This window comes from Euphorbia lathyris, chromosome 4 (assembly GCF_963576675.1).
Source record: "Euphorbia lathyris chromosome 4, ddEupLath1.1, whole genome shotgun sequence".
NCBI lineage: Eukaryota > Viridiplantae > Streptophyta > Magnoliopsida > Malpighiales > Euphorbiaceae > Euphorbia > Euphorbia lathyris.
Window position 1 is genome coordinate 65,825,033 of NC_088913.1, and position 72,089 is coordinate 65,897,121.

General features: G+C 37.7%; 1 protein-coding gene and 1 long non-coding RNA gene across 5 annotated transcripts; one reads left to right on the forward strand and one right to left on the reverse strand.

Annotated features, from left to right (window-relative positions):
• Positions 1 to 3,827: 3,827 nt before the first annotated feature.
• On the reverse strand, positions 3,828 to 8,929 carry LOC136226923 (uncharacterized). 3 transcript variants are annotated; one of them, XR_010687908.1, is made up of 6 exons: positions 8,817 to 8,929; positions 8,369 to 8,421; positions 7,722 to 8,278; positions 7,599 to 7,645; positions 7,430 to 7,498; positions 3,828 to 4,087 (listed from the first exon to the last, which is right to left on the reverse strand). XR_010687908.1 is itself a non-coding variant. In XM_066015610.1 (5 exons), the coding sequence occupies exons 3-5, from the start codon at positions 8,271 to 8,273 to the stop codon at positions 7,492 to 7,494; spliced, it is 606 nt and encodes a 201-aa protein (XP_065871682.1). In that variant the 5' UTR covers positions 8,274 to 8,278; positions 8,369 to 8,421; positions 8,817 to 8,929; the 3' UTR covers positions 6,918 to 7,491. The 3 variants fall into 3 exon arrangements, 2 of the variants coding, with proteins under 2 accessions (XP_065871682.1, XP_065871683.1); XM_066015610.1 differs by lacking the exon at positions 3,828 to 4,087 and having other exon boundaries at positions 6,918 to 7,498; XM_066015611.1 differs by lacking the exon at positions 3,828 to 4,087 and having other exon boundaries at positions 6,918 to 7,498; positions 7,722 to 8,299.
• A 6,327-nt stretch (positions 8,930 to 15,256) lies between these two features.
• On the forward strand, positions 15,257 to 21,923 carry LOC136227937 (uncharacterized). 2 transcript variants are annotated; one of them, XR_010688328.1, is made up of 2 exons: positions 15,257 to 16,046; positions 21,696 to 21,923. It is a non-coding gene; the product is annotated as an uncharacterized lncRNA (long non-coding RNA). The 2 variants fall into 2 exon arrangements; XR_010688329.1 differs by having other exon boundaries at positions 21,701 to 21,923.
• The last annotated feature ends 50,166 nt before the right edge of the window (positions 21,924 to 72,089 follow it).

Here is a 72,089-nt window from a genome sequence, read left to right on the forward strand (position 1 = left end):
GTGTAGGACAGAATAAACAAAGGCGTGCTTAAATTTCTCGAAAAGAAAGAAAGCATGTTGATTGACAAAGATCCATTTCCAGCCACCACCATGATAAATGCGACTTCCATCAAGATAGCACCTCCTAGGCGTGATGTCCATAGCAACACCTCAAACCTGAAGGAAAGTCACTTCGCTCACCCAAAAACAAGGTGAATTTGGGTACCAAAAGGCACCTTTCAACCCGTCGAGGAGAAGGAAGAAAAGCCCCGGAGAAAACAAAAGCCGAAGAATAAAAATGGCACAAACCAACGCCAACAGCGTTTCGTCACTCCATTGGCACAAGTTCCTATCGATAAATGGTTCGTCAACTGACATAAAAAATTCCCACAACCTCTCTCAAAAAAATGCAAAAAGAAGAATAAGAAAAAGAGAGGCAGAAAAAAGAAGGAAAAATGAAACGGATTTGTCTAGTGTTGATTCTAGCAACATTTCGAAAGAAAAGATACAAGAAAAGAAAGAAGTGGAAATTCGTGTCGGAGTGATCCAAGTTGGATATGCAGCTACTTCTTTGATTTTACCAATAAATTTCGAAAACGAAGATCCAAAGGAGGAAAGAAACGAAGTCCAAGAAGAACGACGAAGTAGTGTTACAACACAAGCTTCGTCGAAAGATTGGAGGAAGCGAGTTTATTTTGACAAACCCACTCTGAAGATGACACGCCACATTAAGCCATTATACATCAAAGCACACATTGACGGCAAGCCTTTATCGAGAGTTCTAGTTGATAACGGTTCAGCCGTTAACATTATGTCATTAAAGATGGCACTTGCTCTCGGGAAATCTATAGGTGACATAATAACATCAGAAATTTCTGTTTCAGCTTTTACCAGTGAAGTTGCTAAAATCTTTGGGGTTTTACATGTGCAACTTACCATCGGTACCCAAACCACTACAGAGGAATTTTTTATGGTGAACTCTGCAGCAAGTTATCAAGCTTTCCTCGGTTGAGATTGAATTCACTCTAACTCATGCATTCCGTCATCTTTGCACCAACTTTTACTACTTTGGAAAGGGGATGACGTTGAGGTGATTCAGGCAAATGAAAAACCTATTGAGACACATTCGGATATGGTGGAGTCTCGATTATACAAAGATAGTATTGGTCCAATCAAGATCAAGACTAAAGGAAAAAGCAAGTCATGCGCCAATCAAGTGAAGAGTATCTTCAAGACGAGCACCATTGTGTCTTACCATAGGCCGGTTAGCAATGAACCTCTCATCGAAGAGGTTCAATGATTTTGTCACAGCCGAAGGACAAAGCGGCGACATCAACCGCTATAGAAAAAATAAAGATGCGATAAGGTACAAGGTGCCTTTTATTTTTTGTTTTGTTCTGTTTTTGCATCATTTTACATTTTAGTTTTTCTTTTAAGTTGTTAATTAGCATCATTGATATTTTTAGCATTCTTAGAGGTAATAAAGCATCCATTTCAAAAGAAAAAAAAAGTGTAAAAAACGAAATGATAAAAGACATAAATGAAAAGAAAAATAAAAATGAAGAAAAACAATAAAAGTCCATCTACATGTCCCAAAAAATTAAAAAAGAATAAAAAGTTGTGAGAGATAAAAAAAAAGCAATCGCTACAAAGAAGCTCGGTGTAGCCTTTTCTAGCTGATCCGTCGTCCACTCGCTCAATTTTGTCCCCATCAAATACGAGACAACAATATGTGCAGCACTGATGGCATCCAAGCTTGAAGATGTCGGGGGGCAGGTTTCGTCATGTACTATATATCCATATCATCAAATGGATTCTCAACTCCGAGCTCAACATGTTCAAGACGGATATCAGCCAAACATGATTCCTGCAAAAAAGAAGTGACAATTTAATTTATTTCCACCAATCAGTAGCTCAAAAAAGTTTATTAAGGACAGAAGTGAAGTCGCGAATTCACAGACGAAGTTAAAACAATTTCAGCAAGCAGTGGATCTATACGGATACAAATCGGATTCAACTTCAACATTTTTTCAGGAATAAGCTCAAACAAGTTGAAACTCAAGATCAATGGCAACAACTATTTTGTTTAAATGAGCAGGAAAAACTGATTGCAGATTGAGCCTAGTTATGAAGGAAAATAGAGGCAGACACGAGCATATCAGTCAAAGATGAAGCAAGCAAAAAATTGAGATTGCAATATCAGAAAATACAGAAGTAGATGGGCATGTCTTGCTATTCAAAGAAAAATTCAATAAGTCATCTAGCAATTCCATCACACACCGTCAATTTTCATACAATATTTACCTCGGTGATCTTTTTTTTTCCGAGCCACGAACTAGAAGAAATCATGTGTGAAAATGACGAGGAAGCTGCAAAGAACACAATTTCAGCTTCAACAAAATCGGTACTGACGGGTAAAATTTTTTTTTTATCAAAGACTTATTTTATATGCAAAGTTTTTTTCCAAATCTTTTACATGTAAATAGGGGGGCAATTGTTGGGGGCTAATTAAATTTTTGTGTTTTAGCATACGTTATAATTTTTAGTCTATAGTTATTTTATTTTAATTAAATTCATTTTGCAATAAAATAAAAATGTGACAAAAATATAAAATAATATCAAAAGATTATTATAAAAAGAAAACAGAAATAAAAATAAAAAGAAAAGAAAAATAAATAATAAAATTCAGGGGCAAATTTGCACCATTTTTCAGTAATCCGTCCAGCAACTTCAACAACGAAAATGGACCCCAAAACAGCAAGATATTAGACAGTTATTATATTTTTCAGAAAGTTCGGGATGTTAGCTTTCCGGAATGTCAAAAATGGAGCAAGACGGAGCTAAAACGAAGCCGGTAGAATTTTTCAAAGAGAAGCAGTGCTGAAAAACGGGTTTGAACATGTCTACCTATTTGAGGAACGTATTTCACGGCATTACCTCCATTTTTCCGACTCCCAACTCAGCCATTTTCATTCTTCAACTTATGGAAATGTAATGGGATCATGGGTGAGAAATTTAAAGGTCACTAACATGAGATTTGTTGCTAAAAATCCTACAAATAGAGCTCAACTCTTTCATTCCAATCCCCACTCAAAATCATTCAAACACAGACAACTCAATTTTTCTCTCAAATTCTCTGCCAAAATCGGCCTTTTATCAATCCTTAGATTCGTAGAAATTGTTCTTTAGCATCTAATTAGTCTAAACAATGTCTCAATTCCCAGAATTAGCTCTTTAATCTTCAGTTTCTCAGAAAAACTTCCAATTTTCAAAAACTTCAAATATGAAATTCTCATAGTTTAATCAACCAATTTCAAATTATTTCGTGCATTCTCTTAGTTAAGTCAGTAAAATCATCACCCTATCCTCGATTCAAGCTTTCTTAGTCTAAATCAAATTTCACCAGTTGATAATTGATTTGATTTGATTCAAATTGACTTGGTCCTTTTTATCAGTTGTTATCTGAGATTTGATTTTCCTTGATTTACTGAATTATAGTGCTGTTAGAATATCTTAGTTAGTTGAGTTTTTTTAGCTAATCAGTTTCTTTGTAAGCTCTATATATGAGCACGTATTTCTCCTCTTTTATTTACAGCAAATAAAGATCAAAAGTTTCTCCTCTTTTATTTACAGCAAATAAAGATCAAAAGTTTCTCATAATCCTCTCAATTTCCTTTATCATTTGTTCTGTGTCTATCTGCAATTTCTATCAAAGTGGTATCAGAGCAGATTCGGTTTTTTTACTGGGCGTGCTAATGGCAAACAACAATGTCCTTAATATCTCTCAACTAGCAATTCCTGTTTTCAAAGGGGACTGTTATGAATTCTGGAGCATCAAAATGAAAACTATGTTCATGTCCCAAGATTTATGGGATTTAGTAGAAAATGGCTACCCAGATCCAGATGATGAGGTGAAAGTAAAAGAGAACAAGAAGAAGGATGCAAAAGCCTTGTTCTTTATTCAGCAGGTTGTTCATGAATCAATCTTCACAAAGATTTCAGCAGCAAACACCGCTAAGGAGGCATGGATGTCACTGCAGACAACGTTCCAAGGCTCCTCGAAGGTAATCACGGTGAAACTCCAGTCTCTTCGTCGTGATTTTGAAACCTTACAAATGAAAAGTGGAGAATCAGTACAAGATTATCTTACAATAGTATATGCTATTGTCAATCAAATGAGGTCATATGGAGAAGAGATCAAAGATCAAACAGTTGTTGCCAAGGTATTGAGAAGTTTGAATCTGAAATTTGATCACGTTGTCGCAGCTATAGAGGAGTCCAAAGACTTGGAAACCTACTCATTTGATGAGCTAATGGGATCCTTACAATCTCATGAAGTAAGATTAAAAAAACAGTATGAACTAGATGAAGAAAAAGCCTTTCATGTGAAAGGGGAGATGTCCAGCAGAGGACGTGGCGGAGGAGGCTATCGTGGATGAGGAGGTCGTGGTAGAGGACGTGAAAGATAGAAAAGTAATGTCCAATGTTACTATTGTCATCAATATGGGCATATACAAGCTGAATGTTGGCAGCGACAAAGACAAGCAAACTATGATGTTCATGAAGAAGAAGTGGAAGATGAAGAAGAGGCCAAGTTGTTCATGGCCTATCATGATAATGCAAAAATCATGAGTGACATTTGGTGCTTGGATAGCGGCTGTTCCAATCATATGACGAATGATAGGTCCTTATTCAAGGAGTTTGATAATTCTTACAAGTTGAAGGTGAGAATGGGTGACAATAAGCAGATGCAGGTCGAAGGCAAAGGCATTGTGACAGTAAATAATGGGCACGGTAACATCAAACTGCTTTATGATGTTTATTTTATTCCTTCATTGTCACATAATCTGCTGAGTGTTGGGCAGTTAATGGGGAGTGGTTATTCTCTTTTATTTGATGATGATTCATGTGTGATTAGAGAAAAAACATCAGGTCGTGTTATAACTAATGTTTCTATGACTAGAAACAAATTGTTTCCTCTTGAAATTTCTAGTGTAGGGAGTCATGCTCTCGTTGCCAAAAAACAAGATTGATAACAACCCAAATTATTCTTGAATAAGGAATAAGGGAAAATTAATAGAAATAATGGCAAACCATTATTCCTTCTAAAAGAGATATTTATACATGATTAATGTGGAATTAATGATAATTAATGCAGGGGAGAATATGCAAATAATGAGGAAAAGGAAGGAGTCTCTAGCATTATGCCACACCACGTGGACCATGGCGAGATACGCCATAACGAGATACGCCCGATGAGAGCGAGTAGCGGAGACCCGCCATAGCTCTCAAGGAGAGCGTACATACGCCTTGACAGATCAAAGAATACGAAAAGGGATATTCATCTTACTGACAGAATATTATCCCAAGGACCAAAAGGGATATTCACCTTGAGAACGCCGCAAGAAGAACCGGATGGCGGATCTCCACGGTTCAGCTCAGTGAGATCCGCTGGCGAACCTATGAGGCGAATCTCCTCTTTCATCTGATTCATCACAGTAACGGCTAACCGCCGACTCGGTCATAAAGACCATTAATGAGCTATCAATTAGCTAACCGCCAGCTTAAAGGTAACCAGTAACCGCCATTAATGGAGCATTAATGGAGACCTTGTAGTTGCTGAAGGTTACGACTTCCTAGCTATATATAGCCTACATCCCTAGGCTATCAAGGTACACTTTTACTTACCCTTTGTCAATTCAGTTTGCTCTCTTGTTCTTCCTTACTGACTTTGGCATCGGAGTGTCCCCGGCCGATCCCAACGGTAACCTTAAACACAATACAAAATCGACATTAACCCGAATCGTATTGTGTTTAAGGTTACATGTAATTTTTGTATGCATATATATTAATGATAATTTTTATAAATATGTGAAGATATGGTGCTACTTTTTTTTTTTTTGAAACAAGATATGGTGCTACTTTTAATTACTATATGTCATTTTAGATTAATATATTAATACTAACCATCGAAAAGTCCACTGATATCATGTTAGGAGGAGAGTCATGTAACGTGTTTATAACAATTTAGAAGGTTCGAATCATGTTTGCAAGTAAGAATTACAATTTTATCTTTATTACTAATGTGACATATAAAAATATGAGAGAATATAAGAATAATTTTAAATATTCGTGTCATTTCGTGTTTTCATGTTAGCATATCAACTCTAACTCAACCCAAATATTTAAGTATCAAAACAACAACGACACATTACTTATCAAAATAAATCTCAAACCGTAAAATTATGTATTAATTTCATTTCGTGTAATAGAATCGTGTAGTTTAACCACCTCTACTTGAAAGTAAAGTAATGAACTATAAAACTGGCTATTTCATCTTTTTCTATTCCACCAACTACATACATGGAATAGTTTTTATAAATACATATTATATTCTATTACTTACTATTTCATTCCATGAACCAAACCCACCTTACTACATACATAGGAATAGTTTTTATAAATACATATTATATTCTATTACTTACTATTTCATTCCATGAACCAAACCCACCTTAGTGATTGATCTCTATCTTTGTTAACTCGATTCTTGTGGTGAATAAATCAAGCAAAGGATCAGCATAAATTAAACGAGTGGAAAATAACAATTTATCGCATGACAACAACTCGATCTTAACTTTAAGATTTCATTAAAATAACAAACAACTAGCCCCATTTACAAAATAATTTATTTTAAGTGTGCAATGGACCTAAATCCCTCTTAAAAGTCTTTTTTTTTTTCCTTTTTATAATAATTAAAACAAATTAAAAAAATTGGAATCATCCTAGTTGTCCTGGATAGACTCCAATTCAAACCAGGCCATCGAAAATTCATAAATTTATGCAGATCCAAACTAAAAACCTAACCGGTTCCTATCAATTGGTTTGACCAATCGATCCAGTACAAATCTGATAACGTTGTCTCCTACAAATCAACATACTCTCAATCACAACATTTATAACATTAACTATAAAATTACTTTAACAAAATTTAGTTGTATTTTTTTTGTAACTTATCTCTTACACTAATTACCAAATCAATTTGATGATATTCACAAAACACTAATTACTATTATAATAAGTCAGGTTAACACCACACAACATACAGAAAACTAGTAAACAGTATTGCAGTTTTCTATTCTTAAAAGAAAAAGTATTGCAGTGTTCAACACAGACACAAACTATTACTATGTTCACTATCCAGTCTTGATCACATGCACCTTAATGAGCGTGTAGAATTTGCTCATTCACCGTTAGATATAGGCTTATTAAATCTAAGCTTCAGGATGCTTTGAATCTCTACCTTAGGATTCTAATAAACCTAAATCTAACGGTGAATGAGCAAATTCACTTGCTTATTAAGGTGCATGTGAAAATTTCTGGTTCACTATCAAACATTCTCTAATTCAATTGACATTCTTGCACTCTAAAGAACATTACAAACTATTACTTATCTATTGAGGGAAAGGCTTGTTAGAACATCCTTGCACTCCAAAGATGCACGCAGAAGTTTCAATGCCTAAAACAAAAATTGAAACACTTCATTTTTTAGAATAAATAGACTCATGCAAGTCAACAATTAAACTAACAGTATAAGAAATTATTCTTTACAAAAATACCTGAGTTGCGTCAAAATCAAAAACCATCTCTTCCATCGAACTAAGATCTGAGATATTGAAGGAGTTAATGAAAGTAATAATTGAAATACTAGACAATGGTTTCACATGTAGATTATCATTTACCATATAAGTCACCACGTCTTTCACAAACCCTCCACCGCCAGCCACCGCTTGATTTGCAGAATTCGAATCCACTAACTGCAACTCATAGTTCATCGACTTTTGGCAACTAGGACAAGCCTTGTTAGGAACATTAGACATATAAGGATGATAAACATCATAAAGAGAAGAAAGCGTTCTCTTTTGTAGACACATGTATGCCTTCGTATTTACAGTTTCACAGTGGGACAGTAAAAGCGGGTTTTTGAAGTCAATCATGGCAGGTTCTGGATTCAGAATCGATTTTATATTTTCGGATGATTGAAGGTAAGTATCATCAAGAGATTCAATGCTCTCAAATAGATCGCCGAGACTTCCAAGCATTCCGTCCTCTTTTAGTAGCTTAACAACCGTTCCTAATGGCAACAACATGAGGCTGAAAAGGAAATCTACAAATTCCTTATCAGCTTCTGCAAATAGGACCTTCACGCTCTTTTTTTCAACAAAAAGCTTCAGTTTTAGCTTAGGATTAGATTCTTCCTTCTCTATTTTCACTTTTGAATCGGATGCTTCCATCGGAACTAATTAAACAACTCCGAAATCTATGTTAATTTCTAACGATTAGTTAATTGAAAATGTGAAATAGAGTGGATATGAGAAAACAAATTTACCTGATAGGATTGAAGAGTGATCTTTTTGCTGCTACAGAGAGAAAGAGGTAGATCTGAGAAAAGAGCCAAAGGAATGAACAGAAGAGTTGCAGAGCGGCAAAAATAAGCGGCAAAAGTGAAGTAAAAGGAGGGAGGCCGATTTATTTCAATCCACTTTGTTTATATTTAGGGTCTTACCAACCCAAACTCAAATCAACTAAACCCAACCCATGTATTATTGACCTAGCAAATTATTCATGAAATCAGATTGGTTAAAGTAAACCTAAGTTTGACATAAGACACTCTTACACTCTTACACTAAATCAGATTTGATTCTTCCATCTCTGTTTTCACTTTTGAATCGGAAGCTTCCATCATAACAAATTAAAGAAATCCGAAATCGATGTTAATTTCTAACGATTAGTTAATAAAGAATGTGAAATAGAGTGAGATGAGAAAACAAATTTACCTGATATGATTGAACAATGGTCTTTTTGCTGCTAGAGAGAGAAGTAGATCTAAGAAAAGGTGCCAAAGGAATGAACAGGAGAGTTGCAGAGCGGCAAAAATAAGCCGCAAAAGTGAAGTAAAAGGAGGGAGGCCGATTTATTTCAATCCACTTTGTTTATATTTAGGTATTTAACCCTTATACTCCATTTCAAAAAACAAAAAACCCCTTATACTCCACTATTGATTATTTTGTTACAAGGAGGAGCGTATACAAAATCGTCCTTGAGTTATGATTTGAGAGAGGTCTGCTCACGATTAGGGCTGAGCTAAGCCGAGCCGAGCCGAGCCGAGCCGAGCCGAGCTTTGGCCTGTTCAAGCTCGGCTCGCTATAAAATTAACGAGCTCGAACCGGAGCCGAGCTTGCTATAAAATTAACAACCCGAGCTTTGGTTTGCTCAACGAGCTTGAGCCGAGCTTCGAGCTTGTTTCGAACCTAAAATCCTCTTTTGGACTTGGTTCATTAAGAAAATTATCTAACCATGAATTGTTTGTGAGTAAATTGTTAATTATATTTGTGAAGTTTACTCGCAAATAACTCTTTAATTGTGTACATAAACAAGCTCACAAGCAAAGTTCGTGAATAAATAAACAAGATGCTTACAGATAGTTCGTCTATTACCAGTGGCGGAACCAGGACCCCGGATGACCCGGGGCTAAAATATATCAGCAAAAAAAATTCAAAACGTCAAAAAAAAAATTCAAAACGTCTTTTAGTTATGCATTTGTCCATTCTGAAAAGACCAATATGCAAGTGATAGCAATTCAACTAACAGCAATTTCAATCCCAATTCAACTAAATACAAATAGTAATTTAAATAATTCAAATAACAGCAATTTCAATCCCAATTCAACTAAATACAAACAGTAATTAAACTAATAGCAATTCAAATGAGAGTAATTTCAACTAATAGAAATTTCAATAGAAATTTCAATCCCAATTTCAATAGGAATTTGGTAAAAAAACTCCATCACTGAAAAGCTTCACTGTAAGAAGTGAAGGAGTCCTTACAAAATTGTAATAAGCAAGCATTCAATCAATCAAAGAGCAAGGTTAATATATTTCTAATCTATTCAATCAATCAAAGAGCAAGGTTAATATATTTCTAATCTATTCATATATATATATATATATATATATATATATATATATATATATATATATATATATATATATATATCATTATTCTATCACTACTCTTCCTTTTTTTTTAATCTCATTTCATCATATAAATCAACCGAAAACGCAGTAAAACCGAAAACGCAGCAAAGCCATCCAATAATTACAACAAAAAATCAAGCCAACACACAGTGAACAAACTCATAGTTGCATCTCAAACCAAACAAATATAGGCATCTCAACAAAGGCATAAAAAAGATAAACAAAAAATCACCTGCGTTTTTTTCCCTTTGCGTTTTGCGTTTTGTGCAGTGCAGCGACTAAACTGAACGGTGGCCGGCGGTGGAGACTAGCAAGCAAGCAGCGACTGACTGACTGGTGGCCGGCGATGGAGACTGGCGGTGGTGTGCTTCTACGTTCGTTGCTCTCCTCTTCTGAATTAGGGATTTAGGTATTAACTAGTTTTTGACCCGTGCGATGCACAGATTCATCTTAATATATAAATATTAACAAAAATATAATTAATAATTACAATTAATGATATAAAAAAGGAGGAAGTGACACCTCAGCTCCATCGTTACTGTTTTATATTATATATAGATATGCAAAGAAATAGAGAGATTTTAGGGACTAATTTAAATCATGTAGAACTTTTAGATATAGATATGCAGAGAATTAGAGAGATTTTAGAGATTAATTTAAATTCTGTAGAACTCTTAGATATAGTACGGATAAAATAATCTTTTTATAAATAAATATAATAATATAACTAAAGTTAATATATTATATTTTTTATTATATTTTTTATTAGTAAAAAAGGAGGAAGTGACACCTCAGCTCCATCGTTACTGTTTTATACTATATATAGAATATAGATATGCAGAGAATTAGAGGGATTTTCGGGATTAATTTAAATTATGCAGAACTTTTAGATATAGATATACAGAAAATTAGAGAGATTTTAGGGATTAATTTAAATTATGTAGAACTTTTAGATATAGATATGCAGAGAATTAGAGAGATTTTAGGGATTAATTTAAATTCTGTAGAACTCTTAGATATAGTACAGATAAAATAATCTTTTTATAAATAAATATAATAATATAACTCAAGTTAATATATTATATTTTATAGGGAAAAATACAAAAATAAACCTTGTGGTTTGGCCCATTTTCGAACTGCACCCTTGTGGTTTAAAAGTTTACAAACTGGTATCCTGAGGTTCATTCCGTTAGCAAACACATGCCAAATTGACTAACGGCGTTAAAAGTCAAAGGGAAAAGAGTTAAATTGGTCCTTATATTTATTTATTTTATAAATTAATCACTTTTAATTATCACAAACAAACCCCAAAATAAAAAATAAAAATCAATTACACCATCTTTTCCATTTTTTTTTTTTTTTTTTCTTCTCCACTTCCTCTCCTCTTTTTCTATCTCTTCTCTCTCTCATCTTTTCTAATTTCTCTCCAAAATCAATTGACTTAAAGATTAGACATTAAAATCAACCCAATATTCTCTCCTCTTCTGTTCTTTCTCCTTGCTGCTCTCCTCTTTTTTGTTCTCCATGCTCTACGCCTTTCTATATTTAGTTCCTATTACTTTGGTATAAATAATTCTATTTTACTTTTTATTTTTTCAATTTCCTCCCTTCTACGGACACAGCATTTTCTGGACTCAGAATCTCGCGGTGAGTTCCTACGCTCCGATGTGTTCTTTCGTTTTCTTGTGGGTCAGAAATTGGAGGTAAAACGGAAAGGGCTGAAAAAATCCTAGAAATGTTATTCTATATTTTTTATTATATTTTTTATCAGTAAAAAAGAGGAAGTGACACCTCAGCTCCATCGTTACTGTTTTATATTATATATAGATATGCAGAGAATTAGAGAGATTTTAGGGACTAATTTAAATTATGTAGAACTTTTAGATATAGGTATGCAGAGAATTAGAGAGATTTTAGGGATTAATTTAAATTCTGTAGAACTCTTAGATATAGTACGGATAAAATAATCTTTTTATAAATCAATATAATAATATAACTGAAGTTAATATATTATATTTTTTATTATATTTTTTATCAGTAAAAAAAGGAGGAAGTGACACCTCAGCTCCATCGTTACTGTTTTATATAGAATATAGATATGCAGAGAATTAGAAAGATTTTAGGGATTAATTTAAATTATGTAGAACTTTTAGATATAGATATGCAGGGAATTAGAGATATTTTAGGGAAATTATTCTTTACAAAAATACCTGAGTTGCGTCAAAATCAACAACCATCTCTTCCATCGAACTAAGATCTGAGATATTGAAGGAATTAATGAAAGTAATAATTGAAATACTAGACAATGGTTTCACCTGTAGATTATCCTTTACCATATAAGTCACCACGTCTTTCACAAACCCTCCACCGCCAGCCACCGCTTGATTTGCAGAATTCGAATCCACTAACTGCAACTCATAGTTCATCGACTTTTGGCAACTAGGACAAGCCTTGTTAGGAACATTAGACATATAAGGATGATAAACATCATAAAGAGAAGAAAGCGTTCTCTTTTGTAGACACATGTATGCCTTCGTATTTACAGTTTCACAGTTGGACAGTAAAAGCGGGTTTTTAAAGTCAATCATGGCAGTTTCTGGATTCAGAATCGATTTTATATTTTCGGATGATTGAAGGTAAGTATCATCAAGAGATTCAATGCTCTCAAATAGATCGCCCAGAGTTCCAATCATTCCGTCCTCTTTTAGTAGCTTAACAACTGTTCCTAATGGCAACGACATGAGGCTGAAAAGGAAATCTACAAATTCCTTATCAGCTTCTGCAAATAGGACCTTCACGCTCTTTTTGTCAACAAAAAGCTTCAGTTTTAGCTTAGGATTAGATTCTTCCTTCTCTATTTTCACTTTTGAATCGGATGCTTCCATCGGAACTAATTAAACAACTCCGAAATCTATGTTAATTTCTAATGATTAGTTAATTGAAAATGTAAAATAGAGTGGATATGAGAAAACAAATTTACCTGATAGGATTGAAGAGTGATCTTTTTGCTGCTACAGAGATAGAGAGGTAGATCTGAGAAAAGAGCCAAAGGAATGAACAGAAGAGTTGTAGAGCGGCAAAAATAAGCGGCAAAAGTGAAGTAAAAGGAGGGAGGCCGATTTATTTCAATCCACTTTGTTTATATTTAGGGTCTTACCAACCCAAACTCAAATCAACTGAACCCAACCCATGTATTATTGACCTAGCAAATTATTCATGAAATCAGATTGGTTTAACTAAACCTAAGTTTGACATAAGACACTCTTACACCTAAGGCTGTAATCGAGTTTGCTAACAGAATCAACCTCAAAGTACATGTTTTTCAACTTTTAAACGGGTAAATTTCATCCGTGGTGTACAACCTTTACCCTAAATCACAGTTTGGTGTACAAACTTCATTTTGTCACACTAATATATATGAACTTAGGGGTGACCTCCCACTGTGGTGTATAGCAGGTAAAAATGACCGGTCAACGCCGGTCAACTCGCCACATCATCAATTTTTATTATATCCATTCATTAAAGTGGGACCCACCATATATGTATTTACTAAAATACCCCTCAATTTGTTGTCCAGTAAATGAAGGTTAAATTAACATTATAAAAAAAAATACATCTAACTGCAAAAAGTACCAATTCTGGACAATCATCTGAAGAACCCTAAATCGAACATAACTTCCCAAATCTTTACATCAGCAAACACCAATTGATATCACAAATCAACAATAAAAAAGAGAAGACCTCTAAGAGCTTGTGAATTTCGTAACAGCTTTTGTACCCTTGGAGACGGCGTGCTTGGCCAATTCTCCCGGCAGAACAAGTCTGACGGCGGTTTGGATCTCCCGAGAAGTAATTATCGGTTTCTAATTGTATCTAGCGAGGCGAGATGACTCATGAGCAAGCTTCTCGAAGATGTCGTTGATGAAACTGTTCGTAATCCCCATGGACTTGCTGGAGATTCAAATATTAGGATGAACTTGTTGCAACACCTTAAAGATGTAGATCTTGTAGGTTCGACGCTCTTCATTGATCACTTCTTCTTCTTATCGGCGGATGCGCCTTCCTTTGGTAATTTCTTCTCTGCTCTCGGCTTCTTCTCTGCCGGTGCCTTCTCGGCCTTCTTATCCTCTGCCGGTTTCTTCTCCGCTGCCTTTAGTGCCATTGGTTGTTGTAGAGAGAATAAAGAGAAGTGAAATCGTAGACGCTAAAGTGAAGAGGATTCAATTTTAATTTTGAATGGATTCTCATTCACACATTTTAACAAACAATTTACCTGCATTTTTTCTTTTTCTTTTTTCTAGATGGCAAAATGGAAACTACTTACCTTATCCATCTTGTTTCTTTTGTGGTCCTCATATGCTTCTACTAGTGATAGATAGGCAGCAATGGTGGAGAAAGGCACTGATATCATCTTGAATCATGTCCATTTGAGGTTTTTTTTATGAAAAAATTTTATTTGATGAGTTTGATTTAATCTGGTTCACTATTGTCATTTTCAGCTTCACTGGCGTAGAGAGAGAATGAAGGAAAAATTAGGAGAGAGAAAATATGAAAAGAGAGAGAGAGAGAGAGAGAGTTTGAGCAGAGAAAGAGTAGGATGGAAAATTGAAATTTTTTAATTGATAGTAAAATAGTTAAGGGTAAGTTAGTAACTATACAAGTAGTAGGTCCCACTTTAATGAGTAGATATAATAAAAATTGATGATGTGGTGCGTTGACCGGCGTTGACCGGTTATTTTTACCTATTGTACACCATAGTGGGAGGTCACCCCTAAGTTCGTATATATTAGTGAGACAAAATGAAAGTTGTACACCAAACTGTGATTTATAGTAAATGTTGTACACCATGGATGAAATCTACCCACTTTTAAACCATACAGTTTATGTTTAAAAATGGCACAAATCACATAATTATTTTTGTACTTTTACCTTGCGTTTAAGACATCTTATTTGTCGATCAAACGAGTTTTGTTCTGAGCCGTTTTATTTAGCTCGTTTTTTTTCCTTTGTTGCTCGGCCTTGATGCCCTCTTCCTTACCAAAAAAATAATAATAATTTAAATGTTGGAAACTATTATTACTATATATAATTGAATAATTGGAATAAATTTTAAAATGTGCTTATAATATTTCAAGGATATAAGACTTTTGAAAATTGATAAATAATATAAAGTTCAAAAGTTCATCTTTATAACCAAAAGTAACACCAAATAGCTTTAAAAAAAATCAATTATACACATATAAAAGTGGAATTGTGGAAGAAGTCCAGCTTCTGAAACAATCATGGCAGCACCATCCAATTCAAAGCTTAAACTAAAACTAAAGATTCTGATCGACAAAAAAAGCACATAAAGTTATATTTGCAGAAGCAAACAATGAATTTGTAGATTTTCTCTTCAACCTCATGTCTTTGCCATTAGCAACAATTGCAAAGCTCTTAACAAACTCTGCATCCGCGATCTATATGGTAGCATTGAATCCATTTTTAATCCAACTCCTCCTTTTCCTTCTCTTCAAAATAGGAATAAGGCATACACGTGTCCATATCGGCCGGACGTATTTCTCCCGCAGTATGATAAATTATCTCCCTCGACATTTTTAGGATCTAATAAGCCATTCCAACCGAGTTCTAGTTTTTGCTCATCCACGGCGAGTTCTACGTTATATAAATTCGGATCCACGGCTAGTTTTTCGTCCACTACAGCTAGTGTTGTGTCTTGCAAATTCGGAGCTACTGCTAGTGATGTGTCTTCATCCATGGCTACGAAAAACGGCGATTATCATCCGTATGTGGCTGATGATCCAAACACCCTTTGTCCTGTTTGCGGTAGAAAAATGAGCGATGAAATGCAGTTTGTCGCTGCAGAGAAAGTGAGATGCAACGATGGATTTATGAAAGGTGATTATGGTGATGGATAATTTAGTGGTGAAGCCTATTTTAGCGATTTCTACCATTGATTTGATAAACTCCTTGAAGGTTAGGGATATGAGTTTGCTGGCAGAGATGGTTGTTGATGTTGGAGAAGATGAGGTATGTTCTTTCTTCATTAATTAGCTAGTGATAATTTACGATTAAGAATTATTTTTTAGAATCTATATGATTTATATCTTGATGGTTTAGAAGTTCGTATCAATCCGCCATTTTGATTATTCACTGTTATATGTTATATGGTAGATTTATTAGATCCAAGGTTTAAAATGTTTTGAATCTTCATCGTAGAATTCTAATAAGGACAGATCTAACAATGAATTACCAAATACTACATTATCATTCACATCCATATAATTAATTAATCAATAATTATATCAATAATTAACTAGAAAATATATAATTAATTAATTAATTAATTATGAGCTAGGAGTGTAGCCTTCAAATATTGATATTTATTTTGACAATAGATTTTTTGTTTATTATTTATGAATTTATACATTCAATCATTTACACTTGAACTCTTAAGAGGTGTTTGGTTGGATTAAAAACATCATGGAATGGGAATAGGAATGAGATAATTCCCATTTATAATGTTTGATTTATTAATTTTAATCATGGAATGGGAATTGATTCCAATAAATCCTGGAATCAACCATTCTCCCTCTCTCCCATGTTAATCAAGTTGATTCCCACTACACTTTTGGTTTGTTTTTATTTTTATTTTTTTTTCTTCCCTCTTTTAACTACCACGTTAACTTCTAGTTTTTTTTTTTTTAATAATGATGTTCCTATATTTACGGTGAATTGATATTAATAGTGTGTTTTTAATTAAAAAATTTCATTATAAATTTTTAATATTCTTGATATTAGATTGATTTTTTATTTTTTTTTAGTTTCTTTATTATGAATGATTTTTCTAATTTTTTATCCATTAGATATATTATTATCTAATAAATTTTTTTATTTTGATTCCGATTCCGGATTAAACCAAACAAAAGAAAGAAATATGCATTCCGATTTCGATTCCGTAACATTCCGATTCCGATTCCAATTCCGATTCCGAAGATTGAACCAAACGCCCCCTTAGTCATTATAATTTATGTACCGATTTATTTAGAAATATCAATTTAATCTTTTAATAAAATCTATAAGTGTAAATTTATAAATGGTTAAAGACTAATAGCTGTTAGCTAATAGCTCTTGCGGTTGCTGTTAGCTGTTTGCAGTTGCAGTAAGCTGTTAGCTGTTGCTGTTAGCTATTCGTTATTAGCTGTTTAATTACTAGTGTTTGGTAAAATTATATTGAATTGTTGCTGTTCGGATTTAAAATGTCTAAATGGACATGTTTTAAATTAATCAACGATGAAATTATAAAAGGAAAAATGTGAAAAAATGCAAATAACGTTTACAACTAGAAATAATTTTACTCTTAATGTCTAAAATGGTGCAATTTTACCCATAACGCTGGCAGTTAAGAGCAATTTTACCTCTAGCATTGGCAAGTTGGCTCGATTTCAGATATTATTAGAAAACATAGATATTTTATTTCTTATTATACACCAATTGCACATACCAATAGTTCTAAAAAAGATATTTCAATTTTTTTTGTGATTTAATAATAAAATTGAAAATTAATATTTATAAATTCGATGAAATATCAGAATTTTTTTGTCCAAATTGTACAAAAGACAATATTGGGGTATTTTTGCACATTATCCTATTATAAAATAAAAAATGTGTTACACAAATTAATAAAAATAATCTATATAAAAAATAAAAAATTTATTGAACGCAACAAAATCTTGTTTTCCGGTAATTTTATTATAGAAATATAAATAAGGTTAAAGAATAAACATATTTTGTGGAAATAAGAAGGATAATTCTGTCAATAACAACTAACTGTAAACAACTGTTTATGAAAAGCTCCAAATAGGAGCTTTTCGTGAAACGCTCCAAAACGATTCAGGTTCCAAAGGAAAACACTTGTAAATTTTTATACTGGAAACTAAATTAACAACCTAAATTTCCATGGAAGCAAAGAAATCTGAAACAAATGTATAATCTTTTATAGGAGAGAATTCAATTACTATTGTGCTTTAGTCCGCGATGAGTGGATTCTCTCTCTCAATAAATGTTTTATGATGAAATTTATATTTTTCGACATATTTGGTTTATGGAATAAAGGAGGAATAAAATATTTATTAATAGAGAATTCTTATTCCATTATTTGGTTGAATTTTTTCATGGAAAAACTATTTTATGGAATTTGTATCTTACAATTAGTCGAATAATAAGAATTCATTAATTTAAGCTAGGAGCTAATAGTTTTTTATTCCAAATTACCTATCTTATATCTATTGATTATTTGTTTTACATTTCACATGAAAAACAATAAAAATACAAAAAATGAAAAAAAAAAATGCAGTGTAAAAGAAAAAAAATGTGAAATGGTAAAAATACGAAAAACGTAAAGAATGTGAAAACGGAAAAAACACAAAAATGATAAATACGTGAAAAATGGTAAAAATGTAAAAAATACGAAAAAAATTGGAAAATGTGAAAAATTGATGGTAATTATTAAATTCACATTTTGCTTTTCTTTTTTCCTTTTTTTTTTTTTTTTTTGCATTTTTTGCGTGCTTACCATTTTCATTTTGTTTTTCGCGTTTTAATCATTTTTGTGTTTTCTTTATGCTTTTTCATGTTTTTTCATTTTACCATTTTTCACGTTTTCCAAAAATAATATATTAAATATTGAATAATTGATGATAATAATCAAAATTTTAAAATAAATAAGAAATTACACCTGAAAGTAGACCCAACAATTTTTGTGTCCGTGTTAAAAAGAGCAAACTCAGCCCAAAAAAATTTGTGTCACAATCGGGTCAACCGATTCAGGTTTATATTAATTTCGTGTCGTGTTTTTCGGTTACAAGTAATTTTTTATGCATATATATTAATGATAATTTTTAAAAATAAGAAGATATGGTACTATTTTTAATTACTTTATGTCATTTTTAGATTTAATATATTAACACTAACCATCAAAAAGTCCACTGATATCATGTTAAGAGGGTATAACGTAAAGAGAATATAACAATAAATTTAAATATTCATGTCATTTCGTGTCCTTTTCAGGTTAGCATATCAACCCTAACACAACTCAAAAACTTGCATGTCAATTTCGTGTCAACCCAAAAATGACACATTACCTGTTAAGCTAAACCTAAACACTAAAATTATGTATCGATTTCGTGTCGTGTAATCGAGTCATTTGTACTTTTACCATCTCTATTTGATAGTAAAGTTGTTTATTTTATTCCACCAACTAAAACATATATGTAGGAGTTTAAAATTACATATTCTATTCTTTAATAATAGATATTCCATTTTATGGACCTAACAAGTGATAGATCTCCAATATTTGTTAACCTAAATTCTTGTAGTGAATAAGGTCTAAAAGAGAAGAAATAGCTAAGGCAAAAAAGTAGACGACATTTTAAAAATTAATGAATTTTCCATGGTTCATGTAGTCTTTAACAAAATGCTGAATGTAAGAATTGATATTAGGTTCTTAAATTCCATCAGATGACATTCAAGTAGTTTTGCAAGTAATTATACTATTCAAAAACTTAATTTTCATTGTTTTCATTAATAATGCAAAAGCATAATGAACAAATCAATCAAACAATCAACATAAACTAAAAAATTTCAATATTTTATTCTTTTTATTTTTTACATATGTTTTCTATTATTCTTTTTTTTTCACAAAATGTTCATAAGATCATTTCACCATCAAGATCTCTATATTTTGTTTTCTGTGTTTAATTTGATTAAATAATAACTAGTTAAATTATTTGATTCTAATGAAATAATGTATTATTTTTGGATTAGATAGTAACTGATCAGTTTGTGTCACTGGAATTAGGGATTTTATACAGGAGTCCGGGTCTTCCACATCATATAAAAGACCTTCCATACAAACAATGACACCTGTAAAGAAAAAAGCTTTTATATTAATTATAAATTAATATTAGCAGCACCTTCCTCTTCTTTATTTGAGAAATTTTAGTGCATGCCAGACATACCACCTATACAAGGTGATGTGGTATGCCTCAGCCACTGATAGATTTACATCTGTCATAAAAATAAAAAAATAAAAATCAATTATACAGTAAAAAAACAGAATAATAATTAATCATCTTTATTATTTTCTTGTTGTGATATTGGGTTTTTTTATGGCGAAAAGTACACACAGAACCCATCACCGGCGTTCTCTTCAATTCAGATGTCTCTTATGTTCTCCACTTCCGGTGACTCCTATCACTTCCGTTTGTTTCCTCCGCAGTACCTCCTTAAAAGCCACAAAGAATAAAGACTGATTGGAAATTTTCCTCTTCTGGATAACCAACATGAACCTCCTCTTCCAGCGATCTGTTGGGAATTTTTCTAGATTGCGACAATTTAGCGGAAGCGATAAAACAATTTTATTGAATTTATGAGGTTTACAAGATGGCACTCTCTAGAAACTTTCTAGAGTTACAATGAGATAAAACAAAAATAGTACACTCCGGTGTTTCCCGAAAATACCCCGAAATAATTATCTTTACTATCTTTATCTCTCCCCAAAATAATTAGACTACCCTATAAAATAAACTCTCAAAACTCACAAAGGCACAGTTGTGCCTCCTCTCACAATCTCAACTCTCCTTACATTTTCTTTTTTCCCAATTCTATTTTGATACAATGCTATCAATTATTCTGCCATCACCTTGACATTTATAATGCCAAGATGATGGTGTGAATGCAGCCAACAAGAGTCAACTCTTGTTGGCTCAATTAATGGGTGGCACCGAATTTGGTGCTACCCAATTAATGAATTTTTTTTAATTTTAAATTACAAAAACAATCCCTCCAAAATATAAATTACAAAAATAGTTTTTCATAATTAGAACTTTACAATAATTCCTTAATTGTTTTAAATTAATAGTTAACTTTCTCAACACGATCGTCATCACCGTCGTTCTCTTCGGTCGGATGTCTTCTGTTCTCCTCTTCCGGCGACTGCCATCACTCTCATTTGTTTTCCTCCACCGATTTAAAAGTCATAAAGAATGAAAACTGACTTTTTCCTCTTTTGGATCTTGAACATGAACCTCATCCATTTATTATTGGTTAATTTTGATATCAGAAAATTTCTTTGAGCTTGGATTAAAAATATTTTTCATTGTTCCTTTCAATATCTTTATTTTTCTGTTTCTCTTGGATTGCATTAGAATTGATTTTGGAGGAATGAATATTGATTCTAAAACCAGCTTGTCTCCATCATGGAAAGGTTAGATTTTTTAGGTTTCAGCTGCAAAAAGAAAAGCAAGAAGAAGAAAGTGAAGAGAGGTGCCATCAAAATTGGGGATAAATATTAAACTAATTTTATTTTTTAATTTAATTTAATTATCTGTTAAAGTTTTTAATAGAAGAAGAGTGTCATGATAATTTTTTGAATTGCATCAATCAAACCATCTGTATTGTTTGGATTTGCAGAATCTTTCTTCATCTCTCTCAATTTTATTATTATCGCAAATTTGTATGAATCGGAAAATGGCTGACCTGATGAATACCTTCAAATAAACTGAGAATGGGAAAGAAGTGCTTCTGAGATGATTTGAGTATTTATTAACTTTGTTAATTAAAGATTAAAGGTGATTAATGAAAAACATGTATGATAGCAGTATGTTTGTGTTATCCTAGATCAGCTGTAGAAATTGAAGTCGGAGATCGGTGTCGGAGATCGACTGCATGAATCACCGGTGAAAGTCTGTCAAAAGAAATAAGGAAGAAGAAAGAGGCTGCTACTTTTTTTTTCTACAATTAAATAAAAGGATTTTTTAATTAATAATTTGGATTAAGGGGAATACAGGTGTCATTGTTTCTATGGAAGGTTTTTATATGATATGGAAGACCGGACTCCTTGAACAACTTTTACATGCCTAATATCATGTTCCACGTATCAAATTTAATAACCAACAACTTATTCAAATCCTAAAAACAACTAATTGATGATTAAATAAAGCAATAGACCAAAATAAATTAAAAATGGGTACTAATATTAATCAAACCAAGACAACTTACATATCATAATATTGTAACTACATATAGGAATTTTCTTCTGTGGACCATAAAAACCAACAAGCACGAAAACAAACAAACAATTCTTAATTAATAAACCCAAACATATAGAACAAGCAGAAAGACATCAAGTCTTGTGCAAGTTGCCAAGGAAAACAGTGGTCAGGACATCTTTTGACTGCAATGACACCTGCAGAATCCTCAACCCCTAACACCAAAAAATTATTAATTCTAGTAAGATAAAGAGAGAGGTATAAGATCTGATTTTTAGAAAGAAACAAATAATTAAAATGTACATACCTCTTCCACTCCAACACCAACAACCTTCTCTTCAAGACAACCAAGATCCTTGACATTAAAGGAATTCATCAAAGCGATACTAGAAATGGTAGACATAGCATTCACCTCTAGATTATCCATAACCATATAAGTAACCACACCTTCCACATATCCACCACCGCTGCGAGAAGAAGCCACTTGCTTTGCAGAAGCCGAATCAACGTACTGCAACTTATAGGCCACACATGTGAATGATATGAATTTACACATGTATGCCTCCTTTACACTCTGATCGTTACACATCAAAAGAGGGTTTTGAAAGGATACCATGGGTGCTTTTGGGTTCAGAACAGATTCAACAATTTGGGGTGATTTAATGTAAGTCTCACTGAGTGATTCAATGCTATTGTATAGATTCCCAATGCAGCCCACCATTTTATTCTTTGTAAGAGCTTCACAACTTGTCCTAATGGCAGTGACATTAGGCTGAATAGGAAATCAACAAAATCCTTGCTTGCTTCTGCAAAAAGGACTTTCTCATTCTTTTTGTCTATAAGAAGCTTCAGTTTCACCTTAGAACTCGGCTCTGACATTGTTTCTGAGTCTATGAATTGAAAGAGATAATTTTGATTAAGTTGAGGTTCTGTTGTTATTTATACACCCAGAAAGATATCAACATCTGTATTATTAAATGTTTGTTTCGGTTCCAATGCATAGAGATTTGTTTTTAATTTAATATTGAAGTTCATAGTATTAAATAATCTACCTTTCGCATTTCCCATGCAAATGACCCTTTCCACTTCCTCTTAAAACCGTCCTTAGTAATTTAAGTGAATGATTTGATCCAACCTCACACTACGTAATGTCTCCCTTGAAAATCATAAATATGAGAATTTCTACTTGGAGTAATGCATCCTATCAATGAAAACAGTGATGTAAATCCCTTCAGGGAAGATGATTAGTGGGTCAATTATCAGTTTGGCTTATTTGCCCAAACAATTTAAAGAGTCGCAGTAATACTTTAATAAATTTTAAAGTGTAGATTATGTTACAAATATTAATCCAAAAACAAATCAAACATGTATAAAATAAAAATAAACAAAATAATACTCTCTCCCTCCCACTATATAAGTCGTTTTAGAGAGTGAATTTTTCCAAAATATAAGTCGTTTTGGTTTTTAAAGAACTTTTAGTTTGGTTTTTTGATCCAAATATTAAATATTTTATCTTGATCTATGTGTTTTTTACATTTCAATGTTTATTGTCCAATAGTTACATGAGTGATAATTTTTTTAAGTTATTAATTGTATTTTTGTATGAAAATCTCTAGAATGACTTATATTATAGACGGAGGTATAGTATCATAATTGAATTATGAGTAGCAATCAATAAAATACATTGTTTGGTAAAAAGAGGTTTGGGGGTAAAAGTAGAGTTTGTAGAGGTTTAGACTACTTTGAAAGTTTTTACTAATCAAACCTTTAATGGTGGTATTTGATGAAAAAAGGTTTAAAATAGCTTTTTAAGCTCAGACTATGGGTGGCTATGGGGAGAGAATTATCTGAAAACCGTGGGTATCTGAACCGACGAAAACGAGAAATGACCGTAAAAAGTGGGGACGGGGAACAATTTTCTCCCGAAACCTATATGAAGATGGGGATGGGGATTGCTACATCCTTCTATTGGAGATCCCCCGCCCCATTACTGTATAAATCCTCATGGGAATCCCCGGATAACCTTCTTAATTTTTCTAAAAAAGGTGGATAGATATTTTAAAATAAAAAAAGTTAAATTATTAATATAAATTTAAATATCACCATACACTGCTTCTGATGATCACTCATACTTTTTACTATATTAGACTCATTTCTCATGTTAAGTACTAATATAGAGCTGAAATTTTAATAATTTGGGAGGTTCTTCCCATCCTATGTAGATGTTTTTGCTGAGTTTTGGTCTCAGTTCAAAAAAATTTTGACACGTACATTTATGAGTTTTTAGCTTGTTACAGTTGAGTGTCGGATAATTGAGTGTCGGATGGACTGGTATCGCCAAAACTAGCAGAGGCACTGGCGCTGAAGATAGATGGGATCTATTGGGCTTTGATAGTGGGATTTGACAGTGTGATGTTTGAAGTCGATGCGAAGGGCGTTATGGATATTGTTCGGCTCTAGTTGTAGTGAACTGTATGGGTTGTCCATGACATCAAGAATCTCTTCCGTGATCATTTATTTGTATTTCAGTCCGTGATGAGTGGATTATCTCTCTTTACATAAAAAAAGCGGTTTTAACCAACTTTAGCGGTTTGACCACTGAAACCGCTGATTGGAGTGTTTGGTGGAGAGAGGTTTGGGAGAGAGTTTTGGGATGAAAACGCTAATTTAGAAAAAAGCTCATTAGGAGCTTTTTCAATTAGCGTTTTGCAATATTAAAATTAATGGACTTCTTTAACCCTAATAGATAGACTCCTCCTCCAGCCAAATGCCCTTATTCGTCTTTTTGGACAAAACGCTATTATCAATCAGCTAATTTTTACCAAACAGGTCTACACAAACAGCTAGTCAAATCAGCTAATGTAATTAGCTAACAGCTAATTTCCAAACAAGGCCTTAGTGACAGAACTCACGTCTTCATTAACCTAAATACTTGTAGGTACGAGGGAGAAGAAATAGTGGAGCCCTGAAGAGAAATAGAGAATTACACTGAAGAAATTAATGAATTTTCCATGGTTGATGTGGTCTAATAAAATGTCGAATTACGCATTGTAATATAGGTTCTTGATCGAATTCATCAAATTATATATTCATGTAGTTTGGCAAGTAATTATACGTAAAATTACTATTCAAATTTCTTTTATACTTTCTAACTTGAAAAACTTTAGGTTAGGAACAATTTTATTGTTTTTGTCATTAATAATGCAAAAGTATAATGACCAAATAAATTAAAAAAATCATTTTTATTTTTATTTTTATTTTTTTTTTGCATTTTTTCACAAATTGTTTAGTATCAATATCTCTATATTTTGTTTTCTAGGTGTTTAATTTGGACCGACAAATAACTAGTTAAACTAATCAAACTAATCAAATACTTGTTTTTGGGTTAGATACTAACTTGTGTCACTGGAATTGATTAGTATTCCTAATTAGTTTTTTAAATGGATTTTATTAAGTACAATACCAATTCACGGATTACTAATAATTTGTAACAATTTAGTAATTCTGTTGTTTTTATGATTACATGTCTAATATCATGTTCAACGTTTCAAACTTAATAGGGAAAATTACAAAACTAGGTCAAATGGGAGGCCCATTTACATATTAAACTCATTTACTCAACCTACTACATATCTAGACTGATTTTGTGTGACTTTCCCATAATACCCCTAACCTTCCCACTTTCTCCCTTACGCGAATGTTCTCTCCCCTCTTCTCCTTGGTTGCGCGAAACGGTGGCAGCTCCTCCATTAATGATTCCAAGAGTTTTGATCTTCCTATCAACAACAACAACAACAAAGCCTTAGTCCCGAAATGATTCGGGGTCGGCTAACATGAACCATCATATAAAACCGTGAAATCAAGTCGTGTCAGCGACACAAATTCGCTCCATCCACTCCGTCCTATCCACTACCATATTTTCCTCAATTCTCAGTAAACTCATATCACTCTCGATCACCCTCCTCCAAGTTTGCTTAGGTCTTCCCCTACCCCTCACCACTACATCCATTTGCCACTCTTCGGTTCTCCTAACCGGTGCATCAAGCGCTCTACGTCTCACATGGCCAAACCACCTAAGTTGGTTTTCTCTCATTTTATTCTCAATAGATGTGACCCCTACTTTTGTCCTAATTATTTCATTACGCACCCGGTCCTTTCTCGTATGACCACACATCCATCTCAACATACGCATCTCCGCCACCGACATCTTATGGATGTGGCAGTGTTTCACGGCCCAACACTCCGTACCATATAACAATGCTGGTCTAATTGCCGTCCGGTAGAATTTTTCCTTCAATCTATTAGGCATGCCGGGATCACAAAGGAAACCCGTAGCACTCTTCCACTTCGACCGACCAGCTTTAATCCTATGCGCAACATCTCCATCTACTTCTCCATCCGTTTGGATAATAGATCCTAAATACCGAAAGCAATCCGAGGCCTGAACAACTCTCCCATCTAGGGTGATTGTCCTTGCCTCCCTACTCCTATGGCCACTAAACTTACACTCCAAATATTCTGTCTTACTTCGACTCAACTTAAAGCCTCTAGATTCTAGAGTTTGTCTCCATAGTTCCAACTTCCTCTCCACTCCTTCTTTCGTCTCATCAACCAACACAATATCATCTGCAAATAGCATGCACCATGGTATACCATCTTAAAGTGAACTTGTTAGTTCATCCATAACGATGGAAAAGTTTCATAGTGTGACTCATTAATTTGATTCCCCGATAGTTGGCACAATCTTGGACATCGCCTTTGTTCTTATACAAAGGGATTAAGATACTTTTCCTCCATTCTGATGGCATCTTATTGTTTCTCCAAATTTTGTTGAAGAACGTCGTCAACCATTCGATTCCTCTTTCTCCCAAACATCTCCAAATCTCAATAGGGATGCCATCAGGTCCTACTGCTTTCTTCAACTTCATCTTACTTAATGCCATTTTGACTTCACCCTTTTGAATTCTCCGCAGGCATTCATGATTTATCATATCGTGATGGATACTTATATCTCCAACATCTTGTTGGCGATCTCCATTAAATAAGTCATCAAAATAGGACCTCCATCGTTCCTTGATATCCTTATCTCCAACTAGGACTTTCTGGTCCACATCCTTCACACATTTAACTTTTCCGAGATCTCGCGTCTTCCTATCTCTCATCCGAGCAATTCTATATATGTCTCTTTCCCCTTCTTTTGTATCCAATCTTGTATACAGATCCCGATTCACCTTTGCTCTAGCATCTCGTATGACCTTCTTTACTTCCCTTTTAGCCTCTTTGTATTTTTCGTAGTTCTCGTCACTCCTACATTTCTCCAATAGTTTATAGGATTCTCTCTTACTCTTTACTGCTTGTCGTACTTCTTCTGTCCACCAAGATGTGTCCTTACCCGGTGGCATGCTACCTTTAGATTCCCCTAGAACTTCCTTCGTTACTTCCCATATACTATGCTCCATCTTATTCCATATCGAATCTATATCTAAATCCATATTACAAGTCCAAATATCTTTTTTGGTCATCTCATCCACAAATTCCACGAAATCTGGTTCATTTCTCCGAATATCTTTTTTGATCTTCCTATCTTCCTTTAAATTCCACGAAATCTGGTTCATTTCTCCAAATCACAATGAATTTCTCTTCTTCCTCTCTTCATCTCTTGATTCTGCAACTTCCTAATCCTAGAAAACGAAGTCATGGTTATTCATCTTCCATTTCCTGCTCGTTCGAAAAAATGGTGATTCTACGTTATTTTCATCGTTTTTCCCAGTTTATCATATTGGGTTCATCAAAAAATGTAAGTATATGCTGTTTTTTCTGCGTTTTCCCCCATAAATCCACTTAGCATATGCGGTTATCACGAGGTCTTCGGGGAGAAATTTATCGATTTCACTTCGCGAAACGCTGATTACGCGAAGTTTGCGAGGTAATTCGATAAATTTCTCTCGCAGACTCCGCGAATTCAGCGTTTTGCGAAGCCAGAGCATCACATTTCTCCTCGCAGACTCCGCGAAATCATTGTTTCGCGAAGTCAGAGCGTCACATTCCTTGCACATTTATGTTCGCATACTTAGCGAATCGTCGTTTCGCGAAGCCAAATCTTCCTTTTTTCTGACTAACACGATTAAATTTTTCTGAAGGTGGTTGAATACGTAATATTCATTCCTGGAAGCCGGTGTGTTAGGGTGCCATGAGAGACATCCATTCGAAAACGTCTGGACTTCCAACCGTCAGTTGTGAATAAGAGTCTACACCGTGGGACACGTCCATCCCTCTGTGGTTAATAATAGCCTATGTATAATGAAGTGATTTGTTAGGAGTTTATTGTGGCAATCTTAGTGAATAGTAGACTATGTATTATGAGATGATTTGTTAAGAGTTTATTGTGGCAATCTTATTGTAAATTTTGATAATGTTATGATTTTAATGTTAGAATCCTTTGTTGTTTGCCATTTTTTTGTTATATACCACTTCGCGAATTAGCTACAAAACATATACAGGCTTCGCATATGCGAATTAAATTCATCAAATAAATCAAACTCTAGCTTCGCAGACTTCGCATATGCGAACTAAATTCATCAATTATTATGAACATTAGCTTCGCAGGCTTCGCATATTATGGAATTTGCGAAGTCAGACGGGAAGGGACGAGAAGCGCGTAAATATTGAGGGTATTATGGGAAAGTCACACAAAATCAGTCTAGATATGTAGTAGGTTGAGTAAATGGGTTTAATATGTAAATGGGCCTCTCATTTGACCTAGTTTTGTAATTTTCCCAACTTAATAACCAATAACTGATTCAAATCCCAAAAACAACTAATTGATGATTAAATAAAGCAACAGATCAAAATAAATTAAAAATGGGTACTAATATTAATCAAACCAAGACAACTTACATATAATAATATTGCAAAAAGAAATAGGAAATTCTCCACTGTAGTCAAAACCAAGAAGAAGGAAAAAAACAAAGAAACAAACAATTTTTAATTATTAAACCCAGACATAGAAGAAGGAGGAATTGCATTAAGTCTTGTGCAGGTTGCCAAGAAAAACACTGGTCAGGACATCTTTTGACTGCAATGACACCTGCAGAATCCTCATCCCCTAAAACCAAAAGTTTATTAGTTTTAGTAACATAATTAACAGGGAGGTAAGGTTTGAATTGACATAAAAATAAGTAATTAAAACGTACCTCTTCAACTCCAACATTAACAACGTACTCTTCAAGAGAACCAAGTGTTGAAGTATTTCGGAATTGTAGAGAGAGAGCCTAAATACAGAGAGAGAGAGGGAGAGATGATTGAATAATTCCCTTAACTAGGGTTTGTATTAATCAAGTGTATTTATATGACAGATACAAAGTATATTCTAATTAGGTTTGTCTAACCTAATTAGTCGTATAGTTAGATTACAACTCGTATATCTAATCCTAAAGATAATAGGAATATTATCTCTGCACCTAAATAGAGTTGTATATCAAATACAACTCGGTTTAGTTTGTGCATAATTATCAGTAGAGATAATCTAAATATTATCTCTAACACCCCCCTTCAAGCTGATGCCGTGGAAAAACCAACAGTCGAGAGCGTAACAGAGTGAAGTGAAGACTGGGTAGTGGATTGGTTAATATGTCAGCGACTTGATCGTCAGTGGGAATGAATCTGACATTGAGGAACCCATTTGTGACTTGTTCACGAACGAAGTGATAATCAAGCTCAATGTGTTTCGTGTGAGCATGAAACACAGGATTTGAGGTAAGATAGATTGCACCCACATTGTCACACCATAGTTGAACCGGAAGTGGCATGTGAAATCCCAAATCTCGTAGCAGTGATTTAAGCTAAAGTAATTCCGCTGTTGCATTTGCTACGGCTTTGTATTCGCTTTCAGTAGATGATCTTGCTATCGTGGGTTGCTTTCGTGTTTGCCATGAAATTAGACTCCTTCCAAGATAGACACAGTAAGCTCCAGTAGATCGTCTGTCATCGGGATATCCTCCCCAATCATTATCTGAATAGCAATAGACATGCTCAATAGGTTTTGCAGACAAAAGAATGCCACTTTCTAAGGTTCCTTGAATATAACGCAAAACCCGTTTGACACTCTTCCAGTGTTCGTCAGTAGGACAGTGAAGAAACTGACATAGTTTGTTCACGGAGAAAGCAATGGCTGGCTGAGTAAGAAGAAGGTATTGTAATGCTCCAACAATACTTTGGTACTCATCACCAGAAGCAAGAGAGGTTCCAAAACTCTTGGAGAGTGTGGGTGTTGTAGCCATAGGTGTTAACATGGCTTTTGCATCAGCCATGTTGACCCTGTCAAGTATGTCTGCTGCGTACTTTGCCTGGCACAGGTGAATGCCCTCTTTGGAGTATTGAATTTCAATGCCGAGGAAGAATTCTGCTCTGCCTAAATTTCTAATGGGAAATTCAGATTCAATGGATGAGATTATACTGACAATGTGGGCCGGTGAATTCCCTGTGATTAGAATATCATCCACATAGCACAATATGAAGGTTTGAAGCTTTCCATTTGTGTAGACAAAGAGAGAATTGTCCGCTAAGGACATACGAAATCCTAGCGAAACAAGAAAGTTTCGTAGACAAGTGAACCACTCTCGGGGAGCCTGTTTTAAACCATAGAGGCTTTTCTGAAGAAGGCACACATGATCGGCTTTGTCAGGATCTCGAAAACCTTGTGGTTGCTCCATGTAGATGGTTTCTGATAGGTTTCCATGAAGAAATGCATTTGAGACATCAAGTTGATTAATGAACCACCTATTTGCTGTAGCAATGGCTAGCACTGTGCGTATGGTAGTGGCTTTAACCACCAGACTAAATGTCTCCTTGTAATCAATCCCGAATTTTTGGGTGAATCCCCGTGCTACCAAATGAGCCTTGTGTCTATCAATAGATCCATCAGATTTTCTCTTTGTGCGGAACAACCATCGTGATGTGATAATGTGTCTTCCCGGAGGCCGTGGAACAAGTTTCCAAGTTCCATTATCTAGGAGCGCTTTAATCTCATCTGACATGGCATGTCGCCATTCCGGAAGTTTATTTGCTTTGCTGAAGCAGGTCGGATCTACAGTTCCATGCTCATGAGATGCTAGAAGCGCTTCAAATCTCCCTCTGGAGTGCAACGTCGAGCGACGAAGTTGCATTCCATGCTGACGCTCGGGTTCATGTGCAAGGCCTCGAGTGTGAGCCGTAGTCAACCTCTCAGGCCATGGAGCAGCTGCCGCTGTGCCAGGGGCATCCGCTGCACAGGCAAGATTTGGCAAGGTGGCAGGCAGGGGGCCATGGTCGAGCGCCACTTCCATATTCGGTGGCCATGCGGACCGCGCGACAGCAGACACTACGCTTGCTCCGATGTCGGCAGCTGAAACGGGGATTGGGCCTGTGTTCCGTGCGTCTGCAGTGCACTCTGCGTGAGCGCTGGCACTTCCGGCCGATGTGGGAGCTTGCTCAGCCGCGGTGTCGTGATCCGAGGCACGTTCTTCATCCATCGATGCTGTAAGGGGAATTGTAGCAGCATCCATGGGCGGTATAGTGTGGGTTTCGGCTGGTTCCGGGGTGTCCAGCGGTGCCGTAATAAGAGCAGCGATGCCGTTGGTCGATTCAGCGGGTATGGCGGGTTGCACATTTGGCACGGTGAGAGGTGTAGAAGAAGAGAAGACAAAATTCCGAGGATTACCTGGATACGGTCCGAGTAACGACGGTAGATCATGTGCCGCTGCTTCCGACCCTGCATTAGAGGAGAGAGGTGTCGTCGTTCGATGCGATGTCGGAAAGATTGTTTCGTCATATTTCACAAATTTTGAGACATAGATCCTACCGATGGAAAAATCTGGGCATAAATCTCCAGAATGGTTTGAGGAAGGGCCTAGATAGACACAGAGTTTTTATCGAAAATCAAATTTATTCCTATTGTAAGGACGAAGCATCGGAAAGATGCCACTCCCAAATACGCGAAGGAGCATATAATCAGGTTTCTTTCTGTGAAACAAAAAGAAAGGAGACCGATTACGAAAAGTTTTGGTGGGGAGAATATTTATCATACGAATGCTATGAATCATGGCATAATTCCAAAAATTGTTCTTATGTCACATCAGTTTTTTAACAGAATTTCGACCGTCTCCGTTATTTGTCTAACATGGTGACAACCACAGGGTTATGTTTGTAAAAAAAATACCACAGGTACCACATCGCAAAAAGTCCAAACCACAGGGCAGTTTTTTTTGTAATTAACCCTAAAATATTTAAATGGAATTGATAGAATAGAAAGAAAACGACAGGGTTATATTTGAGAAACGCAACTACTAACATATTATTTGTTAGAGAGAAAAGAATTTTTTTGTGTTATTTTTTTTTTTTGTAAGATTTTTTTTTTGTGTGTGTTATTATTTGTGGCTTTAGATTTTCTATATAAAATTTTCTTATCTTACGCGTTAATGAGTTTAGCATTAATTTTTTTTTTGTCATTTTATTTTTTCAAGGTATGATAAGTGATGTAATTTAATGAAGTTATGAAATAATGATTATTAATAAAGAGATATAAAGGATATTTTATTCTATTATTATAAATTTAATGGCAATGAATCATTTCCTTACGTGTGATTTGTTGGTCAAATGTACCAAATACAATAAGTGATGTAATTTAATGAAGTTATGAAATGATGATTATTAATAAAGAGATATAAATGATATTTTATTCTATTATTATAAATTTAATGGCAATGAATCATTTCCTTACGTGTGATTTGTTGGTCAAATGTACCAAATACAGTAAAACCTCTATATAGGAATACATTTGGGACCGGACTATTTGTATAACAATTGGGAGGTTATTACTAAATAGAGTTTGGTATAATAAAATTTCTCAACACATAAAATAATATGAAATAATACCACTTGAAATTGGTTAAGATTATCATACGCATATATAGTTTATATATAATGTATAACAATAAACATTAATGGAACAAATTAAATATTTAGAATTTCAATTTAGAGTTTAGGTTTTCAATATAGATAATTGGAAGAGTTTTATGGAAAAAATGTAAACATCAATGAGAATACTAAATATTTATAATTTCAAGTTGTAGTTTGTGTTTCCAACTCATAGATAATTTCAATAGTTTTTTTTAATATTTTATAATTTAGTTTGAATTCTTAATATATATATACGTATAAATATATAATTATTACTATATAGAGGCATAGTTTCTAAAGGTGAGACTTGAAAAATGTATAACAAATAACGTTTGGGAGGTTATTACTATTTATAACTGGCCCAAGTTGGGACTGAGTTTTTTTTTATAACAAAATAGAGGTTATTCCTATATAGAGTATTCCTATATAGAGGTTTTACTGTAATATGAACAATTGTGACCTGCAAAACCTTGATCGGGTTTTCTGTTTAGTGGTTCAACAGTTTTTTTGATGCATTTCAACATTATCAAATTTTAAGTACCTCCAAACCGATTTATTTATCGGGTTCGGTTGATCCAGCCAGATCGGGCCGGTTTTGATAACTTTGATACTCATAGATAAATATAGAATTAGACTTGTCCTACTAATTAATAATTACAATCATTGTCTAGTCGAATTTTTAAGAAGTAATTTTCCACTCTAATCCAATCCAACCATATAAATAATTATATATATTCATTGAATATATATATATATATATATATATATATATATATATATTTATTTATTTATTTATTTATTGGTGTAGTTTAGCCTTTACGTATAATTTCAAACTCATCTAATCATAAATATATTCAGATTTATTCAGTTAGACCCTAATTGCACTGATGAAAGTAAATGGTTATTTAAGCCTAATTTGTTAATAGAAACCTAAATTATTCGGGGAGTACATAAATTGTGAATATTATCTAAATTAAATTATGTTTTTGTAAAAAAAAGGTATAGTTGCTTGTAATTTTGCTCCTTCTCGTGGGAGTTTGGGCTTTCTCTCCTTCTCGTGGGAGTTTGGTTTTATCGCTGTAGTGGGTGCTAAGGTCTTTATCGGTTGATTTCTTCAGGATTTTGGCTGATCTAGGCTTGGTTTGTAGGTGTTGTGAGAATAATTCCTTTTGGCTATTGTTTCAAAAGGGTTTGCGATTAGAATTTGTTTCTCTGGGAGTTGCGTGGGTGTCAAGTATTGAGAGGATCAAGGGGGTTAGGGTTTAATCGCTAAAGGATTCTCTGAATATGGAACAGATGTTTAATCAATTGACACTAGACGATGAGGAGGGCACTATATTCGAGTTCACCAGGAAAGATGCAGGATCGGAGGAGGGGAGGAAGGATTTGGTGCTGATCGGTAAATTCCTTACCGAAAGGCCTGTGAATTTTGAAGCTATGAAATCGAGGATGGCTGACATCTGGATGCCTAAAAAAGGTGTTTGGATAAATTCTATAAATTCAAACCTATTTTCTTTTGAATTCTATCACAGAGTTGATAAGGAGCGTGTTGTTGATGGCGGTCCCTGGTCATTCGATAACAAGATGTTGCTGTTGGAGGATTGCAGAGGAGGGCAAATTCTGGAAAATCTTGAATTGGTGATGCTTCCAATATGGGTACAAATATATGGGGTGCCGCCGGGTTACTTCACTGAGGCAGTTGGTCGACAGATAGGGGAATTTATAGGAGGGTTTCTGGCGTACGACCCGTCCAATGATACAAGTACCCGAAGATTGGAATTCATGCGAATCAGAGTTACAGTGGATACTAGAAAACCACTAAAACGGTGTAAACGTATCAAGAAATCTGAAGCAGGGGTTTTATTCTTACAATTCAGATACGAGAGATTGTGTAATTTCTGCTACCTATGCGGAGTCTTAGGACACACGGAACGTTTCTGTGATAACCTCTTTGTTGAAAACACAAGAGAATTGAAGAGAGAGTGGGGTGCTTGGTTGGTAGCTCCATCACGCAGAGGTTATACGCCTCCTGTATCCAGATGGCTACGTGATCCTAGCAGAGGGGATGAAGAATCTTGGCGAAACTTATCGGGCCAGTTGACTAATCCTGATCATTTGATGGGAGTTAACACTGATGGGAAAACAACCCAAACTGGTACAGAAGATGAAAATCTAGAGCTAGGAGAGGATGAAGAACTCGAGCTGCAGGAAATTAGGAAGCGCAGAAGGGAAGGAGAGGTTAATGATAGAGCTTATACAAAAATTAGTGAAAACAATTCGAACTCAATGAAAGGAGTGTTTCCGGAGCAACAGGTTTCCCTACCCAATCAGGATTCCTCTGCTTCCTTTACATCTGATTTGGCGAGGTCTGGAAGCCAGACTCGCCAAGGGTTATGATATGCTTAAGTTGGAACTGTCGGGGTCTCGGTAATCCCCGTGCAGTTCGTGTGCTTGGTGATCTCATTAAAGGTCACAAACCGAGTTTGGTTTTTTTGATGGAGACTTTTGTTGATAGCAGTAGGATTGAAGGATTGAAGAGACAATTTCAGTTTTCTGGGTGTTTTACTGTAAATGCGCGAGGGTACAGTGGGGGCTTGGCTATGTTGTGGAAAGAGGAAGGAATGATCGAAATCAGTACCTATTCGGATAGGCATATTGAGGTGGCGGTGCATGATCAAGATAGATGGGACTGGAGACTTATTGGTTTCTATGGCTATACTGATAGAAACAAGCAGAAAGAGTCCTGGGAGCTCTTAACTAAAGTGGTCGGATCCTCTGTTTTACCTTCTTGTTATATTGGAGATTTCAATTGTATATTAAAAGCTGAGGAGAAATGGGGAGGAATTGAGTATCCACCACATCTAATTCAACGTTTTGTGGAGACTATCAGTTCAAACGATCTGCACGAACTGTGTATGACGGGTAGTCCATTTACATGGGACCGGGGACGAGGAACTGATAATTGGGTCAGTGAACGGCTTGACAGAGCGTTAGGTTCGAGTGGATGGATGGCAAGGTTCCCAAAGCACCTCGTGACCAATATTTCTGCTGCATATTCTGATCATGCAGTGTTAATTTTGGAGGTGGAGCACGTTATCAAGCAAAGGCGCAAGCTGAAATTCAGGTATGATGCAGCGTGGTCACTTGAAGATGGGTTTAGTGATATGGTAAAGAATTGTTGGCAAGATAATGCTCGGCGCACGGTTTTGGATAAACTAAAGGCTTGTAGCAGAATGTTGACTGATTTGGGAATGGAATTTTAAAAACAAGTTCTCAGCAAACATTAAGAGGTACAAATTCATGATGGAGAGACTTAGAGATAAAACAGATAGGGAGTCAGCCCAGAGGTTTAATTACTTCAGAGACAAACTTAATTTAGCCCTTGAGCAAGAGCAAATCTACTGGCGTCAAAGAGCCAAGGCATTTTGGCTGAAAGATGGTGACAGGAACACGAGTTATTTTCACTCGTGTGTTAAAGCGAGACTGAAGACAAACTATATTAATCAGCTAGTGGATGGAGGGGGTGTGAGGCACAGTGTCGAACCTGAAAAGCAAAGGATTGCATTAGAATACTTTAACTCTCTATTTGCTGCTGGCCCCTCGCCCGATTACACCGGATCGCAGGTGGTGCCTAGACTGGTTTCAGCTGAGATGAATGGGATGCTAACTGAACCCTTCAAAATGGAGGAATTTTCAATTGCCCTATTTCAGATGCATCCGGATAAGTCACCTGGAGCCGACGGATTTAATCCGGCATTCTATCAACATTTCTGGCCTTTGATTGGACATGATATCTTTACGGCTTGCTCAAACTGGCTTCAAAAGAAAGAATTTCCGGTACAGCTAAATCATACTATAATTACACTCATCCCCAAAAAAGACAATCCAGAATATATGACCGATCTTAGGCCAATATCTCTTTGCAATGTTCTCTATAAACTTATTGCAAAAGTGTTGGCTAACAGATTGAAGGATATCTTGCCTAATATCATTTCTGACAGTCAATCTGCATTTGTACCAGGGAGATCTCTGCTGGATAGTGTCCAAATTGCTTTTGAAACGTTACATTACATGAAAAGAAAGCAGAGGGGGGATCTGGTGAGGTGGCACTGAAAATCGACATAAGCAAAGCTTATGATAGAGTTGATTGGGGTTTTTTGAAGGCCGTGTTACTCAGGATGGGTTTTTCTAAAGATTGGGTAGATTGGATGATGCTTTGTGTGACAACTGTAAGCTATGAGGTTAATGTGAATGCTAATCTCATTGGACCTGTGACGCCCGGTAGAGGCCTTAGACAAGGAGACCCTCTATCGCCTTATCTCTTTATCATTTGTGCGGAGGTCTTATCTCGCCTTATTTCAAGAGCGGAGGATGATGGGTTTCTTAGAGGTTGTAAAATATGTTCGAGAGCTTGAAGTATGTCCCACCTGTTTTTCGCCGATGACAGCTTCCTATTTTTTGGAGCATCTGAAGCTGAAAGTAGGAAGGTACGATCGTTATTACAAGAGTATGAAAGTATGTCTGGCCAAGCTGTGAATTTTGCCAAATCTGGCATTTTTTTCAGCGCAAATGTTAAGGAGGAGACCAAAACGGAAATTAAAAATCTACTGGAGGTTCATGGAAATCTTAATACGGGTAGATATTTGGGGTTACCATCATTAATAGGAAGGTCTAAGAAGGAAATTTTTGGTTTTCTGAAGGAACGATTAATGAAGAGGTTTAGAAATTGGACATACAGGTTCCTATCTAGTGCGGGTAAGGAAGTTTTGCTGAAATCTGTTGCGCAGGCATTACCCACATTCTGCATGAGCACTTTTCTCCTTCCCAAAACTCTTTGTGATGATCTCCAGAAGATGATGAATTCATTCTGGTGGGGCTCGAAGGAAAATGGAGAACGTCGTATACACTGGTGTAGTTGGGAAAAGTTAAGTTCTCGGAAGGAATTTGGAGGTGTGGGATTTCGGAATCTTCATGAGTTTAATTTGGCTCTACTGGGTAAACAAGGATGGAAGTTTGTTGTTAATCCAGGCACTTTGGTTAGTCGTATGTTCAAAGCAAAATATTTCGCACAAGGCACTTTCCTTTCCTCTAAACTAAGATCTAATCCTATCTTCATTTGGAGGAGTGTTTGGAGCTCGATTCCGTTGCTTAGTAAAGGAATACGGTGGAGAATTGGAAGCGGGGAAACAATTAAAGTGTGGGAGGATCCGTGGCTTCAATCTGATTCGAATTGCTTCATTACCTCGGTTTGTACTGATGAGAATAAACTAGATGTAGTGTCGGAGTTGTTTATCCCTGGAACGCGCATTTGGAACAGGAAAAAAATTGAAAATTGGTTTTCCCAAGAAGAGGGTGAAACGATACAAAGAATGTCGGTGGTGGGATCAGCTAGAAGGGATACACTACTATGGCACTTTACAAAGTCTGGTGACTATACTGTCAAATCAGGTTACAGACGACTGGAGGATCTAAGGAACGGAAATATCAGAAATGATAACTGGTTGAGATTATGGCAGCTAGACTTACCTCAAAAAATGAAGATGTTTGCTTGGAGAATTTGCGCAAAATTATTGCCGTTTCGGATCCGATTGATGCTGAGAAGAGTGCCAAACTTGTGTAATATGTGGGATGGATGTAGAACACAGTTGGCACTTGTTTTCTAGATGCCATTTCGCTACCTCTTGTTGGCAAATTGCTGGTTTTACCGCTCCTGGTGCAGAATGGGACGGAATTGAAGAATGGGTGTTGAATATGGTTGGATTCGATTCAACGGAGATGGCTAGCCGGAAAGTGGTGATTCTTTGGGCAATTTGGACGCATCGCAACAATGTTCTTTGGAATGGATCCGACGACACTGCGGTTGATGTTGTAAATCGTGCGGTTCAGGTGGTTGAGGAATGGAAAGCTGTTAAAAAAATGACCAAACCTTGCCAGCGAACTGCTGTTGAACCATTGAATCGCAGATGGCAACTACCTCCTAGTGGAAAATTTAAATGCAATGTGGATGCTGCTATTTTTGCTGATACGATGGAGTTCGGTGTCGGTGCGGTGATCTGGAACAGCTTAGGGGAGTTCGTGAGGTGTTTTAGTTGTTGCAGAAGAGGCGCTCCATCGGCGCAACTGGCGGAGGCAGTGGGAATCTGGGAGGCAATTAACTGGTGTGAGAGTCTGGAGCTGCAGGGAGTGATAATTGAAACGGATGCTAAGAGTGTTACGGATCTGATTCGTAATGGTTTCGTCAACCGATCAGAGATCGGAGGGATTATCGAAGATATTAGACATTTTCTTTCTATACGCCAGGATTATTCCGTGGTTTTTGTCCCGAGATTAGCGAACGGTGTTGCTCATGCTATGGCACGACAAGCCCGGTCCTATGCTAATCTTTTTAGCGATTCTTTTATTCCTGATTTTTTACAGTCGGCATTATGTGACGATAAGTTCGAAGTTGAATAAAGCTTTTGAGTTCTTTTTTAAAAAAAAAAATTATGTTTTTGTTGGGGCTAAATATTTTTAAATTTTTATGTGTATAAAACTTTGTATTAAAATTTTAGAATAAAGTTTGTAAATATAGAATAAAATCAGAATTAGAGAAAGGAAAAGTACAAAAAATAAAATTCGTGGTTTTGGCCATTTTCAAACATAAATCATGTAGTTTAAAATTTTGCATACAAGTATTATAAGATTCATTCTGTTAACAAACATGATCAAAAAAGACTAACAATATTAAAAAGGAAAAATTATAAAATTGAGTCAAATGGGAGACACATTTACATGTTTAACCCATTTACTCAACCTACTGCATATCTAGACTGATTTGGTGTGACTTTTCCAAAGTACCCTTAACATTTCATCTTCCCACTTCCTCTTTCTCTTCCTTGGCGCACGATTTCTCTTCCCTAGAAGATTCTCAGACCTTTGATCTTCCTCTCTTCCTTTATATTGCGAAATCTGCACCATTTCTCTTCATCACCATGTCTTTCTCTTCTTCCTCTCTTCATCTCTTGATTCTTCATATTCCTATTGCTAGAAAACATAATATCAATTTTTTTTCTTAAAATCACGTATTTAAGAGATGACAGATATATGTCATCTTAAAAACACACCTAATTTGAAGTTTTTTGGATTTGTGATATTCAGATGACATAATTTTAAAAAACTGTCACTAAAAAACAATTAAATTACAATAAAAAAAATGTCTATTACGTGTCTTGTATCATCTGAATAGAAAAATGGCGTAGTGAAATAATTATATACGTCTTTGATCTAGTATTGATTGTGATGTATGACCCACAAGTGGAGTAAAAATAACGAGACTAATTAAAATACTCTATTAATATTGACAAAAAATTAACCTAACTTATAAACTTTAATGATAATTATAACATATACTATTACATTATTTATATCAATATCTTATCCCTATATTCTATCCAAAATAGCAGTAAAAAAAAACAATTATATGTGCAGAACAAAAGGAGGTTAGCTTCTATAAGAAAAGGAGACCAAATCGAAATAAGTAGATTTGATTCTTATCTCAAATCAAATGTACAAAATAGACTGGTAAGAGTAATGATCAAATTTGATTCGAGTAATGATCAAATTTGATTCGTTTAAAAGTTGAACATGATCAGGAAAGCCTTGTAAACTGTGAAATATAACACCTCATTGCATTGGAACTCAAATAAACATTTAATGAATTGATAGGAAGTTGTTGGTGTAAATTACACCTATGGCCACTGACTTTTATCTGTTTAACATTATGACCAGTGAACTTCAATTCTTGACAGTATCGTCACTGAATTTTACATTTTTTAACACCGGTTCAACGTCTCAAAACGATCGTTGACGGCCTAAAAATAAAAAATCCAAAGCGTAATGATATTCCAATGAACTTTAATTCTTCATTTATGTGTTGTTTTGTTAAGAGAGAGATAATTAATTTTTAGAGAGAGAAAACTCCAAACAATGTGATTTTGGAAAATAAAAAATATGGTTTCATGGTAAATATCGTTCTGAACAATTTTAATTCTTGAATATTTTCATTTTGATGTCGCTAATGGTCACTTTGAGGAGTTAGTTAAAATTGAGTGGTCATTGATGTTAAAAAGTGTAAAGTTCAGTGATTATACCGTTAAGAATTGAAGTTGAGTGGCCACAATGTTAAAATGGGTAATGTTGAGTGGTCATAGGTGTAATTTACCCGAAGTTGTTGAGTTGAGAACTTTCTGGGTGTATAAATAATAGTAACCACAAACTCAACTAAAACTAAATTATCCCTAATTAACATATTCTATCTCTTTCAAGTCCCCAACTCAAAACAATGTTGGAGTCGAGTTCTAAAGTGAAAGTGAATCTTCTGATAGACAAAAAGAATGAGAAAGTCCTTTTTGCAGAAGCAAGTAAGGATTTTGTTGATTTCCTCTTCAGCCTAATGTCTTTGCCATTAGGACAAGTTGTGAAGCTCTTAACAAAGAGTAAAACGGTGGGTTGCATTGGAAATTTGTACCATAGCATTGAATCACTAAGTGAAACTTACATTAAATCACCCCAAATTGTTGAATCTGTTCTGAACCCAAAAGCAGCCATGGTGTCCTTTCAAAACCCTCTTTTGTTGCGTAACAAAGAATTTGTAGGGACAAAGGAGATATACATGTGTAATTCTTATCATCCATATGTGTCTGATGTTGTAAACACTCGGTGTCCCAATTGTACTTATGCAATGAGCTGTAAGTTGCAGTACGTTGAGTCGGGCAGTGCAAACAAAGTGGCTTCTTCAGGCAGCGGTGGTGGGTATGTGGAAGGTGTGGTTACTTATATGGTTGTGGACAATTTAGAAGTGAAGGCTATGTCCACAATTTCTAGTATTGCTTTGATCAATTCCTTTGGTATTAAGGATCTTGGTTCTCTTGAAGAGCAGCTTGTTAATATTGGTGTGGAAGAGGTACATTTTAATTATTTGTTTTTTTTTAATATTATCAGTATATTCTTATTCTTATATTATAAAAATTGGTATGTTTTATATTTGGTATTAGGGGTTGAAGATTCTGCAACTATCATTGCAGTCCAAAGATGTCCTGACTAGTGTTTTCCTTCGCAACCAGCAGGGGGCTTGATGTGTTGTTAAAAATTATGTTTTGTTTTGTTTTAAGGAAAACTCAACTCTCTGGGAGGGTCTCTAATTGCTTTGCTCATTGTTGGTTTTGAATTTTGATAGTCTGAAGTGAAAAGGAATGAGGTAAAGTCTGGAACTTTACTGAATATTTTAATTCTCATTAATTGTTGAACAAAAACTTACATATTAATATACTAGGGAAAATAGGATTGCTGCTCAAGAAAATAAAAGGACAATGGGTGGAAATAAAGGACATTGACAGTTGGCTAAGGTGGCTCCTCTACATTCGTTGATTGAAGAGTTGTGGAATTAATGGTACTGATTCAAAAAAGGGAAAAATTAGCTTGTGATGTTGTACACCTGGCTGTGATGGAATTCATTCTAGAATGTTGTATTGGCACAAAGACCAAAAGGTCCCTGGAAGACTAAAGAACTCTTTGCCGTATCATTCAATAAGACTTAAAGTCTTAGTTGTGTAGAGATAAGACTAAAAGCTTATCTTCTTCTTCCAAAGGCTAAAGCCTTTCATCTTCTTTTCTTTGTTGTATTTCCTTCATTGTTAGGAGCAACAACCTTCAGCAACCTCCTTTGTTCTTCATTACCTATGGCATATTTATCACCCCCCCTCAAACTTGACTTGATACAATTTTATCAAGCCGAGTTTGTCCAGGAGAAAACGAAGATGTGGAGCATGATGTGCTTTGGTAAATAGATTCGCTAACTGCAGAGCGGAGGAAATCGGCAGCAACTTGATTTTCCCAGTTTGAACACGTTCCCTAATCACATGATAATCAATGTCTATGTGTTTGGTGCGTTCGTGAAAGACGGGGTTCTGTGCGATATGCATTGCCGAGGTGTTATCGCAGAAGAGTAAGGACAGTGATGTAGATGTGATTCCGAGATCCAATAGTAGGCCCGTAAGCCAATGGAGCTCACATGAGGTGGATGACATGGCCCTGTATTCAGCCTCCGACGATGATCACGAGACTGTATTCTGTTTCTTGGAGCGCCAGGAGATAACCAATGAACCTAAAAAGACAACGTAGCCTGTTAGTGATTTTCGCGTTTCTGGGCAAGTCGCCCAATCGAAGTCCGAAAAAGCTTGGAGCTTGAGGTCACTGTGGATCGAAAAGAACAGGCCTAGCCCTATAGTTCCTTTGAGGTAACGAAGAACTCTGTGCACTCTTTGTTGGTCTTCTGATGTTGGTTTATTTAAATGTTGAGAAAGCTGATTCACAATATATGACAGGTCTGGTCTGGTGTGCGTGAGATACAAAAGCTTCCCAATTAACTGTCTGTAAGGAGTGATGTCTGTCAATTCGAAGGCCTGTGGGTTTGATTTGTGGTTTGGCAATGCTGGTGAAGACGCGGATTTGCAGCCGATGAATTGCGTTTCTTGTAATAGTTCTAGGGTGTACTTCCGCTGAGACATGTGTAACCCCTTGTTGTTGCGTGCAAACTCGAACCCTAGAAAGTAGTGAATGGCTCCTAGATCTTTGATGCTAAAAGATTCGTGGAGGTACTTCTTGGATGAAAGTATGGCATCTTGGTCATTTCCGGCAATAATAACGTCATCAACATAGATCAGCAATACTGTGATGGATGTTTTCTGTGCTCTGGTGAACAATGAAGGGTCTGTCGAAGATTGTGTGAAACCCATAGATCTTATTGTGGCTGTAAGCTTGGCATTCCACTGTCTTCTTGCCTGACGATGTCCGTAGAGGGATTTTCTCAGCTTGTGTACTTGGTGTGGAGATGTTCCTTGCACCCCTGGTGGTAACACCATGTACACTTCCTCTTCGAGTTCACCATGTAAGTATGCATTATCGATGTCAGGTTGTTGAATATCCCATTGTTTTGCTACGGCTACGGTTAGCAAGGTTCTGATTGTTGTAAATTTTGTAACAGGTGCAAAAGTAGCCATGAAATCAACTCCTTCCTGTTGGGTATACCCTTTCGCGACTAGTCTGGCCTTGAAATGATTAATGCCACCATCAGACTTGTATTTGAGCTTGTAAACCCACCTACATCCGATTGATCTCTTCCCCTCAAGTAATGTGGTCAATTCCCATGTGTTGTTTGATTCTAAAGCTGCAAGTTCCTCATTCATGGCTTGTTGCCAATTAGGATCTGACTGCGCCTGTTTATATGACGTAGGATCTGATGGCGAAGATCTTCTTGGCCTGGGACAACCTGTCATAAGATAAATGTTTGGTTAATGAGTGAGGTGAATTTCCCATGCAAGGTAATGTGCTGCCTTGTGCTAAGGCCAGGTGATAATCCTTCAGGTATGTAGGTAGCCGTCTTTCTCTAATGGTTCTGTTTGTTGGCTGCTCTTGTTGTGTGTTGGGCATGTCTTCTTCTGCCTCATCATTGTGATCTTGTATGATATCCACATTTTGTGCATTGTTGAGCAAAGGATGTTCTTCTTCATGTGTGTATGGTGTCTCATCTTCATCTTCTGTCATTATATCATGAATAGCATCAAGTTCATCTTCACTGCAAGGTTGTGAGTCTATACCATGATTGTTTTCTGAGAAAGGGAAGTGTTCTTCAAAGAAACGAACGTGCCTGGAAAAGAAAATCATATTAGTTCGTAATTCAGTAATCTGAAGCCTTTCACACCCCTCCTGTACCCAAAAAACACACACTTTGTGGCTCTTTCTGTGAATTTTGTCTTGTGCCTGTCTAGTGTTGATGCGTATGCCAAACACCCGAACACCCTTAAATCATCAAAATTCGCATGTTCTCCATATAGTATTTTGTAGGGTGTTTGGTTCTGTATCGAGGTGGATGGTAGTCTGTTTATTAAGTAGACGGCATGGCTCACCGCCTCAGGCCAGTAGATTTTAGGCAGTGAGCTTTGGAAGAGGAGTGCTCTGGTTGTGTTCATTATACCAGGTGCTTTCTCTCGACTCTTCCGTTCTGTTGAGGGGTCTCCGGACATGATGTTTGGTGTATTATACCTCTGTTTGCATAGAACTCCTTCATTGCAAATTCAGTACCATTGTCCGATCTTATAACCTTCACCTCTGTGTCAAACTGTCTTTTTATATAACTGCAAAACTGATGTAACATTGGTCTGGCATCCGCTTTTGAGTGTAATAATGGTATCCACGTATACCTGCTGTAGTCATCAAGGATAGTTAAGAAGTAGTGAACATCTGAATATGACTCCTTAACCGGACCCCATATATCCACGTGTATAACATCAAAGGCATGTTTAGCTATGTTGCTGCTTAATAGGAATGTTAATTTCTTTTGCTTGGCTTTTTGGCAAATATCACATGGTCTTTCATTGATGGTATTGTAATCAGTACATGGTATGTTTAGGCCCCTTAATCTCTCGTAAGAGGGGTGGCCGAAATGTGAATGCCATACATTTGCTTTAATTGAAAGGGAAACAACATGCATATTATAAACTGAAACAGGTAACGGAAATTCCAAATAATATTAGCCCCTCGCACTCCTTAGCCAAACCAATCCTCTCCCAGCTTGCTGTATCCTGTATTACACACATGGAACCAGTTATAACAACACACATTTTCCCGGTGTCTAGCAATTTGCTGGTTGATATCAAGTTGTAATCAAACTTTGGTATGCACAGTACACGATATAGGGTAAGTTTGGGACTTAGGGTCACAATTCCCATGTATTCAGCTTTGACTCTCTCCCCATTAGGTAAACTGACATTGCAATTGTCAATTTTGTTGTAGGAACTATAAAACTTGGGGTCACGGATGATGTGATCCGTAGCCCCTGTGTCTATAATCCAGCATGCTTTCGCAATCTTATTAATGGTGGAGTTTAGAATAATACCAGAGGTGTCGCCTTTCATGAAGGTATTGATATTGCTGCTGGTTGTAGGTGCTTTGCCTTGATGGCTTTGTGGCAGAAGGGCAACCAACTTCTGATATTGGTCTTTGGTGAGAGTAAACTGCTCCCCATTTGCCTGTAAGCCATCTTCATCCATTGATTCTACCTCCTCTCGTTCTCTGCCTTGAACTGTGGTTGTATTTTCCTTTGACGAGTTTCTGGTATTGCTGTTTCTGTTTCTATTTCCGTAGCCAGGCGGGTACCCGTGTTTTTTGAAACAGATCTCTTCCGTATGCCGTGTGTTACCGCAATATGTGCAAAGAGGAGTTTTTTTGTTAGTCCTGCGACTTGGATACCTCGTGTTGTTTCTGTTGTTCCCTTGTCTGCTTTGTGTATTGGTGAAACCAGCAAAAGATTGATTATCATTTCCTTCGTTTTGTTTAGTAGGCGTCAACCCTAGCTGCCGCTCATGTTGGATGGACAAGGCGAAGACTTTGTACAAAGAAGGCAGGGGCTCCATAAGGAGTATTTGGGAACAAATGGTTGAATAAGCATCACTCAAACCCTCGAGAAAAGTCATCACCTGGTCGGCATCCTGCTGGTCTCGTAGTGATTTGAAAGCATTGCAGCAGCATGCTGGTCTGCAGGTACATTTGGGCATAGGCCTGAGATTAGTTAATTCGTGGTAGAGTATTTTTAAATTTGTGTAATACTCTGTAACGCTATTATTGCCTTGTTTGAAGTTGTGCATTTCTCGTCTCAGCTCAAGAATCCTTAACGAGTCGGTCTGGGCAAACCTTTCCCTCAAATCGTTCCAGACCTGGCCTTCTCTGTCCAACCACATGATGCTCCTGGCTATTAAGGGCGAAAGGGCATGGTGGATCCACGACATGACCATATTGTTACAATGCTCCCACTGGTTGTACATATTGTCGCCAATATTTGGTGCTGTTATCGTTCCATCAATGAAGGAGAATTTGTTCTTCGATATCAATGCAACTTTGACTGCGCGAGACCATTGGTGATAGTTTGGTTCGGTGAGGACTTGTGAAACTAGCGATAACACCGGTGTTTCGTTCCGCGGAAGGTGATATGGGCTGCTGGAGCTGATTATAGGAGCAGCTGCCATTGTTGATTATTCTTTAGTAGAGTTATTGCTCTGATACCATGAAAAGGAATGAGGTAAAGTCTGGAACTTTACTGAATATTTTAATTCTCATTAATTATTGAACAAAAACTTACATATTAATATACTAGGGAAAATAGGATTGCTGCTCAAGAAAATAAAAGGACAATAGGTGGCAATAAAGGACATTGACAGTTGGCTAAGGTGGCTCCTCTACATTCATTGATTGAAGAGCTATGGAATTAATGGTACTGATTCAAAAAAGGGAAAAATTAGCTTGTGATGTTGTACACCTGGCTGTGATGGAATTCATTCTAGAATGTTGTATTGGCACAAAGACCAAAAGGTCCCTGGAAGACTAAAGAACTCTTTGACGTATCATTCAATAAGACTTAAAGTCTTAGTTGTGCAGACATAAGACTAAAAGCTTATCTTCTTCTTCGAAAGGCTAAAGCCTTTCATCTTCTTTTCTTTGTTGTATTTCCTTCATTGTTAGGAGCATCAACCTTCAACAACCTCCTTTGTTCTTCATTACTTGTGGCATATTATCATGAAGCAGAAACTTTCTAATCTGGTTGCAATATTCTGAACTGTATCTTGTCTTTTTTTGTGAAATGTTGTCTTCAGTTGAGTTGATTAATTTTAGTATGACTTTCTAAATTTATGTCCATTGCTTAATTTTATCATTTTACTTAATTTGCATCAAGATGAAATTACTATTAACCTAAAGGTTTCAGGTTGGAAGAAAAAAACAAAGAACTTTCATATGATATGATTTTTATAGATCTAATTGACCAATAACAGTTGTGAAATCATCAATATAAACCCAAATTTCACAGTTGTGTTATTTTGTTTTTTTGTCCCCATTCTAGAGGTTTTCAGTATCATATTGTTGTGAATTATGATAACTCAATAATGAGCATTACTATCCAAAAAGAAAGAAAAAAAACAGAAAAAGAAAAACAGAAAAGGAAAAGAAAAGAGACGAACAAAAGGGGAGAACTTCATTCCCCAGTTCTTAAAATCAGAACGTCTCAAGAAATATATATATATATATATATATATATATATATATACTGAATAAAAAGCTCAATCACTTCACAATTTGCTAAAGCCACTTTAAACTTTGTTTTTCTAGCGCTAGAACTCCTAACCTTTGTTGTACCTTTAACCCTCTAACCACATTACAACCCCAATTCGAGGCTGTTTTTGATATCATCGGAGTCATATAGCATAGTAGAGGAACTCGGATGAACGTACAAAGTCAACGTAATCCTAAGCAAGAACATAAGCCGAGAGTAAACACTTCAGCCACCAAAATTGTGTGAATCGAGTGAACTACCTATGGTGAGGTGTTTTACTTAGCTATCCCTTTAAGCTCGTTTGATTGAACATGTGTCCTTTTTCTTAAACATATGACCTATGATAATTGAAATGCGGCTTTTGGATATCGTGTTTCTACTTTGTATTTCCGAATGCATGTAATTACAGATGCTCGAAATTGTGTCAAGCACCTAGTCAAACCGGGAGGTTTTCTAGCTTGCTTGTGATTGCGGGTTTAGTTTTTTAGTTTACTTGGGGACAAATAAAGTTTTAAGTGCGAGGAGGTTTGATAGGGGTCAAAAACCCCTATCTTTGGGTACGGTTTTAGGACGGTTTTTAGAGTTATTTCGTGAATAAGCAAGCAATTCTCGTATTTATATGCTTTTGTGTGAGTTAGTTAGAAATTGGAAATGTTTTATTAACTTTTCGTTGTTTAGGCTCGTTTTCTGATAATTCTAGGCAAATATGGCCAAAATAACATGTACGTCAGATTTTCATTATCTTTTATAACTAATTGATCCGCCAAAAGTCGCACCAAACAGAGTTTTTACTTAAAATGAGCGATTGGCGGGTCAATTTAGCCTTTGGACTAATGTTGTTTGGAGTTTCGTGCATGTGCAAGAACAAATTCGGGTGAAAAACGCATTTTGGGACATCCAGTAGACACGCACAGGCGTTCTGGGCATTGTCGCACGACGAACTGGCCTTCGTAGGCCAGCTCGCCGAGCTGGCATGGCCAGCTCGCGACGAGCTGGCCTTCATAGGCCAGCTCGCTAGGGCCTGCTCGGGCGAGCTGGAGGCCAGCTCGGCGAGCTGACCTGCGGGAATCAGTCAAAAGACTGATTCCCGACCCCACGAAGACACGTTTGACCCCACGACTTCCCACCTGTAAAAGGATACGAATTAGGTCAGAAAGAGGGCCCGAACCGCGTCTATAAATAGGAATTTCCAATTGTAAAATAAACATCTTTCATTCTTGTAAATTACCTTAGCTTTTCACCCTTGAAGAATTCTCTCCACCTTCTCCATCTCCTTCAACCTCCATTGAAGAAGCTCCGAAGCTCCGAAGCTCCATCCACCGAGAATTATTCAAGGTCCGTCCTTAAGACCTAGGAATCCGGCTGCAGGGTAGACAGGTTCCCTGAAAGGGATTTTCGTATCACCTTTTATCTTACTATGTTTGTACCCTTTGATACAGTCTATGAATCCTAGGCTAATTGTATCACCGTGACAATATTCTTCGCCTTTAATAATATTTTTGCTCTTGTTTTGTTCTATGATTATTTGTTTAATCTTTGTCTTACGCTTTATTCAATTGGTTTAACTCATTCAAAAGCCCCAAAATCGAGTAGGCACATATTGCGAGTTGAATCTGACTACTCAGAGCCTAGGAGATTGACGACCTCTTAGTTGATTAAGCCCAAATTGCTGAGCCTTAGACCTAGTTTCGGCCTTACAAGGGAATCACGCACTAGAGACTTCAGGAGGGTAAGTGGGGTTAATCACCTTGAATACAAGTGACTTAGATTAGGTTTTTAATCTGTTGACCTAATAACATATCTTCATTATTATCATTCATACCATGTTCCTTCGGGTAATTGCATTAGTGAAAGATCACCTAGGAGTAGTTTAACTTACTTAGGAGTAGAATAACTTAGTTCGAATTAGTATAACTTAGCTAGGAGTAGCATAATTCAACTAGGAGTAGATTAACTTAATCAAACCAACTCAAAACCCACACAGCCTAGATAACACCTGAGACCAAGTAGCTCGATACTTGTAGTAAATAAATCATGTGGATTCGATACTTGGACTTGTCCAGATTTTATTACTTGATAACGATGGGGTACACTTATCCCTTAGTCGGCCTCAGCGGTGACCGACGCTGCTGGGGCGCGTCAGACACCAAGAAGGAAGTCCCCGAACTCGAGCATAAGGAGCCAGAAGACACAATACTGAAGGCATAGGGTGAAGAGGGTATGAAGAGGGTTTACTTTGACAAGCCCACCCCAAGGATTGTTGGTCCCGTATAACGTGACAAGGTTAGTTCCAAGAGGGGGATAGGAACTATTTAAAATTTTATCCGTTAAGGCTGACTTCTTTTCTTAAGAAAAGGTTTACACGGCGGCGCTAAGTAATTTTAAGACACAAGCTTAGTCAACTTGTGACTAAGTCTGTTTCTTTTCTTGAGTCAGGAGATAGCACTTGAGTCTATTCCTGAACTCAGCTTCTTAGTGCACTCAACTCAGCGTGAGTTCGTTACTTAGTCAGTTTTATAGAAAACAATATATAAAGGAGATTAAGGGTTAGAAATGTGTTACTCAGCAGACATATCCTGGTTCGGCCTCTCCGCCTACGTCCAGTCGTCGAAACGCGTTTCGAGCTTTTTGAATTCTCTACTGAGCTCTTTAAAGGTAGAGCACGAAACCTTTTACAATAGAAGCTGAGTATACAAGAGTACCTTCCTCTATACCTCTAGGGTAAACTACAACAATGGTACCTGAATTTTACATAGTTTACACTTTGGTACCTAGATTACATTTTGTCCCAAAAATATACCTGAAGTAACGATGACCGGACAATTTAGTATATTTTTACCGGTTATGACCGGTCAACGCGAGTGTCATGAGTTAATTACATTAATGGTACCCGAACTTTACCATAATTCACACTTTGGTACTTGGATTTTATTTTATCCTAAAAACATAACACAAGTAAAGGTGACTGAAAGGTTTAGTTCATTTGATCGGTTAGTGACCGGGTAACATGAACTAAACATTGGGACTCACCATACACTCAATTAACATAAAATTATAATACCGTCATTTATGAGCTAAATGACAGTATTATAATTTTAGGTTAATTGAGTGTATGATTGGTCATTTTTAATTTAAAATGGTCAAACTCGGGTTGATCAATCACTGATCGGTCAAACATCTAAAATATTGAGTCCATCTTTACTTGAAGTGTATTTTTTAGACAAAATGAAATCTAGGTACCAAAATGTGAATTCGGGTAAAGTTCAGGTACCATCAGTGTAATTTACTCGTCAAAATCACATTGATCGGCCATTAACCGGTAAAATATACTTAATTGTCCGGTCATCGTTACTTCGGGTATATTTTTGAGACAAAATGTAATCTAGGTACCAAAGTGTGAATTAGGGTAAAATTCAGGTACCATTGGTGTAATTAACTAATACCTCTACTCACTCCTATAACTACTGCTGAGTACTATAACTGAGTACTCAGCTTCTCCTTTCTATTCTTCTAGAAATGATAAAGTGTTTGTCCTAAACAACAATTGCTAAGACACTTTAGATGAATAAAATCACTCTAGACTTTTACAAAATGATTGGAATTAGTGTAATATTTGCTTTGCTTTTCTCACAGAACTTCAAGTATGAATTTGGTCAGCGTTTCGACTAATTGAAGATCTGCATCGAATGAAGCAATTGAGAGGCCTATTTATAGTGACACTTCAAGCACCGGTAATTTCGAATTTTGAAATAACCGTTGGAGGCTAACAGCTTCCTGTCATTGTCACTCAAGACGTGCTCAGTGTCGTTGGCCAATGAGATTCTTGCATCTTCTGTCTACGGCAGTGCTCAGCAGCTTTTCGTCAGATGAACAAAATGTTTCGACATTTATAGTAAAGTCTTCCAGACAGCTTCCTGCACCTTCTGAGCTTTACCAAAAGTAGAAATACTTTGTCTCCAAGTTGGTTCTGTTCTGCCGCTGACTTGTACTTCTTGTCGTTCATCTCAGCAGCTTCATCTTGAAGCAATTGATAGAAGGCTTCTCGATCCTTCTTCATGTTGAGCTTGTGCTTTGCTTAGAACGACTGTGTTTTGTCTTCTTGGGCCGTGTGGTCTTGATCTGTTGACTTGGGCTTGACTTCCACTTATGGGGCTTTAGGCTTTTTATCTTAATGTCTTATAAATCAATAAACTCAACATTGAACAAACACATTAGTGTGAATAAATCAAAGCATTTAAATTTAATGTGTTAGAATATTTTTTTATCATTTACTTAAATAATTTTGTCAAATCAAAATCATGTGGAAAGGTGTTTCAACAAGGATGACCCGCCATATTAAACCTTTATACGTCAAGGCTCACGTAGATGGCAAACCGATCTCCAGAGTGCTCATCGATAATGGATCAGCCGTTAACATCATGCCGATGAAGATGGTCCTAGCCCTAGGAAAATCGGAGGATGATATAATCTCATCAAAGGTGTCGGTTTCAGCCTTCACGGGAGAAATCGTGAAGACTTACGGCGTCCTACCTTTGGAGCTCACTATCGGCTCTCACACCGCCATGGCTGCTTTCTTCATGGTAAATTCAACATCGAGCTATCAGGCGCTTTTGGGGAGAGATTGGATTCACTCCAACTCATGCATTCCCTCGTCATTGCACCAACTTCTTCTTTTTTGGAAGGGAGACGATGTGGAAGTCGTTCGGGCGAACGAGAAGCCGTTCGAAACCTACTCAGATGTGGTCGAAGCCAGACTTTACGAGGAATCTGTTGGCCCAATACGAGTTGGGTCCAATTACAAAGAGCAATCATGTGGCGAAGAGATTAAGAATATCTTAAAGCCAACGGCAACCGTACCTCGTCGAAGGCCATTCTATAACGAACCAATAATTGAAGAAATTCCATGACTCAGACAACATCGAGAAAAGAAGCGGTAGCTTCAGCCGCTATATCAAAACTGAATGCACAACAACTAGTGGAGAAACTGTACCAAGAAAACGACATGAGGGTCTCAGAAGTCGAAACCCCTAAAGGAACAACAGAACTAAATCCTCAAGGAGAAGAAATCCGATTACAAGATCTGAAAAGGGCAAACCCAAAGTTAGAAGATGAAGGTTCCATGGCAGTCGACCCTTTAGACGAAGTAAATCTAGGAACGGAAGAGGAGCCTCGGGTTACATTTGTCAGTAGCTTACTATGCCCAACATTAAAAGAAGCCATTATCAGTTTGCTTCATGAGTTCAAAGACTGTTTCGTTTGGAATTATGATGAAATGCCCGGGTTGAGCAAGGACGTAGTGGAGCATAGATTGCCGATCAAACCAGAATTCAAACCCTTCAAGCAACCAACAAGGAGGATGAGCAAAGAGGTTGAAGGCAAGGTGAAGGAAGAGATAAAAAAACTTTTCAAGGCTAAATTCATCAGACCAGCAAAGTACGCGGTATGGCTATCTAACGACGTACATGTAGTGAAAAAGAACGGTAAATTACGTGTATGCATAGATTTCCGTGATCTAAATCCAGCTATGCCAAAAGACATATATGGGATGCCTATAGCCGATATATTAGTAGATGCTGTGTTTAAAAATGAATTGATATCTCTTTGTGATTGCTATGCGGGATATAACCAAATCCCCATTGCCGAAGAAGACATTGCGAAAACGGCATTTCGATGCCTAGGGTCAATTGGCACGTTCGAATGGGTCGTCATGCCATTCGGTTTAAAGAATGCAGGCGCCACATACCAAAGAGCAATGAATGCCATTTTTCACGATTTACTCAGCACCTCCATGGAAGTATACGTAGACGACAGCGTTATTAAGTCCAAGCGAGAAGCAGAACATGTCGACCATTTGAGGAAAAGCTTCGAACGAATGCGAAAGTATAACTTGAAGCTCAACCCTCTAAAGTGCGCCTTCAAGGTCAAAGCAGGGAACTTCCTCGGATTCTCAGTCCATCAAAGAGGAATCGAGATCGACGATAATAAGGCAAAAGCAATCAAAGAAGCACAACCTCCAAAGAATAAAAAAGAGTTGCATCGATTTTTGGGCCAAGTAAAGTATTTGAGACGATTCATATCAAACTTGGCTGGAAAATCCAGAGCATTATCAAATCTATTGAAGCTCAAAGATGAAGAAAGCTTCAAGTGGGACGACAAGCATCAAGCGGCGTTCGAGGAGATCAAAACTTACCTGAGTAATCCACCTGTGTTGATGCCACCGAGGGAGGGAACTCCACTCAAGCTCTATATATCAGCAACCGATGAGTCAATCGGGTGCTTACTTGCCTAAGACAATGCAAACCTCCATGAACAAGGCATCTACTATCTAAGCCGAACATTGCTATCAGCAGAGACGAGATACAACCCAGTTGAGAAGACGTCCTTAGCCCTCTACTTCGCTTGCACGAAGTTGAGACATTACTTGCTCAAAGTGAGAGTTTATGTGATCGCCAACATAGATTTGGTCAAGTACATGCTAAACCAGCCTATCCTCTTGGGAAGAATAGGGAAATGGTCACTAGCATTGGCTGAGTTCACCTTGACGTATCTCCCACAATCCTCAGTAAAAGGGAAAGCAATTGCAGATTTTGTAGCCGATCACCCAACCAATTTCCAATATCCCGAAGAGGTGGAACTTCCAATCTATCTGACACATAAAGAACCTTGGCAGTTAAAGTTCGATGGTTCAAGCACAGACAGTTCCAACGGAGCAGGAGTGATCATCACAGCCCCATCTGGGACTAAAATGATATTAGCTGTAAACTTGGATTTCGAATGGACGAACAATCAAGCTGAGTATGAAGCTCTGATCATTGGTTTGGAAATCTTAATCGACCTAGGAGCAAAAGAGGTCAAGATTTTCAGCGATTCACAATTGGTCATCCGACACCTAACAGGAGAATACAAATGCTCAAGTTTATCTTTGTTACCTTATTTCGCATTTGCAATCCAACTTCTAGAAATGTTTGATGAGGTCAGTTTGGAGCATATTCCAAGAAATGACAATTGGGAAGCTGACGAGTTAGCCCAAATCGCTTCTGGAATCAAAATCTCCAAAGAGACAACATACAAAGTCGTCATCATCAGAAGACAGGGTCATCCCTCCATGGCGGATAGAGGCATCCAGTTTGAGTCATTCGATATCGACATTAACTTAGCTTAGGATTGGAGGAAACCATTCATCGATTACCTCAACGATCCATCCAAAAGAGTAAAATATTCACTAAGCATTCAATCTCGAAATTACATGTTGATGGCAGGTGATTTGTACTGGAAGAGCTACGATGGGATGCTGCTTAAATGCCTCGGCTTTTCGAAAGCAATGGAGGTCATGAAGCAAGTCCATGAAGGCACGTGTGGAGCTCACCAGTCCGGAAGGAGAATGCGGTGGCTCATAAATCGTCATGGGTACTTCTGGCCAACGATCCTACGAGATTACATCACATATGCGAAGGGTTGCAAGAAGTGTCAATTGTATGGCCAAATCCAATGAGTTCCCTCAGAAGAATTACGGGTAAACTACACCAATGGTACCTGAACTTTACATAGTTTACACTTTGGTACCTAGATTACATTTTGTACCAAAAATATACCTGAAGTAACGATGACCGGACAGTTTAGTATATTTTTACCTGTTATGACCGGTCAACGCGAGTTTCATGAGTTAATTACATTAATGGTACCCGAACTTTATCATAATTCACACTTCGGTACCTAGATTTTATTTTATCCTAAAAACATAACACAAGTAAAGGTGACTGAAAGGTTTAGTTCATTTGATCGACTAGTGATCGGGTAACATGAACTAAACATTAGGTCTCACCATACACTCAATTAACATAAAATTATAATATTGTCATTTATGAGCTAATTGACAGTATTATAATTTTATGTTAATTGAGTGTATGATTGGTCTCAATTTTCAATTTAAAATGGTCAAACTCGGATTGATCAATCACTGATCGGTCAAATATACTAAAATATTGAGTCATCTTTACTTGAAGTGTGTTTTTTGGATAAAATGAAATATAGGTACCAAAATATGAATTCAGGTAAAGTTCAGGTACCATCAGTGTAATTTACTCATCAAAATCGCATTGACTGGCCATTAACCGGTAAAATATACTTAATTGTCCGGTCATCATTACTTTGGGTATATTTTTGAGACAAAATGTAATCTAGGTACCAAAGTGTGAATTAGGGTAAAGTTCAGGTACCATTGGTGTAATTTACTCGAAGAATTACACTCAGTTGTGAAACCATGGCCTTTCAGAGGATGGGCTATTGATCTAATTGGAAATATATTTCCAGCTTCGTCTAAAGGCTACTGTTTCATCATAGTTGCCACAAATTACTTTTCCAAGTGGGTAGAAGCAGCAGCAATGAAGCAGGTCGGCCAAGCACAAGTAATCCAGTTCATCAAGGAGAACTTAATTCACAGATTCAGAATTCCAGAATCCATTACCACGGATCAAGGAACCATGTTCACATGCGAAGATATGAACAAGTTCGTGGAAGAGTACGAGATTAAATTGATTCATTCCACTCCATTTTACGCACAAGTAAATGGTCAAGATGAGGCGTCCAACAAGATTCTAATCCAAATCTTAGAGAAGATGCTAGAAGACAATCCTAGAGAATGGCACAAAGTTCTCTCAGAAACACTTTGGGCTATGCGAACGTCTAAGACACGGGCGATTGGAGTAAGTCCATTTTTCCTAACCTTTGGCCATGATGCAGTAATACCATTAGAAGTCATCGTGCCTTCACTACGAGTGATGCGTCAAAACGACTTAGAACCGGATAATTATGTGCAAGCCATGACCATGGAACTAGAAGACTTGGATTACGAAAGGCAGAAGGCGCTCAATTTCATGATGATTCAGAAAAAGAAAGTGGAAGATGTATACAACAAGAAAGTAAAAAGAAAAACTTTCGAGAAGGCGAGCTAGTATGGAAGCTAATTCTACCAATCGGGACAAAGGATCGTGAACTTGGGAAAATGGTCGCCCAACTGGGAAGGACCGTTTCAAATCCACAAGGTGCTTCCCGGGAACGCGTATTGGTTGAAGAGCTTGGACGGAGAACCACATAGGAGGTACATTAACGGTAAATATTTAAAGAAATATTTTCAAAGTATGTGGGACGTAATTAACGTAGGAACCGATAATCAATAAATCATCTCAATTTTCAAAAATAACTAATGCTTGCGTTTCTTCTTGTATTCTATGCTTTGTAGATTATTTCGCATGTGCTATATGTTTGGGGCGTAAAAATAGATAAATTAGTAAATGTTTAGTTAGTAATTAGCTCATAAAATAATTTCCATTTTTCTGCTATATATAAAAAAAATAGAAGAGGAAGAAGAATTGCAAATTGATCAAGATAGAGAGTTGTAAGGGATTCAAATTCTAAAATCCTGCAGGATTCTTTCTTATCTTGATGAAAAAAAAAGATATTTAATAAAAACTTCTTTTATGAATAAATTTTATTTTTGCTATTTCATTTATGCATAAAAGAGGGGGCAATTGTTGGCCCAAAATAAATAAATTTTATTTTCATATGTATAAAAAGCTTATGTTAAATTTTAGGGTATAGTTTCTATTTTGTATACAAATTTTCAATTCTAGTCAATTTATAGAAGGGGGTATTTGTTGGCCCAATTATGTAAATATATGCAAATAGAGTATATAGTAAATTTTAATGAAAGTTCATTGAAATAAAATTATATAAGAAAATAAAAGGAAACAAAAATAATAAAAACAAATAATAAAAAAATAAAGTTTTGGTAGGTCTCGACGAGACCTATAGACCTACCCCTGGAATTAATTTCCAAAGCTTCGTTCGTCTCATCCGGTTTCCCCGACGCGCACTGAACCGCATCCAAAGCTGACCCACGAAACCTAACCCTTCCTCACACCTATGACCACCCTTAAATCTCTCCCTAACCTTTAATTTAGCTAAGTGATGTGACATGTTAGTTGGTGGAAGTTGGAAGAGGTTGAGGGAAGTTAGGAATTGGTTGATGGAAGTTTAAGTGGTTGATGAGGTGTCATTTTGTGGTGAAATTCTGAGAGAAATATAAGGGAAGTGGGGTAAAAAAATGACACTAATTGCCCTTCCAAAAAACTATAAATAGACCCTCTCACTCTCATAAAAATCACACTCATTCAACACACAAATCTCCTCTCAAAGCTCCAATGCTTAATTCCTAGGTTTTGTTCTTTGTTCTTTAAGTTCTTAGTTCACCTTTCCATTTTTTAGCTCTTTTTCTAGCTCTTTTAGTGTGCTTTAGCTTTAATTCAAGCCTCTTTTCAAGTTTTTCAATTCAATTTAGCATTCCTAAGCCTTTAGTTTACTCAATTCCTTAGCTATAATCATTTTGCAAGTTAATTTTTCCAGATTCGTCCAGTTATTTTCAAAGCCCAATTTCGTCCATTTAAATTCGTTTTTTGCTTTCGATCCCTTCAAGAAAGGTTTTCCTGACGTCTAGAATTTCAATTTAGTGTATTTATTTTCCCAATTCCGTTCTCAGAAACTATAGTTACAAGCCAATCTTTACAGCCCAAATTCTCTTAGCTAGTCTGGTCCCAGAATTTTCCAGATTCGTCCAGTTGTTTTCAAAACTCAATTTCGTCCATTTAGAGTCCGTTTTAGCCTTCGATCCCTTATAGAAGTTTGTTCCTGACCTCCCGAAGTTAAATTTAGCCTATTTATTCGTACAATTCCGTGTTCTTAAGTACTCAAATGAGCCCATCGAAGTCAAAGGTTAAATCTGCCCCATTTGCCTACCACACGTTTTGACATTGCCAAGATCGTATACCATACGGGCCCGACCGACCGTAGTGCTCCGAGAACTTCAAGCCGACATCAAAGTTCAACGTCCAGCTGAGATAGCTATTGTGGCTCCGAGTTTGTCGTTGAATTTCAATTTTCTTTTAATTGCATTTCAATTCATTGTATTGATTTGTTTTTTCCAATTCAATTGATTGTCTATATGTTTAGTATAGAAATTTTTCAATTGTAATTCATTTCCAATTTTATGCTTTTTGAACATATGTATTCCAAACCTTGATCAAATCAATAAAATATCGATTTTTTCACCAAATCTCGTGTCAATTTCGCACTTTCAATTTCTTTATTTTACCCGTCTTCAATTTATACGCTTAGCTTAAATAAAATAATTAATCTAGCAAAGTTTTTATAACGGCGTTAGAGACCCAAGAGGGACTTTTTCAATCCTTGCGTCCCTCGCCAATCGCTTCAATTAGAATTCATGTTTTTGGCGCACATTTTCATAAACTTAACCGTCTTTCATAATTGAGAAATAATTTCTCTGGCACGCCTACACCCTAACCACACGTTACAAGGTTGAAATGAGCATATTTCGAAAATATCGCTAACAAGTTGAAAGATATTTTATTGCGAAATTAATTTTAGGATTGAACATTGACATTAGAGCTAGACAAGAAATCTAGAAAAGTATGTTAGACGCTTCCTAAAAACATCATCAAGTGCAACTATTAGGAACACAATGTTAGGTTTCGATAGAACATAAAATGAATCAGAAACTAATAAATCGAAAACCAAAGGTGGATCCTTGCATTTAATTAAAACAAAAGGAAAGGTGAGATCACCAAAACGGTTGTTTAGGACACATCCCAACATTTGCAATGTTTCATACAACATTGACATTGTGCACATCCTGGCTTTTGCAACGTTTGATAAAACGTTACCTTTCTCTTCTTTGTATATGTTTTTATCTCGTTGTTTTCAAGTTTAAGTACGAAAACCGCAGTGCAATTTGTCATTTTGTCCTTCTGTTTGAATGTGTTTATATTTTTGTTATAACTTCCACATACAGTTAGAATGCGTCTACGTTTTTGCTGTATATCCTAAAAGATGACAGTCAATTGTGGATAAATCTATCTTAAGGAGACGGACAATATCAAACGTCTTAAAATTATCATCTTCATTCATCGTTCATCTGAAAGGTATATTATATTCAGTGTTCGGTAATTTTTCATTAACATAGTTCTCATTATATTGGTGTTGTATTGCTTGGCGGTGTCCGCTATGGTTACCTTGTTTTTTACAATGGTGAATATGAGCATAAAGTAACGGTACTTTGTAAAAAACAAAGTAACTATAGCGGACACCATTGCTTGTAATTCAATTATAATATTATTTCGTTTGTTTTTATTTTATTCACGACAACATATCGAATATGCTTTGAAGCTCAAGCACTTTAGCCAATGAAACAACAGAACCTATTATGAGTTCCGCAAGAGATAACTGCACAATACATAGGAATTTCAACAACTGACATTAGAGCTAGACAAAAATGAGGAAAATCCTGTTGGACCGCTTCCTAAAAACATCAACCAAGGCACATACTCAAGAACAAAATTTTGGGTTTCGATAGAACATAAAACTAATAAACCGAGAACCAAATGCATATTCATGTACTTAATGAAAACAAAAGGAATGGTATCACATCAAACAGTTGTAAGAAACCTTTTGGGCATCTCAACGTTTGATAAAACATTGCCTTTGTGCACATCCAAACTTTTGCAACGTTGATAAAAAAATTGCCTGTCTTTTAAGTATAAATAAAAATATATTTAAACAACGAAATTATTCTTAATTTTTTACTAATAAAATTGAGATTTTCATCTAGGATCATAAATATTTGATAAAAAAACTTCATAATTAGATTGCTAATATTATCTTGGATATTATGTAACGACCCGGTCCGGACTGGGTGGCGCCGGGGTAGAAAGCCTGAGCAAGGAGCGGCCCTAAGGGATGGCAATGGGGACAGGAATGAACTGAATCCCACATCGGAAACGAAGAGGGAGTGATTGAAGCATATTAGTGAGATGAGAATCCAATACATGGAGACGCGTTTTAAAGCCGTGAGGTCCAATGTGTTGGAATTGGGCCAGAGCGGACAATATATACATGGTATTGGACAGGGTGTTAATATATATGATGGTTTTTCTAAATTATTAGTCTTCTATGATAACTGAATTTTTAAAGGGTTAGAATTTTAGATTTAAGTAGATGGTTATTGATTAATTAGGAGGGTTAGGAACTAATCTGGGAATGCGAATACAGTGATCCGAGCCCTTGCTGAAGAGGTCTGATACTCTGGACGTTCGTCTCTGCGTCGGGAAGGGTCCCTGCGGACACTCCGACGATCAAGACAGTTAGTAGCTCAAGAGCGTATATTAATCAAATGTGTGAGAGTTAGAAAGAGTTACCCGCCCTTTACTTCCCAGATGAGCTGTGTATTTATAGAGGCTGCTCGGGCCTTGGGGCCTCCTGGGCCTTGGGGCCCTTATTCATATCCCGAATCATGTAGTCCCCCCGCCGAAGAGTCAATTCGAGTATTTAATGCGAGAAGATTCGAGATTGCAACTGTTTCTTGCCTAGATAATGGTGGACAACTGTAAGAAGAGCTCGTCGGATTAATTGAAGAAACCTCTGGGATTACTGCATTCGTTTTTTGTTTGTAGCGCCGCATTACTTGCGTCTGTAATTAAATCCCCCGCATGCGCCGTAAATATTTCTTGAAAATATGCGCGGTGCCGGCGCCTCTTACCCTTCTGCTATAAATATTAGAAGAGGTAAGTAGAAAGCTTCTTATTTCTTCCTCAAATTTTCTTTAGGAGAGTATCTGCCGTTGTTTTTTATTGCTGTGGGTTCTGCCTTCCTCCTGCGATCGTGCCGGCCCACCCTCTTTTTTTCGTGCTCTGCATATTTGGTGGTCATTTGACTATCGTTGTTCTTCGGGAGATTCCTCGCGTCAGTTTGTCGTAACTTTTTTCTAAGGTTAGTCGTATAATTTCTTGGCTTTGGCTTTGTGTTTTCCTTTGTTTTATTTCGTCTTTTCTGGGGAGGGGTATTATGTTAGAGGGTTCTTCACAGGGAGCCCTAAGCAGACTGCCGCCGGTTACCCCTGGTGACTTCACGCTTCGTGACACTTCGTGGACGCGAACAGTATCGCGAAAAAGGCGAGCGGAAAAAGAGAGTGAACCTAGCGCAGTGGCCGGTGCGACGAAGAAAAGAAAGAAATCCGTCGCTCGTCCGTCGCCTACCGTCGATCGTCCTGCTGGAGGCGTTGCTGCCGGCGTTCTAGAGGTGGTAGTGGTTGTGCCGGAGGGTCTGATTACCGCGGAGCGGCCCCTTGCCGCGATTTACGACGAAATGCGTGAGAGGGTGTGGACTCGATCTCTTGGGACTTCTAATATCGACGGTAAGCGCTTTGAGAGAGCCGAGCGTCCTAAGAGACCAGAATCCCTTTCAGTGGAGGATGCGTATAGTATAATCGTCTCGGTGGACCTACCGGCGATATCTGCGGTATATCGACTCGAGGAGCCCTATGAATTGGTTGCGCTGGGCGAAGAAAATCGAGCTCACTCTGCGGGTGGCGCAAATGAGCTCATCATTTACGAGGAGCAGTTTGAATCAGGGATGCGGCTGCCGCTCCTTCCCTTTTTTGTAGAAGTGCTGAAGGAATACGATCTGTGCCCCGGGCAAATACATCTGAACGGATGGAGAATGATGGTCGCCTTCTATTCTTTGTGTCGATCTGCCGGGTATCGAACAACAGGTTTGGTTTTTCACGAGTTTTTTAAACTAAGCAAAGGGCACCGATCTCAACATGTTACGTTCTCCCCCCAGAAGTTCAAAGTGATCGGTGGTTTGAAAGATAAAGTATCTGAATACCGGCACCGCTATTTCCTGGTGAGGAAACTCGATGGAGACTTTCCTTTTAGGGTGGTATGGAACGAAGACCCCATGGATTCCAGCCGATGGCTGAAAACCCGCCTGAAGTTGCCATCCGATGAGAATCTGGTGAAATACTTGAAAGATCTCCCATCAGATAAGGATCATAAGCAGGATGTAGATGAGTTAGTTTGTCATTTCCTGGCCGCCGGTTACTACATCTGGAACCAATGGCGGATGGCTCAACTTTCGGGGTGGTCGGTTGCGGATTTTGAGAAATGGAAACAGGGATATAACTTCAAGGCTGGAGAATTGGCGGAACTGGAGGAGATCTCGGTGAATGTTGCCGTTGTAGGTGAGGGGCTGGGGTTTTAACTTGCTTTGTGAATTTTGTCGCACATAATGCTCTGTTGTGTATTCGGAATGCCTTAGTGTACTTTTTTCTTCTGTATTTGTAGGTCCAGGAGATCCCCGCGTCAGCATGGACTTTGACCCCAATGAATTTAGTGTTGGTCTGGAGACCGCTGATGAGGCGTTCGGAGGAGCTTCGGGTTCATTGGCCTCGTTTTCCTCGCTCGAGGATGCGAACCAAGTGGTGCAGAGTATGGGAGGGGTTCTTGATGCGCGAGAAGATGCTGACGGAATAGTCGATGTTCCGCAAGGAATGCCCGTGAATGATCCAGCTGCCAAGGAGCTCGAGGGCGATGTGGAGGTGATCATCATTGAAGAGGAAAAAGGCAGGAGCCCGAATCATGGGGTGCTTGCTCGAAAGCGCAAAAGGGATACGGGGAAATCTGTTGATGAAACTGGGGTCGGGGAAGAGCCTACCGGGAAAAATGCAGCTGGGGCCAGCGAGAGTGCCATGAAATCCTGTACTGATGGCGGGACCGAGCTGTCTGCTGACGTGCCGGATCGGGTAGGAGTTCATCCGGAAATGGTTAAGAGGATGGAAACGAAAATCTCCAAGTTCAGGGACTATGTCATGAATTTATCGGTGCATTCTGATATGATGACCTCCGATCTAGCTTGGGCGATGGCTTGTGTTGCCAGGGTTCCCGGGGAGCACCAGCGGATGGAGGGGGTTTCAATAATGAACCTGGGCTTGGAAACCTTATCGGCCCTTGGTGTGGTGGGTTTTCCTATCCGCACTGTTTGCCTAGATTTATCTTTCATGATTTTCGGCTTTAACTTGTGTTATTTTATGTAGGCTATCCAGAATGCAACCAGGGTTTTTGACATGTGCGTTAATGATGATCAAGTCTTTCGTGACATGGAAAACGCTCTGCGGAGATCTGTTGGCGATCTAGAGGACGCAAATAAGAGATTGGTAGCTGCCGGGGAGCTTCTAGAACGTCGTGGGGCCGAGATTACCGTTCTGTCCGAGAAACTGAAAGTAGAGACGGCTGGTCGAGTGGAGCTCTCCAAGAGGTTGACACAGGATGTTGAGGAGATTTGTGCATACATGGTGTTGCTCAGGATGGCTGTTGGGTGGACTCACCGAGTGGCGGAGAATCTGAAGGAGAAGATGGGACAAGCGAAACTGCTGTCCGTGGAGAACGACTCCCTTAGGCAACAACTGGAAGTTGCACGGAAGGAGGCTGCTGATCTTCGTGCTCTCGCTGGTCAGCGCGAGGAGAAACTTATAAAGCTGGATCGTATGATGATGATCACCGCTGCTTACTCCGCCGGGTATGAGGTTCCTCCGAAGGTGATCTTTGCTCCGAATGTGTATGATAAAGCTGCCCAGGCGAAGGCTGTCGAATTTTGTGGTCGTTTCAAGAAGAAGTAGTAGGCAGTTGTATTTTGCTCATTCGCTTTTGCTTTCAAAGATGTAATGATGACCCGTACAATCTGAATCTTTTTTGTGATCTTGTGGTATTTTAATTATGTATTCTGCATGTTGATTTGATTGGAGTTTATTGTGATGTCTTTCACGTCCTTTCTCCGTCTTGCTATAAATAGGAGCCGGATTTTTTGTGGACTTGCAATTTCTCTTTCGTCTTTTCCTTTTCTTCCTTAACTAATCTTCTCGGAGAAATGTCGCTTCGGGACGTTGTCGATCCAGCCCGCGTGTTGGAGGTGCAAAAGGCAATATCAGCGATGCCACATCCCTACGTTTATTGTCCTCCGTCTAAGGAGTGTGATCTGGAAAGGAAGGTTAGGTATTCGTCCCCTGTTTGGATGAACCGGGACTGGGCCTCTCAACGGAGGAAAGTGGAGAGTGAGAACTCCGTTCCTTATACTGGATCTGTCACCGATTCCTGTGAGGTAGCTATTAGCGCGCTCTCTTCGACAGAAAAGAAAATATGGTCTCATGAGAGCATCGGGTATCTCCAGCCCGATGAGACTGTCTCTCCGGTGCTCAATCCGCATCATTCCTGGATAAAAAGGCTTCTGGCTGATGAGATGGAAAGGGTGATTAACTTGCCTCATGAGACGGAGTACCAGCGAGTAGGGCGCCATGCTTCGCCGACGCGTCCGTATGGACCGACGTTCATCGATCCCATCAAACCTCGAAGTGTGGTTTTCTTGGAGTTCGTAAGGCAGGGTCGTCTCGGTCCCGTCCTTGCTAATCCTAATCATCGTGTGACACATGTGGGCAAAGCCTGTTTATACCATAGGCAGAACGGCCATAATACCGATGAGTGTGTGGACTGGAGAGCGATGCATCAAGATTTGATGGACGAGGAAGCTATCCCGAACCCTGATTGTCCTCGATCTACCTGAATGTGTTGGGTTTGTGTATGTGTTGTTGCAGCCATAGGTGTATTTGTAATGGCTTTCTTTGTAGCAGGAGTGATCTTGTTGTAGCGTTTTGATATTTTAGTTGACCTTGTTTATGTAGTTTGTGCGTTTATCTGAATCTATCCGCTTTGTTTGTGAAGATTTCCAAAAAATTTTATGCCAACGGTATTACATGGAGAAAATTTAGTTAGCGAGAAATAGATAATCGTTATTGATATAGGGAACGTCGGATGACATTGCAAACGTTCGAGGTGCTCGAGAAGCCTTATGATAACATTTGAATGTTATGTGGAGATGCTCAAATGATAACATTTGGATGTTATATTCGGATGCTCGAGGAGTCTTATGATAGCATCTGAATGATATATTGAGATGCTTGAAGAGCTTTATGATATCATTTGTATGTTAAATGGAGCGAAGAACGTGATAGAGTTCTGCTCGCTCACAATCGTTAACAATATGGGATTGTTAGACGATGTAGGAGGCGTTCGATATGCTCGAAGAGCCTTACGATAACATTTGCATGTTTTGTTGGCGGAGAATGAGATAGAGTTCAGCTCGCTCAAAATCGTTAACAAAATGGGATTTGTTAGACGATGTAGGAGGCGTTCGATATGATCGAAGAGCCTGATGATAACATTTGAATGTTTTGTTGGCGGAGAACGCGACAGAGTTCTGCTCGCTCAAAATCGTTAACAATATGGGATTGTTAGACGATGTAGGAGGCGTTCGATATGATCGAAGATCCTTATGATAACATTTGAATGTTTTGTTGGCGTAGAACGCGACAAAGTTCTGCTCGCTCAAAATCGTTAACAATATGGGATTGTTAGACGATGTAGGAGGCGTTCGATATGATCGAAGAGCCTTATGATAACATTTGAATGTTTTGTTGGCGGAGAACGCGACAGAGTTCTGATCGCTCAAAATCGTTAACAATATGGGATTGTTAGACGATGTAGGAGGCGTTCGATATGATCGAAGAGCCTTATGATAACATTTGAATGTTTTGTTGGCGGAGAATGCGACAGAGTTCTGCTCGCTCAAAATCGTTAACAATATGGGATTGTTAGACGATGTAGGAGGCGTTCGATATGATCGAAGAGCCTTATGATAACATTTGAATGTTTTGTTGGCAGAGAACGCGACAGAGTTCTGCTCGCTCAAAATCGTTAACAATATGGGATTGTTAGACGAAAAGACGAAAACATCTTTATTAATCATAATTCTCATGTACAAGCTATTGATAATATTTTTTTAACGTTTGGATATTCCAGCTATTGTCGTAGACCGTCCCGTCTAAAGAGGCGATCTTGTAAGCTCCATTGTGGAGAACAGTGTCGATCTTATACGGCCCTTCCCATGATTGGCCGAGCTTTCCTTGAGCTAATGGGGATTGCGCAGCTGCGGTGTCTCTTCTATCGTGATAGCGCGTGATGTTCTGCTTATGTGCCGTGATATGCAATAGAGCATTAAGGCGCTCCTCCTCTAGTCGGTCGCTGGCGTCCCTGAGCTCCACGCTGTTGTCGACTTCTTCGAAACTGGTTTGTCGGGGGGAGCAAAAGATGACTTCAGATGGTGCCATTGCTTCTGCCCTATAAGCGAGGAAAAAAGGAGTGCGTCCTGTTTCTGTATGAGGGGTGGTGCAGTATGACCATAGGATTGCCGTAATGTGACCGGGCCATGCCTTGCCTTTGTCGGATAATCGCGCTTTGATTCCTCGAAGGAGCATTCGGTTGCTTACCTCCGTGAGGCCGTTGCTCTGAGGGTGAGCCACCGATGTGTACCGTCCTTTGATGCCCCAGTCCGCGCAAAAATCACGAAACTGACTGCAGTCGAACTGCTTCCCATTGTCAGTGATAAAGGAGTGAGGGACCCCGAATCGGTATATGATTGTTCGCTTGAGGAAACTGATGACGTTGTCGGCGGTTATCTTGGTAATTGCTTCAGCTTCGATCCATTTGGTAAAGTGATCAACCGCCACGACAACGAAACGCTTTTGTGCCAAAGCCATCGGGAAAGGGCCGAGCAGGTCGATGCCCCATACCGCGAATGGCCAAGGTGTGATGATGTCTTTGAATGGAGCCGCCGTGGCGTGATGAGTATTGGCGTGTAGTTGACATGCCTGACAACTACGGACTAGACGCATTGCGTCGGAATCCATGGTCTGCCAGTAGAGCCCCTGGAGCTGGGCCTTCTTCGCAATTGTTCGGGCGCCCTGATGCGAGCTACAGACGCCTTGGTGAATTTCCTTAAGATAGTGATCCCCCTCTTCCTCGGATACACAGCGCAACCAGGGATGCGTGGCGGATTTGCGATAAAGTAAGCCATCATGTAATGTATAACGCCAAGAACGCCGGACCACGAGGGATGCCGCTGTCCGATCTGCGGGGAGTGTCCCATTCTGAAGATATCTGATAATTGGACTTCTCTATCCTCCTGCCGTGGTGTCTGCTGAGTCGATCTGCATCGAGCTCTCGATGCGAATGGCCGGGGCACCTGCGATTTCGATTAAGGTGAGGGGGTCATTGGACCGTTCACCTGCTGCAAGAGCGGCGATAGCGTCTCCCTCCTCATTCTCCTCTCGCGGTACTAGTACTAGGTCAAGGGTTACTCCTTTTGTCCTGAGGTCATTGATCAGGGATGTGGCGAGGGCCAGGTACTGGCACATTGTTGGGTCCTTTGCCTTGTAAGTGCCGCTGACATGGCTGACGACAAGCTTTGAGTCCGAGCATATCGTTAGCCGTCCGTTCACTATTGTTTTCGACAGTCAAAGAGCGGCGATCAAGGCCTCATATTCGGCCTGATTATTCATGGTCGGGAAATCGAGTCGGACGGCGTACCGCATGTGGAGATTGCCGGGTCCTTGAATGGCTATGTCAGCGCCTGCCTGTCCTAGAGCGCAGGACCCATCTATGCTCATAGTCCAGATGTCATCAGTGCAAGCTGTCGTTGCCGTAGGTTTGGTGATAGAACAGCTGGTGAATTCGATGATAAAATCGGACAGTGCCTGAGCCTTGATCGTCGTGCGGGGCTCAAAACGTACGTCAAACTGGGAGAGCCGAACGGACCAGTTGGTGATACGACCGGAAACCTCTGGTCTCTGGACGGCCTTTTTTAGCGGATAATTGGTTCTCACCACAACCGTATGCGCTTGGAAATATGGTCTCAGACGCTTTGAAGCTTGAGTGATAGCGAATAGAGCTTTTTCAACCTCGGAGTATCGGATCTCAGCTCCCTTCAGCACTTTGCTCAGAAAGTAGAATGGAAAAAGCTCCATCCCCTCTTCTTGAGTTAAAACGACTCCTACTGTTTCATCCATGATGGTGAAGTATAAGTGAATGTCCTACTCTGGTTTTGGCACCGAGAGTAGTGGGGGTGTTGCGAGGAAAATTTTTATGGCGTTGAACGCGGCCTGGCAATTCGTGGACCACCTAAAGGGATGCTCCTTCTTGATTGCTTTATAAAAGGGGAGACAACGCTGTGCCAAGCAGGAGATGAAACGTCCCAAAGCGATGATTCTTCCATTGAGTCTTTGAAACCCTTGCAGGTCGCGCGGTGGTTCCATTGCTAGAATTGCCTCGATTTTTGCGTGGTTAGGCTCGATGCCCTTCTCTGATACCACGCAACCCAGGAATTTACCACTGCGAATTCCGAAGAAACATTTTTCCGGGTTTAGCTTGAGGTTATAGGCTCTGAAAATTTTAAACACTTCCGCTAAATCTTGCGAGGAAAAATGACAAAGACACCCTTTAGCAATAAAGGGGAGCGTGTATCAGACACTCTAGGATTAATACATTCAGATGTATGTGGTCCTATGTCAGTCCAAGCAAGAGGAGGATTCAGATACTTCATTAGCTTCATTGATGACCATTCTAGATATGGTTATGTTTATTTAATGAAGCACAAGTCAGAAGCTTTTGAGAAATTCAAATGCTTTAAGAATGAAGTAGAAAATCAAACAGGAAAGAAAATTAAGATACTTCGATCTGATCGAGGTGGTGAATATCTTTCAGATGATTTTCTGAGTTATCTAACTGAATGTGGGATATGCTCACAATGGACGCCTCCTTATACACCACAACACAATGGTGTATCCGAAAGGAGAAACCGCACCTTATTAGATATGGTACGATCCATGATGAGCACAACGTTACTTCCAAAGACATTCTGGGGCTATGCTTTAGAAACTTCCCTCTTTACCCTAAATCGAGTACCAACTAAGTCCGCCAGTTCCACACCATATGAATTGTTCATTGGTAGGAAACCTATATTTTCATTCATGAGAATATGGGGTTGTTCAGCATTTGTCAAATGTATAGCATCAGATAAATTGGATGCTAAATCTGATAAATGTTTCTTCATAGGATACCCTAAGGAAACTTTGGGGTATTACTTTTATCATCCAAATGATCAGAAAGTAATAGTATCCAAGCATGCAGTGTTCTTAGAGAAAGAGTTTCTTGAAGAAACACAAACGGGAAGCATGATTGAACTTGATAAAGTTCAAGAAGAAGAAATACCAACTGAAACAACAGAGGCGATAGAGGAACCCGATACAGTCACATTAGATGAGACTCAAGTGCCAAAACCTACTCGTAGATCACCAAGAGTTCGTGAACTCCCAATTAGATATGGTTTTCTAGTGGGAGATGATGAAGAGGTTCCCGTGTTAGACGACGAACCTGAAAACTACGAAGAGGCTCTCACCAGTCCAGATTCTAAAGCATGGCTTCAGGCCATGGATTCTGAAATGGATTCCATGTATACCAACCAAGTGTGGACTTTGGTTGATCCACCCGAAGGGATAAAACCCATTGGGTGCAGGTGGATCTTCAAGAAGAAGACTGACATGGATGGAAAGGTTAGCACCTACAAAGCTGGTTAGTAGCGAAAGGATATCGTCAAAAGCAAGGAGTTGATTATGACGAAACCTTTTCTCTAGTAGCCATATCCAAATCAATCAGAATCATGCTCGCTATTGCCTCTCACTACAATTACGAGATTTGGCAAATGGATGTGAAAACAACTTTCCTAAATGGAAACCTGCTTGAGGATGTATATATGATGCAACTTGAAGGTTTCATATCAAAGGATGCAACCAAGGTTTGCAAACTTCAGAGATCCATTTATGGACTCAAGCAAGCATCAAGAAGCTGGAACAAGCGTTTTGACGAAACCATAAAACAGTTTGGTTTCGAACAAAACTGTGAAGAAGCTTGTATTTACAAGAAAGTTAGTGGGAGCTCAGTAGCATTTCTCATATTATATATGGACGATATATTACTGATGGGAAATGACATAGCTCTGCTACAGTCGGTGAAAGTATGGTTATCAGGTAACTTCTCCATGAAAGACCTTGGTGAAGCAGCTTATATACTAGGTATAAAGATCTATAGAGATAGATCAAGAAGACTGTTTGGTCTTTCACAGTCTACATACATTGAAAAGGTGCTAAAGTGGTTTAGCATGCTTGAATCGAAACGAGGTAACTTACCCATGGTACATGGGGTAAAGTTAAGCAATCATCAATGTCCTAAAACCAAAGATGATAAGAAACGCATGGCTATAATTCCGTATGCCAGCACAATCGGTTCGATTATGTATGCTATGCTTTGCACTAGACCTAACGTAGCGTTCGCGTTAAGCATAATGAGTCGTTATCAAGGTAATCCGGGTGATGAGCATTGGAATGCCGTCAAGAAAATTCTTAAGTACTTGAGAAGGACTAAAGATATGTTCCTAGTGTACAGAGAAGGGGATCTGAAAATAGAAGGATTTCCAGATGCCACTCATCTAACGGATGAGAACGATTTTAGATCCCAATCAGGATACCTGTTTATCTTGAATGGGGGCACGGTCAGTTGGAAGAGTTCCAAGCAGGGAATCGTAGCTTTCTCTACGACCGAGTCAGAGTACATTGCTGCTGCGGAAGCGGCAAAGGAAGCAGTTTGGATTAAGAAGTTCATTACAGAACTTAGTGTGGTGCCTCATATTGTGAATCCCATTACTCTATACTGTGATAACAATGGAGCCATTACGCAAGCAAAGGAACCATGGTCTCATAATGCATCCAAGCATTACCTTAAGCGATACCACCTTGTAAGAGAGATTGTTGCAAGAGGAGATGTGAGAATAGAAAGAGTACCTACAGAGGACAACGTTGCAGATCCATTGACAAAGCCCTTAACCCAGAAAGTACATGATCGTCATCTAAGTTCTACTGGGATAAGTTGTAGAAACAATTGGCTTTAGTCCAAGTGGGCGTATGTTGGGGTTTAGTGTCCTATAGATAATTGTTCTAGGATATAAACCTAATGTAAATGAATTGTTCTTTATATCATTTGTTTTAATAAGATATGGTTTCATAACTGTATACAGGCAACCTCTTTTAAAGAACTAAATAAGTCTAATAAAAGGAAATCCCTAAATTTATTTAAAGTGATTATAAAGTGTTCATACAAGCATGAAGTG

What these genes read in the sequence shown, in the direction of transcription:
- LOC136226923 (XM_066015610.1), bottom strand. Translation starts at nt 8,273, where the DNA reads ATGGAAGCATCCGATTCAAAAGTGAAAATAGAGAAGGAAGAATCTAAT. An exon ending in AAGACGTGGTGACTTATATG is followed by an intron (nt 7,646 to 7,721) that starts GTAAATGATAAT and finishes TCAATATCTCAG; the next exon opens with ATCTTAGTTCGATGGAAGAG.